This window comes from Lolium perenne, chromosome 1 (genome assembly GCF_019359855.2).
Source record: "Lolium perenne isolate Kyuss_39 chromosome 1, Kyuss_2.0, whole genome shotgun sequence".
Lineage (NCBI taxonomy): Eukaryota > Viridiplantae > Streptophyta > Magnoliopsida > Poales > Poaceae > Lolium > Lolium perenne.
In genome coordinates, this window is record NC_067244.2 from 160,824,851 (window position 1) to 160,896,423 (window position 71,573).

Consider the following 71,573-nt stretch of genomic DNA (forward strand, 5'->3'; position numbering starts at 1 on the left):
AAATTCCCCGTCGTGTACGCGCACGGGTGGAGCGTTTGCTAATTCGAGGCGGAGATTGGCCGGGGGTGGTATCGGAAGGAAGAAACCGGCGCCGTCGCCGTCGTGGGCCGCCGGGGATCGAGCGGCGTCGACGTTCCGGTACCGGCCGGCGGGGCGAGGGTGGGCGGGGCGTAGGGCGACGTGCGCTTTATCCCCGGGCACGAGCACGCAAAGGGCGGCGCGGCATGCGGCATGCGGCCACGAGGCCAGGATCGCGACTCACGAGACGCCCGCCTGCTAGGTGGCCACATCACGTGAGGCGCTGCTTTGACTTGTCCGTGCTGCCACCTCGAAGCTCCGCGGCGCGGCACCTGTTGCGGTCTTGGTCCGCGTTGAGGCGCGCGGGGACACGCGGACACCCGCGCACGGCGAAGCGGTGCGTTTCAGTCGGCACTCGGCTCTCGGCACTCGGCCATAGGTTCGTTTGCAGTAGCCAGGATATAAAATGGACCGCTGTCAGCTTGGGTGAACTTGAGCACAAGGGCGCGTTTGCTGCTAGCCAGCAGCAATTTCTTGCACACGAGCGAAGTGGAGAAGCCCTCCGCGTATCTGAGATGGGTCATGGGTCAGAAAAGTGCTTACGTAGAGTTTTTTTTAGCTCCATGGAGATTTAGGTTCTACACGTTTATTAGGTTGGTTTTTAGGCCTAGTTGCAACCCAAAACGACATCCTGTTTGTTTGGTTGTAACCTAAAATCCGCTTCTGGTTACCTCTTCTCTTCAGTGATAAGGTTACCACTTATCAACCGCAGAAGTAAGAACACAAGCAAACGTAGCAGTGATCATAGATGATGACAGTAGACACGATCATAGTTCGACATACCATTGTTCAGACACAGCACACGATCATAGTTCAGGACACACACACGATCATTGTTCAGACACACCAGACACGATCATAGTTCGGGACACAGACACGATCAGCAGCTAGACACGACATGGTAGCAGCGACACAGTAAGCTTCAGACGTGATTTTCGAAGACAACACACCTGGTGACATCATCATGGTACGAGCACCTGCTCATCACCTTAGTGCAGGTGTGGTCGAAGATGACTACACTGTACTTGAAGGAGAACAACTTCTTGGAAGGTGAGGAACTGTCCTACCTTGAGTTAATGGGCGATGGCGAAGCCCGCCCGCTCCTGGTCGATGTATGCATCATCGCCTTGTCTCATCGTACTCGTCCTCCAGTTGCAGCCAGTGTTGCTGCGGATGATGATGTTGGAAGGAATTTCTCTGAACCACTTCACGAAATCTTGAGGGATCAGCAGCCGGCCGAAGGTGGGCCTGAAGACGATGTGCAGGAACTGGTCCGGTCCTACCTCGTCATGGAAGTGGCCTACGTTAGTCGCCTTCGCTTCTTCGACGGTCCCTCGTCGGTGGTCTCAGCAGGTCACCCAAGAATGATCGAGCTTCTCGGGCTGCCAGAGGAACACATGACATTAGAGGTGTGTCTGCTCACAAGTATAGATGAAAACGGACACTGAAAACATTAGTGAAGCATCATACATTGGCTCACACGACAAGCATAGGGAGTGACCACAAACTAAGTGTAGTGTGCAACTACTGTGGCACACACGACTAAGTTTGGGGCAGCACATTGCCTTTCGTTGTGCCTTTGTTAAATCACACGCCAATGCAGAAGTCAAGAAGCACACAAGGCCTCATACATTGGCTCACACGGAAGGCATAGGGAGTGGCCACAAACTAAGTGTAGTGTGCAATAACTGTGGCACACATGACTAACTTTGAGGCCACCACCCAGCCTTCCATTGTGCCATATTTGAATCATTGGCCAACGCAAAAGAGGTCTCATACATTTGGTTACACGGCAGGCGAACTGACTATCCCAAAACTAAGTCTGCCGCTAATTGAATAAAACTTGACAAGATATTTACCATGTTGTCTAGAACTCATATGCTAGTGAATCCACACCACCCTCGGGAACTTTTGTATCATATAAGCACACACTTAGTTTGTCCTCTTGCTTCATAGAGGATTGGGCTTTTCTCTCATTGAGAGCATTTACTTATTTGTTATTTACTTTTCGCACGTTATTTTTATTGCAAACTATATACCCAAAACACCAAAAACCGTTACTTTATTATTACTGCCTTCTTGTTATTTTTTCTCACCAATACCTTCAGCTCCTCGTGGGTTCGATAACTTTTCTTTATTGAAAAGTACTACGATTGATCTCCTGCACTTGGGAGCCATCAAGACACTTTTCTGGCGCCCCTATAGCGCTATTGGTAAGTGAATGGTAAGAAAGCTTTTACTATTTTTACTATTTGTTATTTGTCTCATCGTGGATACTAGCCGTGATGAGGTTGATTTGATTTCATATGATTATGCATATATTCAAGCTCTGAAAGAAAATGAAGAGAAACCACCTAAGCTTAAGGTGGCGTTTCAAAATCATGTTGCTATTGCCAAACAAGCTATGAAACTAACCTTCACAGGTGATAGAAGTAAAACTGCTATTGGACATCTACATGCTACTGAAGATCTTTGCTCTTTATTTAATTTGGTGGATGTTCCTCATGATCATGTGAAGAGGAAGTTACTATATCTATCTCTTTCCGGTAATGCTCGCATATGGTTTCGGTCTTTGGATATTGAATGCCGTCTTGACTGGGAATTATGGGGAAGGCTTTCTACACCAAGTTTTATACTCCTAAATAAGCTTATGATGATCGTTATCATATTTATAATTTTTGGCATCATCTTGGAGAAAGTATTGCTCAAGCTTGGGGTAGTCTTAATGAACTCATCCGTAAAAATCCTTCTCATGGTATTCTTGATAGTCTTATATTGATAAACTTCTATGTGAGGTTACTGATACGTTGCAAACATATCTATAATTTTTGATGCTCCATGCTTGTTTAACACCAATTTATATATGTTTTGTTTACACTTCGTTGCACGTTTATACATTTTTTGGCACTAACCTATTAACAAGATGTCATAGTGTCAGTTCCCTGTTTTCTGTTGTTTTGTATTTCTAGAAAAGTTGTACATGAAATATTCTCGGAATTGAACTAAACAAAATCCGAAGTCAATATTTTACCGTAACGAAGACAGAGTCCATAGGGGGAACGAAGAGGCGCCACAGGGCGGCCAGACCACCCCATGGCGCGACCAAGGGTGGGCCTGCGCCAAGTGGTGGTGCGGGCCCCCCAGGCGGCCACCGACCTCACCCTTCCGCCTATTTATTCACGATCTCGGGAAAAACCTAAACACCCGAGCCTCCATCCACGAAAAGTTCCATCGTGGCCGCCATCGCAGACCCTAGCTCGGGAGGGTTCTGAAGCTCTTCCCGGCACCCTGCCCGAGGGGGAGATCATCACCGGAGGCCTCTACATCACCGGAGTCTTTTCTTTTACACTGATACAATCATCATGTTCTGTTTACTTACTGCAAGCACGGTTCTCTTTCATTTCAATGCAAACAAACATCTCTTTCCAACTTTGGTGACGGTGGTGGTGGAGATCTCCGACAGGGCTTCGCCGTAAGTGATGCGGGAGAAAGAGGAAGGAGGGAGTAGCTAGGGTTTGGGAGAGGGGGCACTTGGGGCGCCGGCCTGGGATCCCCTAGTTAGTGCGGCTGGCTTTGATGTGTCGTTCCCCCTCCCCTCTCCTCCTCTATATATAGGTGGAAAACCTATGGTTCCCCCAAAACCACTTTGGAGTCCAACTCCCAAACTTACCGAAATTGGAAACCTAGATGAAAAGGGATTTCTCCCTTTCCTTCTTGTTTGGCTGGCCACCATGGTGGAGTCCATGAACTCCACCTTCCCACTTGGTGGGTTGGCTAGGGATGGTGGAGTCCCTCCGGTACTCCACCTGCCATAGTGAATTGTTCCGGATGATTCTATAACCTTCCAGAACCTTCCATAAATTAACTGGACATTTCCAAACTTGGAATGTGACTTCCTATATATGAATCTTATTCTCCTGACCATTCTGGAACTCCTCGTGATGTTCTGGATCCCATCCGAGACTTCGAACAATATTCGAACTCCATTCCATATTTCATATCTACTTAAAATGACATCGAACCTTAAGTGTGTCACCCTACGGTTCGTGAACTATGCAGACATGATCGAGAATATTCTCCGATCAATAACTAATAGCGGGACCTGGAGATCCATAATAGCTCCCACATATTCAACGATGACTTCGTGATCGAAAGAACCATTTACATACGATACCAATTCCCTTTGTCTCGCGATATTTTTACTTATCCGAAGTTTGATCGTCGGTATCTCGATACCTAGTTCAACCTCGTTACCGGCAAGTACTCTTTACTCGTACCGTGATATGATATCCCTTGTGAGCTAGTCACATGCTTGCAATCTAGTTGGATGACATTCCACCGAGAGGTTCCAGAGTATATCTATCCGTCATTTGGATGGACAAATCTCACTATTGATCCACATGCTTCAACCTATACTTTTTGAATACTTAATGACACCTTTATAACTACCTATTTACGAAGTAGTGTTTAATGTCATCAAAGCACCCATCCGGTGTAGGTGATTAACATGATCTCATGGTCGAAGGATTAGGTTAATATGCATCTTAAAGCTTGGAGCACAACGAACTTAATGACTTGATCATATGCTACGCTTATTATGGGTGTATATCCATCACATCATTCACCTAATGATATGATCTTATTATTAATAACATCCAGTGTTCATGATCAGGAAACCATAATCATCTATTAATAAACAAGCTAGTTTAACAAGAGGCTTACTAGGAACTCTTTTATGTTTACAAAGCACACAAGTATTAATGTTCCCGATTAATACAATTATAGCATGGGATATAAATATTTATCATGAACACTAAGATATAATAATAAACACTTTTATTATTGCCTCTTGGGCATATCTCCAGCAGTGTATTGGTCCATTACTTGCCCATATTGCGAGAACAGTGGCACCCCATCGATGTCGTACCTTGGCTCTCGGTATCAGTCCAAGGCCTCGTCTTGCTTGGCGTAGTTGGCCTACGAACAATAGGGCATCAGAGGGATATAGCACATGATAAGGAACACGAGGTCGGACGAGCATACCAGGTCGATAAACGTCAGAAGGGCCCCTGTCGTTTCGTCGAACATTTTGCGTGGAGCCGGCATGTTCTCCGGCGGGATCACCCGAGTCTCCTTGAGGTGGACGCCTCCTGGATCACCGCCCGACGTGCGGTTCAGGTCCAAGAGGGGCCACGAGGGCATCCTTGTTGTATGGGTCATCGAGCCGGCGAGAAAAGGAAGTGGCACCTAGACCGGAATTGCCGGACATGCATGGTGTACCGAGCGGCAGAGTGACGGCCACCAATGCAGAGGTGTCCTCGCAGCCTAGAAACTCACAAAGCTCGTCAATGAGGCATGGGTGTGGCCGATGACTGCCTCCAGCTTTATTATCAGCATGGCCTCAAGGACGGAAGGCGATAGCCCGAGCTAGACGTTCGGTGTTGTCGAGCATCTCCAAGGCCATCTGAGTGGTGTTGGAGGTAGTCCTCTAGAGACAAATAATAATGGATATATTATATGTCCAAATGCTCTAATAAGTTTCGTGCCATGCTATAATTGTATTATGAGAAAAGACTAATACACGTGTGGTATTGTAAACAACCAGTTGTCCCTGGTTAGCACGCAAGTGCATGACTGGTTCATTGAGGTCGAGATTTTCCCGATCATGGACACACACGTCATTGACAATGAGGTCATATCATTAGATGAATGATATGGTGGACATACCCGAAACATAAGTATTGTAACACGGTTATACCGTATGGAGTTCAATGTTACGGTATTTATACCGGGTGCATAGTAACTTAATCCTTAGACCATGAGATTGTATTAATCACCATCTCCTAAGGTTGCCTTAGCTATTTCAATTGCCACACCGTGATAGGGTGGTCATAAGGGATCAGCTAGGTATACCGATGGAATGTGGTTGAGGCCTACGCTATTAAGAGCGGAATTTTTCCCGTTCACGTGACGGGAATATACTTTATAAGGGCCCACTCAGTAAGATTATATCTATAAAAACTATGCAGCTAATGACTAGATCATGGGGATATAATCGCATGTGAAAGAGTAAATAAGCCTGGAACTAGGTATCGAGATACCGATGATCATATCTCGGACAAGGGCAAGTATCGAATGAACAAAGGAGTAAGACTATTTCATAGGTTCAAGCGACGATTATATCTTCGTGGATTTCATAGTGATCACAATGGTTCTCTGAACCCCCTAGTGGAACTGGTCGCCAGTCATAGTTTTGTTATTCTCGAACCGTAGGGTAACACACTTCAAGGTTCAACGAAACTACATATGTTCTTCGATTCATCAGAGTTGAGAGAAACATCAGGAATAGTATTTCAGTGAGTTCCGAAAGAGGTTCGGAATAGTTCGGGAGGTGTCTTCGACTAATAGGTAATTAAGGATATGTTTAATATTTAATTAGGTGAATCAATATATTTAAATATATTTAATTATATAAAAATATGATTTTTATTTTAATTAAATGGGCATTCCTATTTTATTAGTCTCCACGCAAGGAGCCAAATAAAATAAAAGAAAAATAGAAAAGGGGGAGGGGGTGGCCGGCCTGGGCCAAAGTGGGCTGGCCCACCCCGGCAGGCCATGCCTACGAGTGGGCAGGAGCGGCCGCCGCCTGTGTCCCTCCCTTTTACCTTCTTTTTAAGTCCCACCTCACCCCCTTATGAAACCTAGTACCCCTTGCCGCCTATATATAGAGGCCAATTGGGATCAATTAAATACACAATAAATTATGATATTTCTTCTCTCATGTTTTCGACTCCGCGCGGTTCCCCGAAGAACTGTGCATGGCAGGAACAACTCCACCCGGCATGCGGGAGCGTTGCCGGGATCCGGATCGAGAAGATCTAATTCAGCAACTTTGCTGGAATGGAGCCGGGAGTGTCGTTGAGCACCGTACATGTGCGAAAATATGAGGTGTTGCATATGCGGTACCTGACGTCGGGGAGAGGACTGCTTCATGACCTTGAGGTCGACATCGCATGTTCTACTACATCGTCCATGTTCTAGCGGATGTTAACCGCTATCGGTCTATGAAGTTACGTTTCCGATATCGCATCCGTTACTACGTTACTACATGGATAGATCTAGAGCGCATTAGGGTTTGCTTATAGTTAGAAAATTTTCGTTTTCTGCTACGAGACCCAAAAAGTGGCCACCCTGGCGACTGCTTTGGAAGCTTTATGCGCTCTCTTCACCCGCACAACAGCCAGTCTGCCCTTGCGTTTCTTGGTCTCTACTAACCTCTCCTATGTTTTCTTCGGCAACTTGGCCTTCGCGGCACGGCCAGCTGCGGCGGCCCGCTTTGGGTATGGCTTTGGGGCGGCTCTAGGATGGCCGGGGTGCTACTTGGGGCGGCTTGATTGACGTCCATGGCGGCGGTGTCCATCACACCCTAGGGCTTGGTGCCGGCGAAATATGAGTTTTCGGGTGGAGGGAGTGGGAGTGGCTTATGTGCCACTAGCCTGCTGGCCATACAGGTAAAGAGGATGAACAACGTGCAAACTAGCTCGATGTCCGCACCGACGCATTGCCTCCTCGAATTTGGGCCACAAATGCGTCGGCTTGGACAAGCTAGTCAGTTTGCATCGAGGCTCTAGGCTGGGGTCTTACTCGAATTTTGACTGTCCAGGCACAAACAGACACTTTTGATCTGGTCGGGCCGCCAGAGATGTCCTTAGGCCCAACAAACAGACAAGCGATCGATGTTCGTCATACCACAAACTCAGACCAAATTTGGTCTTCGAATGCATCGACGAGAACCCAAAAAAAAGACGGTACTTGTCAGTTTGGAGTGCCCATTGGATGATACCCTCTGAATCAGATAGGATTAGTCCGTTTAGAGGATGTCATTGGAGATTCCCCACGCAAAGGCTAGATTGAACCCCAACTTCCAATTCTCGAAATTGGCACCCCAAATTTATTAATTTTGTTCTATTTTAAACCTTGGATATCTTTTCGCTGGTAAAAGATCCGAGATAATAATTCACTTCTCTCTGACTAACTAACAGATCCACCTGTCACATCTCTTCCATCTCTAATCATTCCTTCTATGTGTGGTTTTACTCGGCCTCCGGTGGACATCATGTAATGTGGTGCACGTCGCTCTAGTGCAACACACATGTTGGGGCTCATTGGCCCACACCGCGCCGGAGAAAGGCCGACAACTACGATCTCAAAGAGGGGTTGCCCATTCTTGGCGGTGAGGTTGCACGAAACAAAGCAGGCGCCGACGACATCGTTCGGGAGCCTGGACATGTCGAGGATGGCCGACGATGACGTCTTTGCTCATGTGTGTGTGCTAGAGACAACAGGGGAGGAGGTCGAGCAAGGAAGTAGTAGGGCATCCACTCCCGTTTCGATGTCGGGCTATTTGCCATACATCGATAAGGTACATTGTCGCGCTCGAAAACAACATCGTCACTCCTCCTCTTCCTTCGCCGGCAACATCGCCCCCTGCTCATCTTTGTGGCCACACACATATGTGTTGGCATCCGTGTTTGGGGTGATGGCCTTGCATGGCCGGGGTCCACGTCAGCGGCTGGGAATCACAAGGGACTAGGGGATGAGGGGATGGCAGTGTGGAAGTAGAGGAAGAGGACGTAGGCCGCAGGTTGGGAACGGAGGATAGAGGTTAATGGGGTGCGGACGAAAGTGGAGATTGGGGAACACGATTCTCACAAAGGGGTTCACGTGACAACGAGAGTAAACCATAATCTTGATTTGAATCCTAACATTTCTCGTGCCCTAAACAATAATTAAAATATAACAAGGTTGATAAATTTAAAGTGCCATTTTAGGGGATTAAGAGCCGAGGGTTTGATTTAGCTTTTACTTATAAGTTCAATGTTTGTTTTGTGATTTTCTCTACGCGGACTGATCGTTTGGTAATAATACACGACGGCATCTCTGTATTATCGGTTGTGCATGATCTTCTATCAGAAATCGGGCCAAAATTCAGGAACGCATATTCTGCTTCTACTTCTCATTTTAGGGTTAGAAATCCTTTCCTCCTGAAGACCTGCTGACCGTGATATGCCCAAGAAAATGGAAAAAAAAACTCATAAAAAGGGGAGATAGTAGCATAGAAAAAGCAAAATACGATGGAAGAACTACGTGGTACGCTTTCAGTATCAGGCCGCGCAGATAGCTAGCCAGCGGCTCCACGGATACAGGTCGGCGACGTTGCTACGGCGGAGGCCCCACTGCGTCAGGTACCCAGATTGCCGGCACAAAAAAGTGCCGCCAAAGGTACCAAAAGTGCCGACAAAGATTTTTCAAGGCACAAAAAAAAATGCTGCGTTTATTCCAGTCGAGGTAGGTCTTTGCCGGCATTTTTTGAAAAGTGTCATTAATTATATTTTAAGGCACTTCCAAAAATGCCGCTAGTTAGTATTGCCGGCACTTTTGAAAGATGCCATGGAATCTTTTTGCTGGCACTTTCCGAAAATGCCATAGAATCTTTTTGCCGGCACTTTTCGGAAAATGTCACGAAATCTTTTTACTGGCACTTTTCTAGGGATACCATCTAAACTTTTTACCGGCACTTTTAAAGGATGCCTACAATTACTTTTTCAGGCTTTTAATTCTGGTGCCGCTGATTATTTTCTTAGGCATTTTTAAGGTTGCTATACTGCCTGCAAACATTCAAGCAATCTACAATCAAGCATACATCACACTCAAGAAGTCAAGCAATGTTTAAAACCAATATTTCCAAGCAATCTAGGTTTGAAACCAACATTTTGAAACATTCAAGGATTCACAATCCAGGCATCTAACTTACATGACCAACAGGGTTCATCTCCACATCATGAACAACATGGTTTGAAACCATTAGATAAAATACACAACAGGGTTGATCTCCTCATCATGAACAACAGGGTTCATCTGCCGCCGAGGAAGAAAGTTGTCATGGAGTTTGGGCCCTGCCTCGCTGCGCGGCCAGATGCCTCGTCGTGCGGCCAGAGGAAGTTGCGCCAGCTGCGCCATGCATCCGACGCCACAGCCAGGTTCACATCCCCGACGCCAAGCCCTCTTCCTCGTCGAGCATGATGCCAGAGCACCGGTGAGCGTGCCCTCCGCCCTCCACCCACCCTCCTGCAGTTCACTGAAAATGTTCCAAGTCCTTCATCCTTTTGATAGTAAATATGAAGATAAAACACCCACAGAATAACTGTGCTTGGATCTGCCTCAATGGAGTGTGCAAGAAGTAAAAGAGCCTACAGAATGTATGTTCCGAATTAGAGGTAAGTTGAGTAGCTGAGAACACAATAAATCCAATTCATGTTTGATTGTGTAACTGTAACATGTCCCTAAGCAGTAAGCAATACAATGATCACCTTTAGCATGTCAGGTTTGTTTACTTTTCCATAATATAAACCAAGTGCAGCCTCTAAGAATAGTTCGACATCGACAGATCCCTATACAATCTTATTCTACACAACAAAAGGTTAAATAAAAACTAATCAAAATATAAGCAGATCAGAGAGCAATGAACTAGTAAAAGATTCAAAGGAAAGTGTCATGTCATTAAATGTGAAAAGAAATGCAAGTGAATAAGACCGGACATATTCGACAGCAGGTTGAATGTTTTTTGTCAACTGTTGATTAATTGTCCAAAGAATTTCAATTGCCAAACTTTTTTTGTAGGGGGTAGCATGAAAAGGGTGTGATATAAGCAAGCAAGTACTCCCTGTGTTCCCTATTAATTGACTCTGATTTAGTAAAAAGTTGTAATAAATCAGAGTCAGTTAATAGGGAACGGAGGGAGTACAGAATAAGAGCTAATTCAACATTCTACATGGGAACACGAGAAAGTGATGAGCAGCAAACTTCTAAGAGTAAGTTTAGTGTTTGGAACTAGATACTGATATATATGGTAAACTTCTAAAATTTATGGGAGTGTGTTATGATATGGCCCCGACCGAATTTCAATATGTGCGTGGCACTAGATGAAGGACCTCCAAGTCAGTATGATGTACTATCTAACTCAGAGGATATACCAAAAACGTATTTTTTGTAAAAACCAATATATTAGGATGCACTACCTATGTTCTTCAACAACCATGTACCTAAGTGGCAACAACACAAAAACTGAGCAGCTTAGAACAGGCAATGAAATACAGAACTGGTGTTTTGTCTTTTTTTCCTACATACTTAGCAGTCCATTAGTTAACATTCACCAAGAAATAATAAGAACAAAAAAAAGAGCACATCACTCGGCAGTTCATAATTGAAAGGCTACATAAATATATTTTCTAATTTCTAATGCAAATAATGGCTAGATAACATTTTACATCACTAATACATATATTCAGCAGGGCTTAGTTCAATGCAGCAATCAACTTGTAGTACGATACTCCTGTTGTATATGCTCAACTAAATGTATTGTGAGCTAGCCATGCATAACAACAAGCTAATATTACCGTATAAAGTACCGCATATAAAAATTTGGAGCACTACTGCCAATAATCAAGGAATTGTGTACTCCTGGAATATCTTCGCCTTGGTGAGGCGTTGGTGGAGCCGATCCACAAAATAATAATACTGGGGCATTTAGCTCAACCTCCAGCCTTCAGATCCAGCACTTGGAGAGCGTCATCCCCACCCTCCCCTGCCACCCAGAACAAACAGAACTTGCGGATAAAAGAAAGAAAAAACATTATCACCAATACGAGATATAATTTCATCAGCGTGCGGACTCAGCTATCATCAGCGTGCCTCTGTCTACATTCCAAAATCTCAAACACAAGGGAACTACATAGAATCGACTAGCCAAGCCCGTAAAGCTACAGTTAAATTTCTTAGCAAACAGCAGAGAGATTGTTCACAAATTCAGATAACTCACTTTACATATACCAAATTAACAAGGAATTGTTGCCATGACCATTAAATCGAGCATAATGAGATTTCTTATGTTGCAGTAGTAAGAGTGCAGATTTCAATAATATTTAACAGCCTGATCGAGGGAAGACACTCACATCAGCAGGACTGATTTTATTCGGTCTGGAGACAATCTTCCAAACCTCGTCAGTAAAGTTCATTTTAAAAGTACAAACCTGAAGATAAAAAAGGAGAGTCAGTTACAGGAAGCAACAAAAACATACCTCAGGAAGTATCATGCGACAATTTTTCAATATTTAAATCTTGTACAAAAAAAACTTATAACTAATTAGTAGTTGGAGCTAAAGATTTGTGTTTGAGCCAATTTTCTATTCTTAATATAATGAGTGCAAGTGAAAGAACTAGCAATACAAGACCAGCAAGTGAAAGAAATTTTAGAGAAAGAGTAAATATATGATGAAAGATATATTTATAGCCCATTTGTTGCACTGAATGCGGAATCCACGGCAGTGGGTGCTTTGCTATTCTTAATATAATGAGTGCACGTGAAAGAACTAGTAATACAAGACCAGCAAGTGAAATTTTTTTAGAGAAAGAGTAAATATATGATGAAAGATATATTTATAGCCCATTTGTTGCACTGAATGCGGAATCCACGGCAGTGGGTGCTTTGCGTGCAGCTTGCAAGAGGCTATCTTTAGCATCAGTGTATTCCAGCCGAATTGTTCTAATTTTGCCCAAGTAGACCAGATACCGGCAGAACTGAGGTAGAAGTAAAGAGGTTAGTACTGGTCTACAATAAGATCTCTACAAAAGCAAATGACAATTTCATAGGCCAAGTAGAACTATGGTAGAAGTAGAGAGGTTAATACTGGTCTACAATAAGATCTCTACAAAAGCAAACGACAATTTCATAGGCCAAGTACAACTGTGGTAGAAGTAGAGAGGTTAGTACTGGTCTACAATAAGATCTCTACAAAAGCAAACGACAATTTCATAGGCCATTCATCATTAAATCGATAATCAGCCTCGGCACAGACAATAAAAGCATATTGCAATTCCAATTCAACTGTAACAACTTGGCATACATACAGGAGAGAAAATAAACTACTTGATGAATGATAGTTACCTGCTGATTGGAATGTGCTTCAAAACATGGTGCCTTTAACCTAAGTTTTTCTGCCTGGTCGGACAAGTTGTAGTGCAGGTAATTGCGAAGAAGCAGGTTAAGAAGTGTTTCCTGCCATGGAAACCAAAAGTCAACCACATGACTTGACAATATTTAAGTTACAAGTCTGAAATTGAAGACTAGTGTCTCAGAACAACCTGGCCAAGCTCATCACGGTGCAAAGTTGCCATGCTGTGCAACCCCAGGAGAGTTATGCAGAGCACCAATTGTATGAGGCACATGAAAGCAGGATCAAATAGGAAAAGGAGCTTACTGGTTACTCAGAGACACAAGAGCATACTGTTGGAATAACTCACCCACGAATTTCAGCAAGGCTGTTGGTGAGTTCATGTGCATATGAGTAATACGAGTATAGCCTAGAAGCCAAAACATCAACAGTCCTCCTATTTAGATTCTTCATACGAGCAATGCTAGCGTTGGCACATGCTTTAGCCTGGAGAGAAAATCAAATTGGTATGCTTCACAAATGATGATGAAGTGGAGGAAATTCCATGACATACCTCATCGTACTTCTTGTGATCAATAAGGAAAATCAACACAAGCAAGTAGCAGTATTTTTCAATATCTGGGAGACCATGCTTGATTGAAACTTGAGCTACTGGAGCCGCAGTATCAACATCCATCTCACTTCCATCTTCCTAAAAATGGTAACATTAAGATGAAGTGTCAAAAATCTCTGAGCAAGAGAAGCCTCCAGTTTCAATATTTTAATGTGTGCAGAATGAAACTGGAAGAAGTTTAAACCTCTATGCACCAATTTCAAACTACAAATTTGCGGAATACCAATTAAGCATCAGAACAGAAGGAACCAGGTTCGCCGTGAACTTCAATAGTGAAAACTCAGATGCTTGTACCGCATAATCATACGGCGACAGCTGCTTTACAACAATTATCTAGATTATGGTTTTCCATTCGCTTCTAAAAAGCCAATCAATCCAGAATGATCTACCATGCGATTTGACGGCCAAGACACATTCAGACAAACAAATATACCATGCGACGCCCAAATCCTTTGTGTTCCATCAGATTCAGGCATAATTGCTGGTTTACCCTTGAGAATTAGGAGCGCACTAAAGTTGCGTCCTGAAAATACCTTGGGCAGGAGCGGGGAGAGGTGGGCGAAGCCATCGGAGTAAGAGGGCAGCGCGAAGGCGAGGAAGGCCGCGACGCCGCGGGGGGCGAGGCGGCGGCGGAGGGCGACGGTGAGGCGGACGGCGCGGGAGATCCGGCGCACCTCCTTGGTCAGCGACCCGGCCTCAATCACCGACGCGATCTCCTTCAGATCTGCACGCACCGCCAATAATACATGCGTTAGCTACCTCCCGTCCAGCGCCCACGGCGCCGGAAGCTGATCTAGGGTTTTGGGGGAGGGGCACTGGGAGACGAGAGGCTACTCACGTTGCAAGGTAGAGAGAGCGGGCGCAGGCGCGGGGACGTCGGCGATCGCAGGGATAACGGCGGGCGCGGGAGCTGCGGAGTCGTTCATCTCGACGTCCACCGGCATGGCGGCGTCGGCGTCGGCGGCGCGAGGGGGGACGGGAGCGAGGAGTGTGAAGGCAGGTAGCGAACGTTCGTGCGGTGAGGTGAGAGAATGGGTAAGGCTGTTGACTTTTCTCAACAGACTTGACCCGTCCATCCATACAACAAAGGCAGATTAAAAACTGCCGCTAATCCTCCTAACTTTTGCGGCACTTTTTAGATTCTACCGTTAATCATCGAAAAATTAGCGGCACATTCAGTTCTGCCTGTGCTTCTCCAGCATTGGCGGCACTTTTTTCTAACAGCTGGTAATTAAATGATCATCAGTGGCACTATTGAGAATAAATGCCGCCTAAACCTATCATTAACGGCACGTTATAAAAGTGCCTGCATCAAAGTGCCGCAAATTGCCGTACGTGACGTAGTGCCCCCGGCCACACTGTCACAGCTTGACTGTTTGGTTCATGCGGGTTCTTTTTCCGCATGTTATTGCTTCCCTTTCGTCGCACGCCACGAGTTCGAGAGCATTCCGTCCTTGGAATTTTTATTAAAAGAGACCACCTGCCCCAATTTATTGTCAAAAAGGACCACTGCCAATCAAATTGACAAAAAAGACCACGTACTCAGTGGCGGCAGCGCCTCCAGACGACACGTGGAGCTTGCCGCCGGAGGCTGTGGCGGCAGCTTCATGCCGTCGCCCGAGGTGGCGGCACGTTAGCCAGCAGAGATCACCGTCCGGCAGACGTCAACTGGCGCGGGCCATACCGCCGGTGCATGGGGCAGCATGCATGCGTGGAGCATGCCTCCACTCTCCCTGACGGCAGCACTCTGCATATGCTCACATTTCGTGCCAGGCCAAATGAAATGATTGCACTGCATGCGGCGGCATGCCCCACCATGCGCTGCTGCCCTGCAGCTGCATGCAAAACTGAACCGGCATGCTTTCGATGCTCAAACTGTTGCAAATTGTTTGTTTTCGATGGTCTAAGAGCATCTCCAGCCGCGTCCCCCAAACCGTCCCCCAAACCGCGCCGGATTGAGCGTTTGGGGGACGTGTTTTGTTCGTGCCGCGTTTGGGGGACGTCGCTCCCCAGCCGCGTCCCCCAAACGCCGCCCCCAAACATTTAAAATAATATTTTTAGCACATAAACCATTTATATCAAATGTAGCATATGAAAAAAAATGTTTTCGAGGATTGTTTTCAAATTAAATTACAACAAACAATAAAACAAGTAATCAAATATAATAAAAAGTGCTAGATGATACATCAAGGTGCCACGGTATTTCCTTTGATCCTCCACAAATGCTCAACGAGATCAGCTTGAAGTTGCTCATGCACATTGCTGTCACGGATCTCTGCGTGCATGGCGAGAAAATCAGCAAAATCTGCAGGCAACTCATGATCAACCTCCGCGAGAGGGCCTTGACACTCATAGGAACCAACATGTGACCTAACATGATTCTTGCGGTCATCCTCGATGATCATGTTGTGCATGATCACACAAGCCTGCATCACCTCCCACATTTGGTCGTGAGACCAGCTTAGAGCAGTGCTGGGACAATGGCAAATTGTGCTTGAAGCACACCAAATGCCCGCTCGACATCCTTCTGCCAAGCCTCTGTCGTGTAGCAAAGTGAGAATTCTTCAGACCTGATGGATTCGAGATTGTTTTGACAAAAGTGGCCCATTTTGGATATATACCATCGGCTAGATAATAGCCTTTGGTATATTGGTGGCCATTGATCTCATAGTTGCATGGTGGAGCATGCCCTTCCACTAGTCTGCTGAACACCGGAGACCGCTGCAACACGTTGATGTCATTGTGTGATCCCGCCATGCCAAAGAAAGAATGCCAAATCCACAGGTCATAATCGCCACGCCTTCAAGCACCACACCGCAATATCCATGACGCCCTTTGTATATACCTTGCCAAGCAAACGGGCAGTTCTTCCATGCCCGGTGCATGCAATCGATGCTTCCAAGCATTCCGGGAAATCCTCTGGCGGCATTTTGTGCCATGATCCTTGCGATCTCTTCCTCGGTTGGCCCTCTCAAGTAGTATTTGCCAAACTTTCCCACCACGGCTCGGCAAAACTTGTACATGCACTCAATGGCGGTAGACTCACTCATGCGAAGGTAGTCGTCACGTGTATCGGCGGGTGCTCCGTATGCAAGCATCCTCATGGCGGCGGTGCACTTACGAATGGATGAGAACCCGAGAACGCCTACGAGCGTCGACCTTGAGCTTGAAGTAGGGGTCGAACTCTCGAACGCCGTGGAGGATATTCATGAACAGGCCCTTGCTCATCACATGCCGGCGCCGAAAATTGTCGGCATGTGTTGCCCCGTCGGCGAAGTAGTCGTTCTGCGGCATGGCATGCCCCTCCATCCTCTCGCCGGGCTTCGACTTCCTTCTTCCCGGCCTTGATCCTCGCGGCGCAGCCTCTTCCTCTTCTCCGCCTCGGCGTCAAACATGCCCTGGAGGGACGCGATGATCGGCAAATGCTCCCGCAGTCGTCGTCGAACGCTTGCTCGTCCTCCAGCGACAGGGCAACCATCTCATCGTCGGTCCATGGCTAAAGCAAAATCAATGGTTAAAATTGCGCCGAGGCGTACGACGCAACAAACGGCGACCAATCGCGCCTGCAGCAAGTCGTCGAGCACCTTACGTGCGCGGAGGTGGGGCGGATTTGACGGCGCGTCTCGGGAGGCGCTCGGGCGACGCGGCGGCGGCGGCACGGCCGGCGGGAGCCTCACCGCGACAACGGTGCCGACTCGCGGCCACGGATCGTACGCCCAAACGGCCGGGAAATCCGGCGGCGGCGGTGGGGTGGGAGCGCGGGAAGGAAGGAGCGACGAGAAAGAGGCGCGAACCAACGGTTTATGCAAATAGTCGCCAGACATGTGGGAGCCCGCCTCGCTTTTCGTTATGTCCGGCGTCCGGAGCGTCCCTCGTGGGACGGGGACGGGCTCGAAGCGCCGGACACCGTATAGGGGCGCGCCGGACAAAAATGGGCTTTGGGGGACGCGGCTGGAACGCTTTTTTTGTCCGGCGCGCCCCAAATCCCTTTGGGGGACGCTTTGGGGGACGCGACTGGAGATGCTCTAAGGGCATCTTCAACAGAGTGACCCAAACGGACGCGCTGGGCCGTTCGTTTTGGGCCGTTTGGGTGGCCGAGCGGACACGCGGACAGCGGCCCGCGTCCGCGTGTCCGTTTGGTCGCACGCTGCGCCCAACGCGCGGACGCAGCGCATATGTAATAAAAAAAATTAAATTAAAAAAGGAAAACAACAAAAAAAAAATTAAACTAGTTGTTAATTAAACTTAGCACTATTTTGGGAAATTTTTACACAAAAGAAAGCCATATATGGGCTTTAAACTAAAAAAAAAAGCACGCGGTGGCCGCCGGCAGTACTACCCCTAGTTGTACTCGTCGTCGGCGGCGGCGATGACGAGGACGCTCCCCGGCGGCGACGCGCTGTTCCGGCTCGAAACGCCGGAGGGCGCCGGGGACTCCGGCCAGGGCGACCACTGCGCCCTTTCCTAGGCGGAGTGCGGGTTCGGCGGGCTCGCTGCCCTCCGCTGCGGCCTGCAGCTCCGCCTCTAGTCGGAGTGCGGCCCGACGCTCCTCCTCCGCCAGGAGCGCGGCACGGCGCTCCTCCTCCTCCTGGAGCGCCGCCTGGCGCGTGTCGTCCTCCTGCCGGCGCGCCATCTCGAGGAAGGCCCACGCCTCCGCCTGGGCGTCCTCCTGGGCCTTCCTGGCCTTCTCCTCCAGCGCAGATGACATAGGCATCCCAAATGGGCCTGCCGAATATAGTACCCGGGGTTTAATGAAGGCCCACTACCCGAAGAATAAGAAGATTCGAGAGCCCAAGATGTATTTAAGGAAAAGATAGAGCTGTAATAGGAAGTGTTATTTGTAATCTGGCGGGATGAGTTAGAAACCGTCCCGGACTCTATAAACTTGTATAGCACGAATCCCTCGGCTCCACCTCATATATAAAGGGGGAGTCGAGGGACAAAGAATCAATCGAATCATTGTCTGCAAACCCTAGTTTTCATATTCGTCGAGTACTTTCCGGCTGAAACCTTCGAGATCTACTTACCCTCTACTTCCAACTAAACCCTAGCCTACAATCCATAGGCATTGACAAGTTGATACCTTGTCAATTGGCGCCGACCGTGGGGACTAGAGGCGTAAGGAGCTGATCTCGATGGCACGCTCAAGATCTTCGACATCGTCAACCGCAAGCAACACAATGGATCGAGGTAAACAGATCGCTGCTGGTCTTGTCGATTTTGTTCCTCACCCACCCTCCCGTTTGGATGCATATGCGTATCTGGCGGAGCCCATGGAGATGACGTTCGGAAGGTTTCACTTTCGTGTCGAGAAGGAAGGATCGTATCGTGTCGAGATTCCGATTTCCTCGGGATCGTCGGTGGTCGATTCAGATTTTTCAAGCTATGCATCGTTAACCGAGTCAGGAGAAGAAGAAACCTCGGCGACACGTTACGTCAGCACCAGAACAAGAGAGAAACTCGCCAAGATCTTCAACGACATGTCGTTTGAGTCATCTGCGGACTCATATATAAGCGATGGCTCAAGCGATGTCGACAGTTATGACTTTATCGACAAATCTATCACAGTGGGCAAGGTCTTCATCAATCTCAACGATGATGTCACCAAACCCAACGTAGATCTGAGTACAAAGTATCATCAGATTTACGCCATTGAAGATCAAGAGGAGACATCCGAGGCTTTCGACGATGCGGGAAATCCATACGTCGATCCCTCTAATCTGCGGCAAGGCCTGGGCAACAAATACGTCGGGCCGAGCCGCGAGATAGAGTTCAACTTTCACAAGCAGCGTGGGACAGAGCCGCGAGAGCTATGAACGGCACGAACCAATGGCTACCACGGCTACACCGGAGAAGAGCTGCAAGCATATCAATATAGGCTCGCACGAGCTGCCAGGGAATTGGAAAAACAGACGGTGAGTTGAACGGGAGAAAGGAGGCAGCTTACGCATCCGGCAGGAGAAGGGCAGATTTAAGTCGACAATCTAGAACTACGGGTGATAGCCATCGGGAGGCGCGGAACGAGCAAGATCAAGGCTGCAACACATACCCGAAGCGAAAGAGAGCACTTGGTCCAGAACCTCGACATGTCCTTCATGTCGATAGATACAAGAGGAAACATCATCCCTAAGACACCGGAGGCTGGGTATATGGCGACACATGCTTTTATCCTTGCGTCTAAACCACCTCCGGGTGATCCAAGGGAAACATTGTACAATATGGCGGTAGCAGGAGTTGGAGCTATGGGGACGGCGTTTGTATCAACGCCTCCCGAAGGAGCGGCAAGGCAAAATAGTCCACGACCCGGCAGCAACGGCGGCAAAGACTGAAGGGCCAAGTGGAGCAAGAGACACGGCGAAGAGGCAAGAGTCGACGTAGCGCGGCAAAGCGAAGGGATCATCGGCAATCTCCGGAATTGACCGACGAAGATATGTGTGGCTTGCCATGCTTTACGAGGAGAGTCCGGAAAACTCGAGTCCCCTCAGGATTCAAGTTACCCGATAATTTCAAGAAGTTCGACGGCCTTCAAGATCCAGAGGATTGGCTAGTCGACTATCTGGAGACGGTGAAGCTCACAGGAGGAACTAGGGCAACAGCCATGCAAAGTATCCAGGTGCATTTGAGTGGAGCCGCACGATCTTGGATAAAGAAACTCGCTCCAGGATCCATCGACAGCTGGGAAAGTTTCGAGGATGTGTTCGTCAAGAACTTTAGATCCACGTGCAAAAAACCCGCGTCGTTAGAGGAGTTGAGAGCGTGTCGACAGAAGCCAGATGAGCCAATGAGGAAGTACATCCAGAGGTGGAATATCATTAAAAACTCAGCAGAAAATATATCTGACGAGAGAGCAATAGATGCGTTTGTCGCAGGAGTCAGGCGTGGAGATTTCGTCGAAGACTTGGGAAGGACCAATCCAAAGACAGTATCCGCGTTAATGGAGATAGCAAATAAATGGGCAGACGGAGAAGACGCCGTCCACAACAAACGACACGGTCGCCGAGAGGAGGACCGCGGTCGAAACTATCAACCGAGGCGAAGATTTCCTCGGACGTACCGAGAACTACGACGCTCCGGGACAAATTTCGGCAGGTTTTCGGACAAACACAGGAGGAAGCAACAGAGATGATTACCAGAGAAGCAGTGAGCAGCGAGGTGATAACAGGGATGATTCACGCAACAGGCAAAATAGCGGGCATCGTCTCGGCGAGGTGCGGCCATTTGGCCAGCTCGTCGAGGTCGCACTGCTCGCGGGACGCCGCGAGCGCCGCCTGCAGCTCCGGGTCATCCTCGTCCTCCTGCTGCTGGGCTGCGGGCCGGGGCTCTTTGCTAGGGCTGGGGCTGGGCCGGGGCTCGTCGATGTACGAGCCGCCGGGCGTGGCCAGCCCGCCTTGCGGGTGTGCGCGGCTGCACGTGAGGCCGCGCCGTCACGGACTTGAAGCACGTGTGTTGGCGCGCATCGTGCTCCACCTCGAACCACAAGTCCTAGTTGGGACTTGCGTCGCCGTACGCGGGGTCCTCCTGGAGGTCCGCAGGCAGCTGCGCGCGGCGCCTCCAGATCTCCGCGACGCGGGCGCGGCCGGAGGCCGGGATGGGCGGCACCGGAACCCGATCTGGGCTCAGGTGCCAGCCGTGGGGGAGGTGCACGTCCCCCCACGGCATTGGGACGCCGGCGTCCCAGAACATCTGCGCCACCGCAACGGTGACGTAGATCCGGTCGCGTCTGGGGATAGCCGGCGGCCCTATGGCGAACGTCGCCGGCGCGACTGGCCGGCTGCTGCCGGCCTCGTGGTCGTTCGCGGATGGGAGAAACTCGCGCTTCGGGGCCATGGCGAGGAGCGGGAGGCGCAGTACCATGAACGGCGGGTGGCGATCGAGCGCCGGCAGCGGGAGTCGCTCGAGCCCAACAGCAGTTGGCGGCGGAGGAGCGTCAAATCTAGTCGTTTTCATTCAAACTTTGTAATATATAATCAAATTTGAATGAAAACCTTTATTTTTTGCACCAATATTCATTTGGGGAGGGCGTTTGGGGGACGCGACTGGGGACCGATGTCCCCCAAACGCGGCGCCAATACTGGTCCACGTTCGTTGACATTAGCGAGTGTGCTCTATTTACTATACCAGTACAAAACTCCTACACAAATAGGCTTCTTTCGGTGGTTAATTTTATGTACAAATCGAGCAGGAATCTTAATTAGACAACAGTCACGTCGCGTCGAATTAAAATCAGTGCGGTCTGGCCAGGCCATGTTTGCTCGCGCGACATCGGGTACCATGCATCGAATTAATTTTCTGTACCATGCAGAGAGCTGCCGCCAGGGAGAGTGGAGGCATGCTCCACACATGCATGCCGCCCCATGCACCGGCGGCATGGCCCGCGCCAGTCGACGGCGATCTCTGTGGCTAACGTGCCGCCACCTCGGGCGACCGCATGAAGCTGCCGCCACAGCCTCCGGTGGCAGGCTCCACGTGTCGCCTAGGGGCGCTGCCGCCACTGAGTACGTGGTATTTTTTGTCAATTCGATTCGCAGGTGGTCCTTTTTGATAATGAAATGAGCCAGGTGGTCTCTTTTGGCAAAAACTCTCCGTCCTTGCGCGAGTTCCACAAGTTGATACACTTGTGCCAGGTTGTTTTCCTGAACGTGTTGTTGATGCCCTGTAGACTAAAACGACCCTCGTTTTTGGGCAACAGTTCTTTGGAACGAGCCAACAGGCACTTGAAACTCTATCGAAGGCTTTCCTTGTGCATCCCATGTCTAGGTTTTCTTTGTCTAGGTCGCTAGTCGAGTAGATAATGCCATTCGCCGGCCCTATGTCGGTCAGTCGGTCACTGTGTATCCTCTCCGCTCTCGCCGTAGCTAACCTAGCTAACTGAGCTTTGAATCTCTAGTGGAAGAGAAATATTAGGTAGCTATATAAACAGCGATCATGGAGTTGCAAATAAAGGGTGGAAATTATATGCTTCACCTATGAAAGCATGTGGCTTCGTACTCTCAGAATTTATAGTACCTGTAAACAAATAATACTCTCTCTCTATTCTAAATTATTTGTCGTAGATTTATCTAGATACACATATATCTAAACACGATTTACTATGTGAACATATTCAAATCTAGATAAACATGTGACATCTAATTCAGGACGATGGAGTAGTTACAATCTAAGAATCCACAGCTCAACTTAATTGCCGAGAGATCATGAATATGAAGCAACAATAACCTTAATTTTGGAAACTGAGAAACTATGCACGGTGTAACGACGAGTCTGGCACTAGCGGAGCTCCTTTATGGCCTAACTGGGCCATGGCCTGCCCATGGTTTTTGCAAAAAAAAAAAAAACTCCTATGCATGTATGGTCCAGTCCATCAACACGCATTGGCCTAGCTTACATTGCTTCGTGTCATCGGTTCCCTGTTCATTCCTCTCAGGCTCTCTCGACAAAAACCATGGAGTTGCCTCGCTAGATATAGGAATTTGCACAAAATGGAGGGAGAATCGGGAGGGGGTGGTGAAGCATAGGAGGACAGCTGCATTGCGCAGCCGCAATCAATCGGGGCTCAGCCAGACGGTCGCCGCACCATCATCCCGTAGGCACGGCGCCACGGCCGCATGTTCCGGGCACGGACCCGTCAGCCGACGCTGTGATTGCCGTGCATGGAATCAATCCCCTTATCTTCTCCACTCCCTTGTCTACGGAATCTTCTTTCTTCCCCCAAATTGTTTATTAGCAATTTATAGTATGATTCACCATATTGGGAATATGTTTTTCAATTTTGCGAATTGCAACAGCCAATCAATAGGAAGCGGTGAAAAATGCTACTTGGAGAAGAATTAATTTTGCCTTGAAAAAAAAAGAGCCAAGACACGTGAAATCAAATATCCTTCAGCAACCAATGGGAACCAAATTAAAAAAGATCCGAGCAATGACTAACGACTAAGGATATGCCGTCTGGAAAAAAAATGTGTGTTGTGTAGCTTTGGCCCGCCCATGAATATTTTTCAAGCTCTGACCGCCCATCTGTTTTACATATTTTCTTCATATGTAGGAGTTTTTGAGGTGGATAATTTTTTTCTTCATAAATTTTGGGTTTAATTAGCTAGAGAATCGCTTGTTATATATGGAGGTAGGCCAGGTATGTTGAGTCTTGCGATGAACCATGTCGCCAGCTGGTAGGTGTTGTGGTTGTTCCTGGTTTCTTCATTTATTATGCGCTCCTAGCTGCACCGGATGATGTCCGTCTGGCTTCAGTTAAGTTAACCTGGCAATTTTAAGTCTCAGTCCAGGTGTACTATGGAGCTAAATCAGTTTGGACTTCGCTAGAACTGATTGTACAAAGAAAATGCAAATCAGACACCTAGCGTTATATTTGTCACAAGAAAGATCTGCCGCACGAGCGATAAAGTATCAGTCACTTATTCGCCATCATTGAATCTCTCAAACTATAGTCTCATGCATCAATATGCTGGAAGAGAAAACAATGTTTACTTTAGAGCCTGAAAACTTGAGTATGAATAAATTGTCAGTGTATGTTATCTTAGTTGAATAACTAACACTGCAACGCTGAATTTGCGAGTAATTTCTTGCTTTGCTTTTGAAAGATTCATCCATAGGAGAGTAGGAGCTTGACATAAATTAGTTTTTCTGGACATGAAAATGAAAGAAATAACATATAATATTTTGCTGATAATATATATGTGTCGATTACATTGGGTATTCTGGCAGAAAATAAACTGGAAAATTACACGAAGGGATAAAATATAAGTAACAAAAATCTATGTTCAATCAAACTATCTCTATTTGCGTTTAACTACAGTGACATAAGGCAGCTCCACGGAACCCATGTAGATTTTGCCGTTGTTTCTCTCCATTATCTCCGTCGGTCTCACACTCTTGGGACCTCTCATCTCTTCTAGTATCTTCCCGTTGGAGCCGACCCTCACAGCAAGCAGATGGCTATCCCGGCCAAAAGGAAGCTCATTTTTTTCACGGTGTAAAGCCACCCAATAACCTCCCTTGTTGCTAGGTCTCACATTATCAGGGTAACCCGGGAGGTCGGCAAAAGGCTCGGATCTTCCTGTGTTGGGGCCTTTGATCCAGTGCCTTAGTAGTTTGCAAGGACCGGTTGACGCAACCACAAGGTGAGTACGGTCGGTGCTGACGGCGACGCCATTAGGGTAGGTCATGTCTGATTGGAGCACCGTAACATCTGAAGTCCGCGGATCGTACCTCATGAGGCGGCCCGTCGAGTCCCCCGTTCTCGTCACCATCTCGTGTTGCGCCCTGTTGTAGTTCATAGAGCTGTCCGTGAAGTAGACCTGACCGGTAGTTTGGTCGACGTCAACCCCGTTGGTGAAACTTAGAGGTATGCCATCAACGCTATTGACCAGCACCGTTGCCTCCCCGCCGCCCGGGCCAACCCTCATGAGGCCCTTGTACGCGTCAGCGATGTATAGGTCTCCCGTCTTTTGGTCGAACCGAAGGCCGAGCGGGCGGCCGCATTGGCTCTCCATCGCGGTCTCCGGGCGGAACTTGGTGGCCGTGCACATCTTGCTGTCGTAGCCGGGGCCGTGCGTGTAGGTGGTCCAGCCAAGCTTGTCGCCGTTCCACTTGAGGACACGGCCGTCGGAGACGCCGCTGTAGGGGCCCTGGCCCTTGCCGTCGAAGGCGACACTCTCCGGCCCGCGGACCATCCCGCGCGGCAGCGGCAGGTGCTGGCTCCGGGTGGCGTCGAAGCTGGCGGCCGCCATGGCGGCGGGCATGAAGAGCATGACCATGATCACCAGTGCGATCGTGGCCTTGGCAAGGCGGCTCATCCCGCAACCCATATTTGCTTGTTGCTTCTTGGATGGATCAGCTTGGCGTCGTTGGCTGGCTCGTATTTGGTTCTTTCGTATGTGGTGGACTGATTATCTAGCTCGATGATTTGTGGAGAGTACACGGTGGGTGGCTGCACTTATATAGTACTGGTCGAGAGCTATCTACCGTTCCGAGTCGGTGCATGAAACACGCAAAACACGCCAGAGGCCGACTCGGTTTGTATGCTTTGGAAGAGAAACAGATTTCGAGTCGAAGAGAAGTACGTACTACTGATGGAGAACTATCTACGTACTCTTGGAGTAGTAATTTCTGCACGACTTTCCTTAAAGTGCAATGATTATTCTGAGCGCCACCGTGACTCCGCGAGGGAACACGGCGAGCTGCCGACGCCCAGCTCCCGCTCCGTGTAGTAGCTCTCGATTCAGTTTGCAGCCACACAAAGAGCTGATTGGCATAGAGGCATTGACACCGATCAGCTGCCGGATGAAGATCGGACGGCTGCCTGGGGTGGTATTCTCATTTCTCACATATTAGATTTGCATGATAATAAAACTCGGGATCACAAGTTCAGAATGTGGAATCGAATTGAGGCATAACCCTAGGCGAACAGCGCCGCCGCCACCCAAGACCACTCCTCCCCTTGCCGCCGCCGGGCAAAAGCCTGCACGGCGTCGGCGGCGGGGTGCGGCCTCTCCCCTACAACCTCTCCGCGCGGGGTGTTCTCGCAGGCCTCTCCCCCGGCTGGTGAGCTGCTGCTCCCGCGCGGCTTTGGCGCGGCATGCCCCCGCACTGTCATGGTGCTCGTCCACGTGTCGGTGTGGAGTTCGCCCGTGCCGGCGTGGAGCTGCTCGGCATCCCCCGTCTCGGTCTCGTCCTTCCGCCTCCGTGCTCTGCTTCCGTGCAGCGCCGGCCTCCTCCCCGCGGCGGCTGCTCGCGCCGGTGCCGCCCTGTGCGACGCCCCACCCTGGCGGTGTGGATGACGGCTGCTCCCCTTCCCTGCTGGTGCTGCTCCACGCGGAGGCAGATCTCGCCCGGCAGATCTGGCCCCGGAGCGTTCCGCGGGGGCTGGACCGGCCTGCTGCCCGTCCAGGTTGGACCGCTCAGCTCTTCGGCGGCTCCCTGCCCCGGTGGCCCGTGTCCACCCTCCAACCGTGGTTTCCACTGAGTGGACGAGGTTAGCCTGTTAGGAAATATGTAAACGTGATCGTATGTGACACGTATTAGATTAGGAGAGTCCTAGTCATATTCATGTATTGCCTTACACGGCATTGTGCCTAATATATATACACGAGTATGAGGCCCTCGGTTGTATCCGAGTAGCCCAAAGTCTACCTGATCATATTCAGTTTTCACATGGTATCAGGCCGGCTCTTCCGCCGACAACCCTAGATCGCTTCTCCGTCCGATCGCCGCCGCCGTAACTTGCCGTCATGGCGTCTTCATCCTCGACGCCACTGAATCTTGGCCTCCCTCCGCGTGAGCTGCTCACGCGGGACAATTATCCCACATGGCGCTCGCAGGTTCTCCCTGCTATCCGTGGCGCGATGCAGCTCGGTCTTCTCACCGGGACAGATCCTGCGCCGCCACCTGAAGTCATCGATATACCGGCTGACAAAGACCGCAATGTTCCAGCCAAGATGAAGATCAACCCTGACTATGCGTCATGGATCTCGAGGGACCAGATTGTCCTCTCCTATTTGCTCCAGTCTCTTCATCCGAAGGAAGTTCTCCCGCATGTTCACCGCCTTGAGACCTCTGCCGGTGTCTGGACGGCCCTCGAGGAGATGTTCTCTGCTCAAAGCGAGGCCAAGATCGATAATCTCCTAGTTGCTCTCGCCAACACAAAGAAGCTGCAGATGTCAACCTCTGAATATCTTGCCAAGATGCAAAGTTTTGCTGACGAGCTTGTGGCCGCTGGTCATCCTCTTTTGGATCGACAGCTTGTGTCTTACATATTGGCCGGGCTTGGCAAGGACTATAGTTCCCTGGTTGCTGCGTTAGGCGTGGCCACCACGCCCATCACCTTGAGCAAGCTTTATTCCCATCTGCACGCTTATGATCAGCGCCAACTACTCCTTGCTGGTCCTTCTCGTCCTGAGTTTGAGTCGTCTGCCAATGCCGCTACTCGCCAAGGGCGCCCTCGTTCCGACAACAACTACACCAACAACTACAATGGCCGATCACGAGGCGACCGTGGCGACCGCAGAGATGATCGTCGGGATGATCGTCGAGACTACCGCCCCTTCAATCAAGGACGGGGTGGTGGGCGTGGACCCCCTGGAGGGGGGCGTGGCCGTGGCCGTCGTCGCACAACCCCCTGGGTCGATGTCACATGCCAATATGCGGCAAAGAGGGCCACTACGCAAAAGATTGCTGGTCCCGTTACTCACATGAAGATGACTATGGCGAGAAGGAGGTCCATGCTGCTTACGGTGTGGATACAAATTGGTACCAAGACTCGGGTGCCACACATCATATTACTGGAGAGCTGAACAATCTCGCTCTCCAGGACACATATCAGGGCTACGACAAGGTCAACACTGCAAACGGACAAGGTATGAGTATTGCACATATAGGTCATTCAATCATTCGTAACCCTGCTCAAAATTTTCATCTTCGCAATGTTCTACATGTTCCCAATGCCTCCAAAAACCTTCTATCTGTACATCGTTTCACTTATGACAATAGGGTCTTCATAGAATTTCACCCCTTTTTCTTTTTGATCAAGGATCAGGTCACCCGGAGAATCATCCATAGAGGGAGATGTGTTGGCGGCCTCTACCCCTTGATATCTTCTCTGGTGTCGTCAAACTCTTCCAAGCAAGCCTTTGTTGCTGCCAAGCCGTCCCAGTCACAGTGGCACAGTCGTTTAGGTCATCCATCTTTAGTTATTGTTAGGCAAATTTTGAGCAAGAATAAACTTCCATGTGTTTTAGATAGTAGTAGCTTGTCAGTTTGTGATTCCTGTCAAAGGGCCAAAAGTCACCAATTACCTTATCCTATATCAACTAGTGTGTCTACAACACCTCTGCAATTGATTTTCTCTGATGTATGGGGTCCTGCACCTACTTCTGTTGGTCGTCATGATTACTATGTAAGCTTTATCGATGACTATAGCAAATTTACATGGATCTACTTGCTTAAACATAAATCTGATGTTGCTGCTGCCTTTGTCTCTTTTCAAACCCTCGTTGAACGCAAATTTGATAAAAGAATTCTAGCTGTCCAATCCGATGGAGGGGGCGAGTATGTCGCCCTTCAATCACACTTCCAAAAACAGGGTATCTCTCACCATATGTCCCGTCCCCATGCACATCAGCAGAATGGCTCTGCTGAAAGAAAACATCGCCATATTGTTGAAGTAGGTCTTGCTCTTCTTGCTCATGCTGGTATGCCACTAAAATTTTGGGATGAAGCGTTCCTCACTGCCACCTACCTTATTAACATGCTTCCCAGCCCAGTCATAAACAATGATACCCCTGTTCATCGACTTCTTGGTAGCCGTCCCAACTACACATCTCTTCGCGTGTTTGGCTGTGCCTGTTGGCCCAATCTTCGTCCATATAACAAACGTAAACTCGCATTCCGATCCACACAGTGCGTCTTTTTAGGCTACAGCCCACGTCACAAAGGTGTCAAATGCCTTGAAGTTACTACCGGACGAGTCTATGTCTCTCGTGATGTCGTCTTTGATGAACATGTCTTTCCTTTCAAGTCTTTGCATCCTAATGCCGGTGCCTTGCTTCGAAAACAAATTCTTCTTCTTGATCCTTCTCTTCGTAATTTTGAGGAGGGACACGGAATTGATGACTTATGTGTTTCTAATACTCATGCTACTGACCAATCTGCTAGTGTTGTTCCTCAGATTGCTAATGATGCAGCACAGCAAAACAATGCAGCGGGCGAAAATTTCAGCCAAAACGCTGCATCCAGTCGCTCATACGGCTCCTTTGATTTTTCGGCAGAAAATGACAACAGCACAAGATCCGAGGCTGATTCTCTGCAGCAATCGCCTTCGGGATCGGCGCCAACAGCTGACAGCAGGCGATCTGTCCCTGCTGCCTCGTCCAGCGCGCCAGGGGCGCACTCCCCCGCCAGATCCCCTGCCGAGTCGACGTCGTCCGGATCCTCTGCGGCTGATTCCTCACCGTCCTCGGCCTCACCTTCGCCCGCACGCCACAGCGGATCCCCACTCTCATCCGCCGACACCGCCAGTCAGGTTGCTGGATCCTCTGCACCGCCTACGGCTGCAGCTCAGCCTGTGCCCCCACCAGCGCGTCCCTCTACACGCGCATCTAGAGGCATTGTCAAACCAAAGGAGTACAAAGATGGCACTGTCCGCTGGCTCCTTTCTGCTACTTCTGAAGTTCCAACCAGCTTACCGTCTGCGCTTGATGACTTGAATTGGCGACAGGCCATGAATGAAGAGTTCAATGCTCTTATGCAAAATAAAACTTGGAGGCTAGTACCCCAGCGTCAAGGTACAAATATTGTTGACTGTCGCTGGATATACAAGATCAAGCGAAAAGCAGATGGCACTATTGATAGATACAAGGCTCGTCTAGTGGCCAAAGGGTTTAAGCAACGGTATGGTATTGATTATGAGGAGACTTTCAGTCCAGTTGTCAAAATTGCAACTGTTCGTCTTGTTCTGGCACTTGCTGTTTCTAGAGGATGGAGTTTGCGACAATTGGATGTTAAGAACGCGTTTCTTCACGGCGTTCTGGAAGAGGAAGTATATATGAGACAACCTCCTGGGTATGAAGACAAACAGAGACCACATTATGTCTGCAAATTGGACAAAGCTCTATATGGTCTGAAACAGGCCCCTCGAGCTTGGTATTCACGGTTAAGCTCAAAATTGGTCGCTCTTGGTTTTGTTGCCTCTAAGTCTGACACGTCTTTGTTCATCTATCGAAAGCGTAGTGTCACCATATTCATGCTCATCTATGTGGATGATATCATTGTTGCCAGTTCTTCTCAGGATGCTACTGATGCGCTACTAAGGGACTTAAGCAAGGACTTTGCTCTCAAAGATCTTGGTGACTTGAATTATTTTTTGGGCATTGAAGTTCAGAAAGTTTCTACTGGCATTGTTCTCCATCAAACAAAATATGCTAATGATATATTGCACCGTGTTGGCATGACAGATTGTTCAGGTGTTGTAACGCCGCTCTCCTCGTCAGAGAAGATCACTGCACGTCAAGGCGACTTCATCGGGTCCAGATGATAGCACTAACTACAGAAGTATGGTTGGTGCCCTACAGTATCTTACTCTCACTCGGCCAGATATTTCTTATGCAGTCAACAAAGTTTGTCAGTATCTCCATGCACCTACTACTGCTCACTTGACTGCTGCTAAGCGCATCCTTAGGTATGTTAAGCACACCATCACAGTTGGACTCACAATTGCGAAGTCCCCTTCTTCCATGGTTAGTGCTTTCTCCGATGCAGACTGGGCAGGGTGTATTGATGATCGCCGATCCATCGGGGATTTGCTTTGTGTTCTTTGGACCGAATTTGATCTCCTGGAGTGCTAAGAAGCAAGCTACAGTCTCTCGGTCAAGTACAGAAGCGGAGTATAAATCTGTAGCAAATGCAACAGCTGAGATGATTTGGGTTCAGTCTTTACTCGCTGAACTTGGGGTTAAGTTGACACAGAGACCCTATCTTTGGTGTGATAATTTGGGTGCAACATATTTGTCAGCCAATCCTGTGTTTCATGCTAGAGCAAAACACATCGAAATTGATTTTCACTTTGTTCGAGAATGAGTGTTATGGAGGCAATTGGAGATACGTTTTATTTCTTCTAAAGATCAAGTAGCTGACGGTTTTACGAAGCCACTTCCCTCTCGAGCATTTGAAGACTTCAAGCATAATCTCAACTTGACTAAGTTGTGATTAAGGGAGGGTGTTAGGAAATATGTAAACGTGATCGTATGTGACACGTATTAGATTAGGAGAGTCCTAGTCATATTCATGTATTGCCTTACACGGCATTGTGCCTAATATATATACACGAGTATGAGGCCCTCGGTTGTATCCGAGTAGCCCAAAGTCTACCTGTTCATATTCAGTTTTCACATAGCCTATCTCGACACTTCGTGTCAAGCTCCGAGAGAAATCTCCGATCCTAGCATCACCGGATCTGGCGGTGGAGATGCTCTCTGAGTCGTTCTTCCTCCTTGGAGGCACTGCCCTGGAGCTTTGCACGTGTCGGATAGCTATGCCTCTCGTCTTCTCGCCGACCCTTGGCTCGTATCCTTCTGGGGCTAGGTTGCTGTCATGATGGTGGCCCAGACTTTTGAAGGAGATATGCCCTAGAGGCAATAATAAAGTGGTTATTATTTATATCTTTATGTTTATGATAAATGTTTATATATCATGCTAGAATTGTATTAACCGAAACATTAGTACATGTGTGATATGTAGACAAACAAGAAGTCCCTAGTATGCCTCTTAAACTAGCTTGTTGATTAATGGATGATTAGTTTCATAATCATGAACATTGGATGTTATTAATAACAAGGTTATGTCATTGTATGAATGATGTAATGGACACACCCAATTAAGCGTAGCATAAGATCTCGTCATTAAGTTATTTGCTATAAGCTTTCGATACATAGTTACCTAGTCCTTATGACCATGAGATCATGTAAATCACTTATACCGGAAAGGTACTTTGATTACACCAAACACCACTGCGTAAATGGGTGGCTATAAAGGTGGGATTAAGTATCCGGAAAGTATGAGTTGAGGCATATGGATCAACAGTGGGATTTGTCCATCCCGATGACGGATAGATATACTCTGGGCCCTCTCGGTGGAATGTCGTCTAATGTCTTGCAAGCATATGAATGAGTTCATAAGAGACCACATATCACAGTACGAGTAAAGAGTACTTGTCAGGAAACGAGGTTGAACAAGGTATAGAGTGATACCGAAGATCAAACCTCGGACAAGTAAAATATCGCGAGACAAAGGGAATTGGTATAGTATGTGAATGGTTCATTCGATCACTAAAGTCATCGTTGAATATGTGGGAGCCATTATGGATCTCCAGATCCCGCTATTGGTTATTGGTCGGAGTGAGTACTAAACCATGTCCGCATAGTTCACGAACCGTAGGGTGACACACTTAAAGTTGGATGTTGAAATGGTAGTACTTGAATATGGAATGGAGTTCGAATATTTGTTCGGAGTCCCGGATGAGATCCCGGACATCACGAGGAGTTCCGGAATGGTCCGGAGAATAAGATTCATATATAGGATGTCATTTTATGTGAAATAAAATGTCGCGGAAGGTTCTATGGAAGGTTCTAGAAGGTTCTAGAAAAGTCCGGAAGAAACCACCAAGGAAGGTGGAGTCCACATGGGACTCCACCTCCATGGCCGGCCAACCCTAGTGGGGGAGGAGTCCCAAGTGGACTCCCCCTTAGGGGGCCGCCACCCCCACATGGGAGGTGGAAACCCCACCTTTGGTGGGAGTCCTAGTTGGGCTAGGTTTCCCCCTCTTATGGAAGGTTTTTGGTTCGGGTCTTATTCGAAGACTTGGACACCAACACTTGGGGATCCACCTATATAATGAGGGGCCAAGGGAGGGGGCCGGCCACCCCAAGACCACAAGCTGGCCGCCCCCCTTGAAGTGGCCGGCCACCCCCTCCCAAACCCTAGCCACCCCCCTCTCCTCCATATCTCCCGCGTAGCTTAGCGAAGCTCCGCCGGACTTCTACACCGCCACCGACACCACGCCGTCGTGCTGTCAGATTCAAGAGGAGCTACTACTTCCGCTGCCCGCTGGAACGGGAGGTGGACGTCGTCTTCATCAACAACCGAACGTGTGACCGAGTACGGAGGTGCTGCCCGTTCGTGGCGCCGGAACCGATCGTGATCAAGATCTTCTACGCGCTTTTGCAAGCGGCAAGTGAACATCTACCGCAGCAACAAGAGCCTCATCTTGTAGGCTTTGGAATCTCTTCAAGGGTGAGACTCGATAATCCCCTCGTTGCTACCGTCTTCTAGATTGCATCTTGGCTTGGATTTCGTGTTTGCGGTAGGAAATTTTTTGTTTTCTATGCAACGTTATCCTACAGTGGTATCAGAGCCGTGTCTATGCATAGATGGTTGCACGAGTAGAACACAATGGTTTGTGGGCGTTGATGCTCTTGTTATCTTTAGTTTGAGTACTTTGCATCTTTGTGGCATAGTGGGATGAAGCGGCTCGGACTAACTTTACATGACCGCGTTCATGAGACTTGTTCCTCGTTCGACATGCAACTTGTATTGCATAAGAGGCTTTGCGGGTGTCTGTCTCTCCTACTATAGTGAAGATTCAATTTACTCTTCTATTGAAAACATTAGTATCAACATTGTGGTTCATGTTCGTAGGTAGATTAGATCTCTCTCGAAAACCCTAAACCACGTAAAATATGCAAACCAAATTAGAGACGTCTAACTTGTTTTTGCAGGGTTTGGTGATGTGATATGGCCATAATGTGATGATAAATATGTATGAGATGATCATTATTGTATTGTGGCAACCGGCAGGAGCCTTATGGTTGTCTTTAAATTTCATGTTGAGTAGTATTTCAAAGTAGTTATAATAGTTGCTACATGGAGGAAAATCATGAAGACGGCGTCATTGACCTTGACGCTACGCCGACGATGATGAAGATCATGCCCGCAGATGATGGAGATCATGTCCGTGCTTTGGAGATGAAGATCAAAGGCGCAAAGACAAAAGGGCCATATCATATCACATATGAACTGCATGTGATGTTAATCCTTTTATGCATCTTATTTTGCTTAGATCGCGACGGTAGCATTATAAGATGATCCCTCACTAAAATCTCAAGATAATAAAGTGTTCATCCTTAGTAGCACCGTTGCCAAGACTTGTCGTTTCGAAGCATCTCGTGATGATCGGGTGTGATAGAATCAACAAGTGCATACAACGGGTGCAAGACAGTTTTGCACATGCGGATACTAAGGTGGCCTTGACGAGCCTAGCATGTACAGACATGGTCTCGGAACACGTGATACCGAAAGGTAGAGCATGAATCATATGGTTGATATGATGAACACTTTGAGTGTTCGCCATTGAAGTCACACCTTTTCTCGTGATGATCGGGTTTAGGTGCGGTGGATTTGGTTCGTGTGATCACTAAGACAATGCGAGGGATATTGTTTTGAGTGGGAGTTCACTTAGTTTTTTAATTGTGTTGAATTAAAATTTGAACTCAATTTGTCATAAACTTAGTCTAAACTATTGCAAATATATGTTGTAGAGATGGCGTCCCCAATCAATTTTAATCAGTTCCTAGAGAAAGAGAAACTTAAGAGCAACGGTAGCAACTTCACCGACTGGTTCCGTCATGTGAGGATCTTCCTCTCTGGCGGAAATCTGCAATTTGTGCTTGATGCACCGCTAGGTGACCCTCCTGCAGAAACTGAAACCGATGAAGTAAAAGCTGTTTACGCGACTCGGAAAACTCGGTACTCTCAAGTTCAGTGTGCCATCCTGTGCGATGCGGAATCCGATCTTCAAAAACGTTTTGAGCACCACGATCCTCATGAGTTGATGAATGAGCTGAAAGCTATATTCGAGACTCATGCGGCCGTGGAATGCTATGAAGCATCGAAACATTTCTTCAGCTGTATGATGGAAGAAGGCAGCTCCGTTAGTGCGCACATGCTGGCCATGACCGGGCATGCGAAGAAACTCAGTGACTTGGGAATAGTGATTCCTAATAGACTGGGGATTAATCGTGTCCTTCAATCACTGCCACCAAGTTACAAGAACTTTGTGATGAACTACAATATGCAGAACATGAACAAGGAGTTACCTGAACTCTTTGGCATGCTAAAAGCTGCTGAGATTGAGATCAAGAAAGAGCACCAAGTGTTGATGGTCAACAAGACCACCAGTTTCAAGAAACAGGGCAAGTCTAAGGGAAAATTCAAGAAGGGTGGCAAGAAAGCTGCCACGCCTCCTATGAAACCTAAGAACGGCCCTAAGCACGATCTCGAGTGCTATTATCGCAAGGAGAAGGGACAACTGGAAGCGTAATTGCTCCAAGTATCTCGGCTGATCCGAAGAGCGGCCTTGTCAAGAAGAAGAAAGAAGGTATATCCGATATACATGTTATAGATGTTTATCTCAACGGTTCTCGTTCTAGTACACTGGGTATTGGCTACTGGGTCGGTGGCTCATATCTGTAACTCGAAACAGGAACTAAAGAATAAACGAAGACTACTGAAAGATGAAGTGACGATGCGCGTTGGAAATGGATCCAAAGTCGATGTGATCGCTGTCGGCACACTTCCTCTACATCTACCTTCGGGATTAGTTTTGAGCCTAAATAATTGTTATTTTGTACCCGCGTTGAGCATGAACATTATATCTGGATCTTGTTTAATGCAAGACGGTTATTCATTCAAGTCTGAGAATAATGGTTGTTCTATTTTTATGAATAATATCTTTTATGGTCGAGCACCACAAAAGAATGGCTTATTTCTGTTAGATCTCGATAGTAGTGATACGCATATACATAACATTGATGCTAAGCAAATTAAATTAAATGATAATTCTACTTATATGTGGCACTGTCGTCTTGGTCATATTGGAGTGAAACGCATGAAGAAACTCCATCTTGATGGATTACTTGAATCACTTGACTTTGAGTCACTTGATAGATGCGAAGCATGTCTAATGGGAAAAATGACAAAGACTCCATTTTACGGTATGATGGAGCGAGCTCTTGACTTATTGGAAATCATACATACCGATGTATGTGGACCAATGAGTGTAGCATCGCGCGGTGGTTATCGTTATGTTCTAACCTTCACAGATGATCTGAGTAGATATGGGTATATCTATTTCATGAAACATAAATCCGAAACTTTCGAGAAGTTTAAGGAATTTCAAAGTGAAGTAGAAAATCAACGTAACAAGAAGATCAAATTTCTACGATCTGATCGTGGAGGTGAATATCTGAGTTATGAGTTTGGCATGCATTTAAAGAAATGCGGAATACTTTCACAATTGACACCGCCGGGAACACCTCAACGAAACGGTGTGTCCGAACGTCGTAATCGAACTCTCTTAGATATGGTTCGTAGTATGATGTCTCTTACTGATTTGCCGTTATCATTTTGGAGTTATGCATTAGAGACAGCCGCATTCACTTTAAATAGAGCACCATCAAAATCCGTAGAAACGACACCGTATGAATTATGGTTTAACAAGAAACCTAAGTCAGTCGTTCTGAAAGTTTGGGGTTGCGAAGCCTATGTAAAGAAGTTACAACCGGACAAGCTAGAACCCAAAGCGGAGAAATGCGTCTTCATAGGATACCCTAAGGAAACTATAGGGTACACTTTCTATCACAGATCCGAAGGCAAAATCTTTGTTGCTAAGAACGGAACCTTTCTTGAGAAAGAATTTCTCACTAAAGAAGTGACTGGAAGAAAAGTAGAACTCGATGAGATTGATGAATCTATACTCGTTGATCGAGTAGCGCGATCTGGAAGTTGTACTGTACCGCCTACACCGGCAACAGAGGAAGCTAATGATAATGATCATGAAACTTCGAACGAGGAAACTACTAAACCTCGCAGATCGACAAGGGAACGTGCCACTCTGATTGGTATGATCCTTGTCTAAATGTCATGATTGTGGATAACAATGATGAGGACCACTGACGTATGAAGAAGCGATGATGAGCCCAGATTCCAACAAATGGCAAGAAGCCATGAAATCCGAAATGGGATCCATGTATGATAACAAAGTATGGACTTTGGTAGACTTACACGATAGCCGAAAGGCTGTCGAAAATAAATGGATCTTCAAGAGAAAAACAAATGCCGATGGTAATATTATCGTCTATAAAGCTCGACTTGTCGCGAAGGGTTTCCGACAAATTCAAGGAGTTGACTACGATGAGACTTTCTCACTGTAGCGAAGCTAAAATCTGTAAGGATTTTGTTAGCAATAGCTGCATTTTTCGATTATGAGATTTGGCGAGATGGATGTCAAAACGGCGTTCCTTAATGGAGACATTGAGGAAGAGTTGTATATGGTACAACCCAAAGGTTTTGTCGATCCTAAAAATGTCGACAAAGTATGCAAACTTCAGCGTTCAATCTATGGACCTAAGCAAGCATCAAGAAGTTGGAACCGACGCTTTGATAAGGTGATCAAAGACTTCGGGTTTATACAAGGTCATGGAGAGGCTTTGTATTTACAAGAAAGTGAGTGGGAGCTCAGTAGCATTCCCGATATTATATGTAGATGACATATTATTGATCGGGAATGATATAGAACTATTAAGCGATGTTAAAAGTTATTTGAATAATAGTTTTTCAATGAAAGACCTTGGTGAAGCATCATATATATTAGGCATCAAGATTTATAGAGATAGATCAAGACGCCTAATAAGGCTATCACTGAGTACATATCTGGACAAGATTCTAAAGAAGTTTAGAATGGACGAAAGTAAGAAAGGGTTCTTACCTATGTTACGAGGCAAGGTATTGAGTAAGACTCAAGGACCGGCTACGGCGAGAGAAGAAAGAGAAAGGATGAGTAATATCCCTATGCCTCGGATAGGATCTATCATGTATGCCATGCTATGTACTAGACCGGATATAGCACATGTCGTTAGTTTGACTAGCAGATATCAAAGTGATCCAGGAATGGAACACCTGGACAAGCGGTCAAGAATATCTGAAGTACTTGAAAAGAACTAAGGATATGTTTCTTTGTTATGGAGGTGACCAAGAGCTCGTTGTAAATGGTTACACCGATGCAAGTTGGAACACTGATCCCGATGACTCTAAGTCACAATGCAGGTACGTGTTTATATTGAATGGTGCTGCAAATGGTGGGCAAGCTCGAAGCGGTGCACGGTGGCGAAGTCTTCAACAGAATCAGAGTACATAGCGGCTTCAGAGGCTTCATCAGGAGCGGTATGGATGAAGAGGTTCATTGTAGAGCTCGGTGTGGTTCCTAGTGCATTGGACCCATTAATCATTTACTGTGATAACATGGGTGCCATCGCCAATGCACAAGAGCCAAGGTCACACAAGAGGCTGAAGCATATCAAGCTGCGTTACCACTCGATTCGCGAGTACATCGAAGATGGAGAAGTAAAGATTTGCAAAGTACACACTGATCTGAATGTAGCAGATCCGTTGACTAAAGCTCTCCCTAGGGCAAAGCATGACCAACACCAGAATGCCATGGGTGTTAGGTATATTACAATGTAATCTAGATTATTGACTCTAGTGCAAGTGGGAGACTGAAGGAGATATGCCCTAGAGGCAATAATAAAGTGGTTATTATTTATATCTTTATGTTTATGATAAATGTTTATATATCATGCTAGAATTGTATTAACCGAAACATTAGTACATGTGTGATATGTAGACAAACAAGAAGTCCCTAGTATGCCTCTTAAACTAGCTTGTTGATTAATGGATGATTAGTTTCATAATCATGAACATTGGATGTTATTAATAACAAGGTTATGTCATTGTATGAATGATGTAATGGACACACCCAATTAAGCGTAGCATAAGATCTCGTCATTAAGTTATTTGCTATAAGCTTTCGATACATAGTTACCTAGTCCTTATGACCATGAGATCATGTAAATCACTTATACCGGAAAGGTACTTTGATTACACCAAACACCACTGCGTAAATGGGTGGCTATAAAGGTGGGATTAAGTATCCGGAAAGTATGAGTTGAGGCATATGGATCAACAGTGGGATTTGTCCATCCCGATGACGGATAGATATACTCTGGGCCCTCTCGGTGGAATGTCGTCTAATGTCTTGCAAGCATATGAATGAGTTCATAAGATACCACATATCACAGTACGAGTAAAGAGTACTTGTCAGGAAACGAGATTGAACAAGGTATAGAGTGATACCGAAGATCAAACCTCGGACAAGTAAAATATCGCGAGACAAAGGGAATTGGTATAGTATGTGAATGGTTCATTCGATCACTAAAGTCATCGTTGAATATGTGGGAGCCATTATGGATCTCCAGATCCCGCTATTGGTTATTGGTCGGAGTGAGTACAAAACCATGTCCGCATAGTTCACGAACCGTAGGGTGACACACTTAAAGTTGGATGTTGAAATGGTAGTACTTGAATATGGAATGGAGTTCGAATATTTGTTCGGAGTCCCGGATGAGATCCCGGACATCACGAGGAGTTCCAGAATGGTCCGGAGAATAAGATTCATATATAGGATGTCATTTTATGTGAAATAAAATGTCGCGGAAGGTTCTATGGAAGGTTCTAGAAGGTTCTAGAAAAGTCCGGAAGAAACCACCAAGGAAGGTGGAGTCCACATGGGACTCCACCTCCATGGCCGGCCAACCCTAGTGGGGGAGGAGTCCCAAGTGGACTCCCCCTTAGGGGGCCGGCCACCCCCCCATATGGGAGGTGGAAACCCCACCTTTGGTGGGAGTCCTAGTTGGGCTAGGTTTCCCCCTCTTATGGAAGGTTTTTGGTTCGGGTCTTATTCGAAGACTTGGACACCAACACTTGGGGATCCACCTATATAATGAGGGGCCAAGGGAGGGGGCCGGCCACCCCAAGACCACAAGCTGGCCACCCCCCTTGAAGTGGCCGGCCACCCCCTCCCAAACCCTAGCCACCCCCCTCTCCTCCATATCTCCCGCGTAGCTTAGCGAAGCTCCGCCGGACTTCTACACCGCCACCGACACCACGCCGTCGTGCTATCGGATTCAAGAGGAGCTACTACTTCCGCTGCCCGCTGGAACGGGAGGTGGGCGTTGTCTTCGTCAACAACCGAACGTGTGACCGAGTACGGAGGTGCTGCCCGTTCGTGGCGCCGGAACCGATCGTGATCAAGATCTTCTACGCGCTTTTGCAAGCGGCAAGTGAACGTCTACCGCAGCAACAAGAGCCTCATCTTGTAGGCTTTGGAATCTCTTCAAGGGTGAGACTCGATAATCCCCTCGTTGCTACCGTCTTCTAGATTGCATCTTGGCTTGGATTTCGTGTTTGCGGTAGGAAATTTTTTGTTTTCTATGCAACGTTATCCTACAACTTTGCTGCCTGGACGTCCTGGGGTGGCCTTGGCTTGCGTTGCTCTTCGACCACGGGGGTGGCACACCAGTGACATCCTCTCAGACTCGGCTATCCGACGCCCTTCGTCTGTGCTTGGTCTCAACGGCACATTGCCCTTCGGCTTTGCTAACGGCACACCGCTATCGTCGCACGGTCTCGGCTATCCGACGCCCTTCGACCGTGCCAGTGACGCTTCTTGGTGTGCTCATGTCTGGTCTCCACGTATTCAGCTACCTATTTTGTTGGGCTGCTTGCCTCCGGCGTTGAGGTTCTCACCGGAGATCCTCCTTGGCGGCCGGCTTGAGGTCCTCGAGGTGGCTTGCTGGTTATGACTCTGCTCCGGTTCGTGCTTGCAGCGTGACTCGACTCTGCATCGCCCTTCGGCCACGGGGGTCGGCACACCGGTGTCATCGCCCCAGTCTCGGCTATCCGACGCCCTTCGACTATGATTGGTCTTGGTTTTGCAGGTCCTTCGTCGCCGCCCAACGCTCACCCTGCTAGGTCGTGGTGCTTGTCACTTGAGGTTCTAGCCTCCCGGGGGGTTCGGTTGGCTTGTGATGCTAACCTCCCTCTGCCTTTTTGTGTTCCCTTGCTTCTAGTTTGCCCCTGTTGTTTTTTTTTTTGTCTTCTACTCCTTTGTAACCCCCTATAAATTCTCTAATCTGGTTGTAAGAACTTGGGCCTACCAGGCTACTTTCGTGGAATGCAACAAGCGGTGGGATTTTCCCTCCCGTCAATCTCGAAAAAAAAGAATTGAGGCATAATTTCCTGCTCGTGTATTTCAGATAGAAATGTGCACGGATTACAGGACAGGAAAAGTTTCCCCGCAAAAAAAGAAGATTACAGGACTGATAAATGAACAGATTTCTGGGAGCTGAATAAAATCAGTGGAATCTCACTGTGTAATAGTCTGAATCCAAAAGCAAGCACAGAAGAAGGCTGCCGGAACACATATTTATATTTACCAGAATGTTTTTAACTGGAGACCAACCCATGGAAGTGCCACCATCAGGCTATCATCAAGTTCAACATCCACCACCGAAATTGCCAAATGAAATACACCCAAGCAAGAAAATGAATCGCTACATAGATATGGCAAAAGGAATAACTACTGGTAGCGCCGGCGTCAACTCTAGGAGCATGATGGGACAGTTTCAGGAGCATTATATTTGTGACGAAGAGGGGCATGTCAAGCGGCGGCGGAGAACATCGGCGAAGAGGAACGGCAGATTTTTTTTCTCTTGATGGGAGGAAGGGCGAGCGACTCAACCGGTTGCTCTCGTGCAGCCCAAGTAGGGACATCCAGGCCCATGCGTAGAAAATACGGGAGACAGACAGATAGGCCCAACCAGCTACACGATAGAGAGCAACCTGGGGAGAAATAGAGGTGACGTTGCTTGCTGTGAGATCAACAAAATATGGTCATCTATTAAGAAAAAGAAGATATATGTTGCTCACAGGAGGTAGGGGTGGCTCTGCCATGTAGGGCTTTGTCAAGTCCCGCGTTGGAGCTATATGGCGTGTTGTTTCTAAGGTTCATGCAAGAATTCACTGCACAAATAAAATCCAAGATGCAGTGCCAGCAAATAATACTATCAAGAGAGGATCCAGTGTACAAAATGTGTGTTTTGTAGCTTTGGTCCGCCCATGAATATTTTTCAAGCTCCGCCACCGGAGTCTGGGCCAAGGTGGCTAGTGGCTGGCACTCTGGTTTATATTATGTCCATATTTCAAGCAGGGCGTCTTTGCATTTTTAAATTAATTTTGAACGTATTATAAAATGTTAAAATTTCTGTAAAAATACCGGACAACCATCTTGATGTTTTATGTGTTCGCAAAATAGTTTCACGAAAAACCAATATTTTCTGTGGTTATGTGTAAAAAAACATAATATTTGGTGCACACAAGGCATTTCCTTGTCTTTTGTTGTTTACAGAGAACACAAAAAATATTGGTATTCCACGAAACTTGGCATGCGCATATAGAATGTCGATATATACACGCCAAATTTTTGTTTCAAATATTTTTTTTGTAGCAGGAACATATACACCTAAGATCAAATGTGCATTTCCACATATAGAATGGATAACTTTGATCTTTGTTTACTATATAAACCACACCTTAAAATGTTATATTATTGTTCCTATTTTAAGTATTTTTTCTGCATAAAACTATCCTTCATGTACTTGTGGTTAGTCGATCATAGTGGCATTACCCCACACACCAAATTTATAGTCTTCTCTTTGATTGCTCAGGATCATCAAAGACAAGATGATGTACACAATCCGAAGCATACATATATACTGTCCAGCGACGTTGGTACGGCTAGCCAGAGGCTCCACACGTAGATGTCGGCGACGTTGGTACGGCGGTCGCCCTCAGGTACACCGTCACAGCTAGACCGACCGGGTCATGCATGTTCGTTTCCTTTCCTTGTGCCGCACGCCGCGGGGTAATTGTGCGAGTTCCACAAGTTAATACTCGTGCGAACTTTCTTTTCCAAAGGTGCTGCTGATGCCCCGTGGACTAGAGCGACGCTCGTCCTTCGGCAATGGTTCTTTGGAACGACCCAACAGGCACGTGAATATCCATCAAAGGCATTTCGTTACGCATCCCATGTCTAGTTTTGTCTAAGTCGCTGGTCGAGTATCATTCGCCGGCACTATGACGACCACTCTGTCCTCTCCGCTCTCGTCGCAGCTACCTAGCTAAACAAAAGAGCTATATACCTATAGGTGTCTCGAGTGTAAGAGAAACCTAGGTAGCTATATATGGCGATCATGAAGTTGCAAATAATGGTCGAAATAATATGCTTCACCTACGGAAGCATGTGGCTTCTTCGTACTTTCGAAATTTATAGTGTCTAAAAGCAAATGATAATTATATGCTTCACCTACGGAGCAGCACTATGAACTTATTGAAACCGGCTCCTCTAACACTGAGAAGGAAAGTTAGAGAAACTACAGTATTCCAACTTCTCTCTTCAAATTTATACTATTTAACTCTAATATAATTCAAATTAACTTATATCGTGCAAATTTAAGGTATGTATTCACAGCTATTACTTGCAACCAAAACTATGGTGCAAAAAAATAGTTTAGATGATTTGTGCTACAGTAATATTCTACAGTGTAAAATAAGGTATTTAATGACCGCATACCCTGACATTATATACACTTATAATTTTAGATCAATACATTATACAAATACAAGTTGGAACCATATAGCATAATTGTGGGGCCCCGGACTTACCAGTCCAGAACTCCTGTTATGCATACAATTTCACGATCCCAAGATCATTCCATCGTGAATACATAACCGAACTGATACCAGATTGTATCATCCATTACAGTACCGAAATAACATTAATACGGAAGTCTTACATCATAGGCCATCAAGGCCGAAGTTCAACAAACAGCAGCGGAATTTATTTGACTTCAAACAGCGGTGGAACCCACGTCAGGCCTTTAGCCTACATGCGGCTGACTGGGAGAGCATCCTAGTTCGCGTCTTCGGCGTCGTACTCTTCTTCTTCGTAGTACTCCTCTTCAAAGTCTGGCCAAGTAAATAGCCAGGACAACAATGCCAATGAGTACGTTTGAATGTACTCGCAAACCACCTTAGGGAGAAATAAAGGATATGCAATATGGCAGTAGCAAGGAACAGGCACTAAACTAGGGCGACAAGGAGCGAGAGGTGTGGTTCCTCTCGAGAGTATGACATCTAAATACCTTTGTTGAAAAACCTTTTTGAGAACAAGATTATTTGAAGACTAATAGGTAAGGAAGACCCGTTTTCTTTTTCCGGCCATCGGAATGACCAAAACAATTTCAACTTTCCACCGTACCTCTCAGGTACATCTCCACCAGTCCCACTGGTATCTTTCCGTACCTCCCAGGTACATTTCCAAAAACTTTTTGGAAAACATATTTGTAAAACAAAACTTCCCTTTAATGCCACGTACCGCCATTCCCATGTCCATAACCGCGGACACGGCTATTCGAATAGTTTTCACTCTGTAGAGGTCGTACACTTTCCCCACAAGATCCGATAAATCCGCCGGGATCATCCCTGGTTCACCAAGCGTCAAAACGCGGGGTTCGGATAACCGATCGTAGTTTTTCGCTTGCTCGTCTTAGCCTAAGACATGCCGCCTAGAGTGGTACCTCCCAACACCAGAGTCCGAGGGGTCGTTTACCCAGGAGTAGCAAATTCCCCGACCAGCTCGACCCTCCGGAATGCCGCGACCAACTGCGGGGCATTATTCAATGGGAGCTCATAGGTTGTACCCCTGCCATCTAAAGAGAAGGAAAGGCGTCCCCAGTACGTCGGGAAGGCCCGGTCGATAGGTGTCCATGCTCGGACTACCCCTTACACTTGCAGGACTCAAACTAAGGCGAGACAAACTACTACGCTACGCCCCGTGCCCACTTTGGGGTAATGTGGTTGCACTGTCTTTTAGTCCGGGTGAGTACTTAGGCGCTAAAGTTTTCGAAAACATTTTCTTTCCTCCACTTGCCTCCAGCAAAACTTCTTTTGCAAACATTTTTTTCTTTTCAAAACTCACACTTGGGCAGGGTTGCCCCATTCCAAGGTTTTCGAAGAACTTCCTTTCTTGAAACCTTTTTCATAAAACATCTTTTTCAAAGGGCTCCAAACCTATAGTCCAAATTCCCTTTGAAAAGAGGCGACAAGTGCGATGAGGTGGTAAGCACCATATCACTAATAGAGGTGTGATCAGCAGGTACCAACAAGGACTGCACCCTAAGGGTGGATTAAAAAAACTCCGGGTGGCACTAACCACCAACATAAAAAGACATGCACTTTATAAAACCTGCAATAATGCAAGAGTAATATATATGGGATCAGAGATGCATCAAGAGGTGGCTTGCCTAGATCAGCAAAGTGCCCCTGGTCTTCCTCTTCAATCCCTCCAAAGTCTCCTCCTCCTTCGTTTCCGACGGTGTTCGAATCTAGCGTCGCAAAAAGAAAACAACAAGCCATACCCAATCAACAAATCACACCAGAATAATTCACACAAAAATTTGGGAAAATTACAGTATGTAAAGGCTCACTAATGCAAGCTACTGAAAGTGGTTTCACCCATTTATGATTTTTAAAACAAAAGATATGATTTTTGCAAATTCCAGAATTGACTTAGGAACCATTTAAAGGTCTAAATCTTTCTGTAAGTCACAAAAATGCATGCAGCATACCTACTGAAATCTAATAACATGTAGAACACACATGCACAAGAATCACTTTCAAATAAACTTTTAAATAATTTAGACAATTTAAATGGGACAGAAACCAGAGCATACAAACAGCAAGCCACACCAGTATCAGAGCATCATCAACCAACACCAAACATACACCTGGATAGGTGAGACTAAATGTGAACTAACCCCACTGGTTTGACATTTTTCTGATTTGTAAAATATTTTATAAAAATCAAATACTGAAAAGATATACTGTTTTAGTAATTAAATTCTTGGAATTAAACTATAACTCTTAAAAATATTTCCATTGGCACAAAATTACCCTATAGATATATCTACCAGTAGCACTTGGGTTTGTCTCAAAATCTATTTTGGTTTTCAAACTAAAAATCATTTTCTGGCTCTCTGGACAGATCTTGTTTGCTAAAACAATTTAAATCCAGGAAGCTCCTGCATGTGGGACTAGTGCCAAAATGAAGCTATCTACATACACTTCACAACCAAATTGACCTCATGCAGAAAGGTTGCATAAATATCACACACCAAATAAATCACACAATCAGATACTTTTTAGGTTTGTATTTTTCAGCACATATTCACAGCACTAAATCACATGCATGCAATTGTATATGGTTAAGAAAACATCTGTGAGCATGTAGGAACTTGAATCAACTTATTTGGTCACTGGATGAATTTGTGGTGATTTAAAAACTAAGCAGGGAATTTCTGGTAGGTTAAAAAGGTGAAAAGGGGAAAGGAAATCGGGCCGAGGGCTGCTGGGCTCGGCCAGATGCGGCCAAAGAAGGCTGCGGCCGCGGGAAGCCATCCCGCTTGAATGCGGGGACGTGGCGGGCCACGTTGGCACCTGGGCCCGCATGGATGTGCATGCACCCGTTGGATCAAATCCAACGGTGCATGCCACCTTCGTTCTCCTCGACGCGGCCAAGAGGCCGGTGGCAAACCCTGGCTACTTCTGGTGGCTCGGGTGCTCACCTCCGGTCGCAGAAATCGGCGGGGTCGGGCGCGTTGGACGCGGAAGATAGAGGACTTTCGAGCGGTGGTCCTGGCGGGCAAAACAGAGATGGCCTCAGAGGCGGGTGACGGCGACGCAGACATCGGAGACGGGACGGAGGGCTCACCTAGGAGTGGCTCGGGGCTGGTCTGGGGTGTCGAGGAGGTCGCGGTGGGTCGGGGCAGAGGAGTCGTCGATGTAGACCTTGCATGCAGAGCTTCCAGCACCGGCCCGGACAGCAACACTTGCGACGGTTGAACTCGACGGTCACGGTGGCGCGCGGCGACGGCGACAGAGCTCGACGGAGGCGACTACCGGGCAGGTTCCTAGCAAGAAAAGGGGCAGCGTTAGGGACTCTAGATAAGAATAGATACGGCACAGAGAGGGGAGGAACGGTGGAGAGGTGTGACGGCAACCACCACCATCTGCGGAGGTGTCGGCCGGTGAGCACGAGCGACAGGGAGGGAGACGAGGCTTCTCCTTTAGGAAGGGGCCAGTGGAGTGGAAGAGAGGTATGTTGGCGAGAGGTGGAGTTCTGGAGATGGTCCTGCCCTTATATCCAAGGCGACGCGCCCACGGTGAGCCAAGTGCACGCACCGGCATGGAGAAGGCGTGGCGGCTCGTCACTGGGAAGGATGGGCGGCGTGGATACGTGTCTGATGCGCGGTTAGGGTTTTTGGAGGGACGCCGACGTCAGGAGCGTGAGGGAAACGGACGGGAAGGAGAGGTCACGTCCGTCTGTGACGTGTTCGACAGAATGCCAGCGGGGTGGCGAGCTCGATGGCGTGCATACCAGGGCGTGGGAAGGTCTCTTCGTCCGTGTGCGTGTGTGTTGTGCACGTACACACTACCGTACCAAGTCAGAAGGGGACGAGGAGGGAGCGCGGCGTCACGGGGTGGCGGTGCCCAAGCGGCGTGCCTGACTGACATAGGGGGTTTTGGGCGAGCTCGACCCAGAGGGAGTGATCACGGGGGAGGGTGTCTAGGAGGGAGAGAAGGGTGCATAGAGGTGTCACGGGTGTTGGAAAGGCCTGCATGCCTAGCAGCACCTGAGAGAGAGGTGCATGCCTCTTGGCATAGCTCCACGATAAAGAGGGGACGTGAGAGAGGAGTATGCAGGGCTAGCTAGAGTGGCTACTGAGAGGGTGGGGTGCAGGTTCTGAATGCTGGTGGGTTGGCAAAAGAGAGAGAAAGAATGGGAAACTGAGAGGATACATGGACATGCCATGACATGGTCGGTTCTCCTTCTTGCAAGCAAGGTTGGACAAAAGGAAAGGGCCAAAAGTTTTTGCATGCCGATTAGAGAGAGGGATAGTGCTGGTCACAAGGTTTAGGGAGAAGGGACAGAGAGGGATGGATGCATGGTAATTACATGGGATGCATGGCCGGCTACCTCACTTGAGCATGCAAAGGTGGTTCCCAACTTGCTAAGCTAGGCTAGCTAGGTGGTGATGCTTCGGAAAACCAAGGACCTGATAAGATGAGAGGTGGGTTAGAGGGAGTTTGAGCATAGTGACAAAGAGAAAAAGAGAGGAGAGAGGAGAGGGAAACATGGTTCATGCCTTGGTCGGCATGACCATGTCATTAAGGGTTTGGGTTTTCATTAGGGTTATCCTTAAGAGAGGGAGAGAAGAAATAAGGGTGTGAGGGTATGGTCTTCTTTATCATTTCTTGATTTGTGCATACTTTCAGATTTTTAGCAAGACCAACCTCAAGTGGTTAGGGCCACGACAAGGTAAATATGGAATGGGGCTATTAGCATAAGGCTAAGAAGATTTTCAGAATAAAGGTTTGGTAAGAAAAGAGAAGGGGATGACAAGAACCAAATGGGAGGGAAAGTGATCTTAAAGGATCCAAGCAATTATTAGAAGTGTTCCTAGTCCTAGGGTTTAGCATGTTATTTTTAATTAAATAAAACCAGGGATAAACAAGGTGTCATAAGTGAAGAATAATATTTAGAGTTTTAGGTATTTAGAGATTCTCACACAATTGAAATTTTCACAAGTGACAAACACAGACATCCTACAATCAATGCAAGATCAACTATATGCATGCAAATTTTGAAGATAATTTTTTTTGTTGGCCCAAAAATTTGTATTCCAAAATTTTAATCAAAGCACAAAAGTTGGGTTGTTACAAACCTTCCCCCCTTAAAATGAATCTCGTCCTCGAGATTCGGTGGCTAAGAACTGAAGAGTGCTGGAAAGTCCTTCCGAAGTTGATCCTCTCGTTCCCAGGTGGCTTCCTCCTCGGAGTGATTTGTCCACTGGACCTTACATAATTTAATCTTCCTTCTTCGGGTGAGACGGATAGCTTCTTCCAAAATCTGAAGGGGTACTTCTCGATAAGTTAAGTCGGTTTTGAGGTCGAGGGTGCGATAATCGATGTTCTTGAACGTCTCAGGTTTGTCGGGCACTTGGAGGCATCGTCGAAGTAGAGAGATATGAAACACATCGTGGAAATCTGCTAATTCAGCAGGCAGTTCCAGTTGATAAGATACTTCACCTCGACGAGCGAGAACCTTGAAGGGCCCAATATATCTGGGGGCAAGCTTCCCTTTGACGTGAAATCTCTGCATTCCCTTGAGTGGAGTGACGCGAAGATAGGCATGATCTCCAACCTTGAAGGTCAATTCACGTCGCTTGGAATCAGCATAACTCTTCTGACGGGACTGAGCAGCCTTGAGGCGATCGTGGATCAGTTGAACTTGTTCTTCAGTTTCGCGAAGATGGTCAGGTCCAAAAACTTGGCTATCTCCAGTCTCGGACCAGTTGAGAGGGGTTCGACAATGGCGACCATAAAGGGCTTCAAAAGGGGCCATCTGCAGACTGGCTTGGTAGCTATTGTTGTTAGAGAATTCCGTGAAGGGTAGACAATCTTCCCATTTTGCTCCATAGGCGAGGACACAAGCATGAAGCATATCTTCAAGAATCTGGTTTACTCTTTCTGTTTGGCCACCGGTCTATGGGTGATAAGCGGTGCTGAAAGATAGCTTCGTTTCGAGGGCTTCATGCAGGCTCTTCCAGAATTTCGAGGCGAATTGGGTACCTCGATCTGACACTATCCTCTTGGGGACTCCGTGGAGACTAACAATACGGGATATATAAAGATCAGCTAGCCGGGTTCCGGGGAAAGTGGTCTTGACTGGGATGAAATGGGCGACCTTGGTGAGTCGATCGACAATTACCCTGATGGAGTCATGACCATGCTGAGATTTAGGAAGTCCAGTAATGAAATCCATTCCGACTTCTTCCCATTTCCATTCGGGGACTTGGAGGGGTTGGAGCAGTCCAGCTGGTCGCTGATGTTCAGCCTTCACTTTCTGGCACACGTCGCAACGAGCGATGAAAAAGGCTATCTCGCGCTTCATACCGTGCCACCAGAGTTGTTTCTTCAGGTCTTGATACATCTTCGTTCCTCCGGGGTGGATTGAGTAGGGGGTGTCATGAGCTTCCTTCATGATGAGTTGCTTCAGGTCTTCAATATTGGATACACAGAGGCGTCCTCTGTACCACAAAACTCCTTTGGCATCAATCGTGAAGCCAGGAACTTCTTCCCTATCCATTCTACGTTTGATTCCTTCAATACTCTCATGACCCACTTGAGCTTCTTTGATTTGATCGAATAAAGTAGGCTGCAGCTCAAGATTTGCCAGAAAACCATGGCTAACAAGCTCGAGGCCGAACTCCTCAAGTTCTTCATACAGCTTGGGTTGAGCAATTTTGATCAGGGCGTTCAATGAACATGGCTCTCGACTAAGGGCATCAGCTACGACATTGGCCTTACCGGGATGATAATGAATACCGAGATCGTTGTCTTTGATAAGCTCCATCCATCTGCTCTGCCTCATATTCAGCTCACGCTGAGTGAAGATGTACTTCAGAATCTTGTGGTCGGTGTAGATTTCACAGCGATTTCCCACTAGATAGTGGCGCCGGGTCTTCAGGGCGTGAACTACAGCAGCAAGCTCTAAGTCATGCGTGGGGTAGTTCATCTCGTGCGGTCAAAGTTGTCTTGACAAATACGCTATCACCTTGCCTTCTTGCATGAACACACTTCCCAAACCAAGTTTTGATGCATCGCAGTAGACATCAAAATCCTTGGTGATATCGGGCGTGGTCAAGACGGGGGCTGTGACTAATCTCTTCTTGAGTTCCTGAAAACTGGCCTCACATTTATCGGTCCACTCGAACTTCTTATCCTTCTTCAACAGCTGCGTTAAGGGTCTCACAATGCTGGAGAATCCCTCAACGAACTTACGATAATAACCCGCCAATCCTAAAAAGGCGTGGACTTCGGTCTGGTTGGTAGGGGTTTTCTTCTCCACGATGGACTGAATTTTGGACGAGTCGACTGACACTCCTCCGGCAGAAATGACATGACCAAGGAATCCTACTTCTTTCAGCCAGAATTCACATTTACTAAACTTGGCGTAAAGCTGATGGTCTCGGAGAGTTCCCAAAACAATCCGCAGATGTTCAGCATGCTCTTCTTCATTCTTGGAGTAGATCAGAATATCGTCGATGAAAACCACGACGAACTTGTCGAGGTACTTCATGAACACCTTGTTCATGAGATTCATGAAATAGGCAGGGGCATTGGTCAGTCCGAAGGACATCACGGTATATTCAAAAAGTCCATACCGTGTGGTGAAGGCAGTTTTGGGAATATCTGACTCTCGAACCTTGAGTTGATGATAACCCGTTCGGAGATCAATCTTGGAGAAAACTCGGGCGCCATTCATCTGGTCGAACAAATCTTCAATCTTCGGGAGGGGGTATTTGTTTTTGATGGTGACATCATTCAGTTTTCGGTAATCCACGCACAGGAGGATAGTACCGTCCCGCTTATCCACAAAGATAACGGGAGATCCCCAGGGTGATGCACTCGGGCTAATCAACCCTTTCCTCAACATATCATCTAACTGCTTCTTCAACTCAACCAATTCTTGAGGGTTCATCCGGTAGGGTCGCTGAGCGATGGGGGCAGTTCCGGGGACTAACTCAATGATAAACTCGATATCCCGATCAGGGGGCATACCGGGTAATTCATCTGGGAAAACTTCAGGATATTCACAAGCAATGGGTACTTCATGCAGGGCTGGACTGGCGACACTCTTCTTGCATAAGGCTTTCGATGATGGCATGGTGGCTATGTGTTCAATTATCTCGCCGTCTTCAGCAGTCATGGTTATGGCTCGGCCATCACAGTCGATATGTCCCTTATACTTGACCATCCAATCCATGCCAAGAATAACTTCCAGACCTTGCTCACCCAATACTATCAGATTGGCGTGAAAACGCTTTCCCTGAATATCTATAGGAACATCCTTGCAGAATAGATCCGTTTTGGTGGAGGTTCCCGGAATTTGAACTAACATAGGCCGTCTCATGATGGTAGGCCTTAAGCCACTCTTTCTAGCGAACGGCTTAGTAACAAACGAATGTGACGCTCCGGAATCAAACAAGACGATGGAGGGTACTGAGTTGACGAGAAACGTACCCAGAACGATATCCGGAGCTTCCTGAGCTTCTTCAGCGTTGACGTGATTGAGGTGTCCCCTAGCTGGTCCAGCTGGTTTCTTCTAGTTCTGGTTCCTTCCGGCGGCAGTACGGGCTTGACCCTGATTTGGCTTGGGCGCATTGGGGCGCTGAGCAGTGTTCATCTTGTTGGGACACTCCTTGGAGAAATGACCCGGCTGTCCGCAGGTGTAGCAACCATTGGTAGCGGGGCGGGCAGTGTTGTTCTGGTGGTTGTAGTTGGGATTGTAGTTGCTTCCTCCAGAACGCTGAGGGTTGAAGTTGCGGTTGGGGTTGTTGGGGCGAGGTGCAGGGGGTGGTGTCCTCTGCTGCTGGGGCGCCGGCCTTGGTGGAGGAAAGCTGCGGGGTCGCTGATTGCTGGAGCTGCCTTGCTGCAGCATCGCCTTGCGCTTGTGGTTCTCAAACGCATTCTTGCGCTTGCTCTCAACCATGATAGAGGCATCTACCAGCGACTCAAGGTCTGGGTATGGAACAGCCACCAAGATACTCTGCATCTCGTCATGCAGACCATTCAGAAAGCGGTCCTTCTTCTTCTCTTCAGTGTCGGTGTCTTCTGGAGCATACCTGGACAATGTGGTGAACTTGTCCATGTATTCCACAACAGACATGCTTCCTTGCCTCATATTCATGAACTTGTCCTTCATGAGCTTGATCAGTCCCGATGGAATGTGGGTCTTGCGAAACTTGGCCTTGAATTCTTCCCAGTTGATGACGTGTCCCTCAGCTTGAATAGCCTTGACATTTTCCCACCAAGAGCGTGCAGGTCCAGAAAGAAAGTGAGTGGCAAATAACACCTTCTCATCATCGCCAACTCCGGCAACCTCCAGGTTGTTCTCAATGGTGCGAAGCCAATCATCGGCATCGAGAGGTTCAGTGCACTTGGCGAAAACAGGAGGGTTAGTACTCTGGAAATCCTTCAGCTTAGAGCGATGGTCTCCATTTCCATTCCCGCCATTATTGTTGTTGGCGTTTCCAGTAGCAAGTTGAGCAAGGTGCTGAAGGGTAGCAAGATTAGCTTGGCGCTCTGCACGGGCTGCCTCACGGTCTTCCATCATAAGGCGCAGAAGTTGCGCCATAGTTGGGTCCGGAGGTGGAGAGGGGTTTTGGTCTGACCCGCTGGTGCTTCCTCTACGGGTGTCAACCATCCTGAAGAGGTGTGGATTCAGATATTAATGGGGAAACAAAGAGATGGGAAGCCACTTAAAAGGGGAGGGCTTGTTAAAAGTGCATAATTTTGAAAACGGAAACACGCAAAAGCAAGGTAGGTAAACGGTAACATAGCAGGGGTGCCAAAGGCACAAAAGCATCACACAACAATCATATCCAAACAAGCAAGCTCACACTTCGGAAACTACAACAACTACATGAATCGCGCATAGGACTAGTTTCAAGGGACACCTAATATTTGTGGTATCCTATTCGAATCAACTGAGCTTGTCATGTCTTCAATACCTCGAGTCCGGTGAATCTGAGTTGGGGGAACCTCGCCAAATATATAGGCTTGGAAGAGGAGGAGATAGTAGAATAAGTACTTTCAAAGTCGCTAGAAATTAGAGGGGTGAGAATTAGAAGTTTTTGAAAGGGTAAGAAAGATAGAAGCTAAACTTCTAGTATGTAGGAAAACAATTTTAGTAAATAATTTTACCAAAGTAGTATTTTTCCTAACTAACGCCAATGCTAACTAAGGTCTCCTACAGTCAGGATGGCTCTGATACCAGCTCTGTGGGGCCCCGGACTTACCAGTCCAGAACTCCTGTTATGCATACAATTTCACGATCCCAAGATCATTCCATCGTGAATACATAACCGAACTGATACCAGATTGTATCATCCATTACGATCGAAATAACATTAATACGGAAGTCTTACATCATAGGCCATCAAGGCCGAAGTTCAACAAACAGCAGCGGAATTTATTTGACTTCAAACAATGGTGGAACCCACGTCGGGCCTTTACCCTACAAAGTGCTGATCGGGAGAGCATCCTAGTTCGCGTCTTCGGCGTCGTACTCTTCTTCTTCGTAGTACTCCTCTTCAAAGTCTGGCCAAGTAAATAGCCAGGACAACAATGCCAATGAGTACGTTTGAATGTACTCGCAAACCACCTTAGGGAGAAATAAAGGATATGCAATATGGCGAGTAAGGAACGCACTAAACTAGGGCGACAAGGAGCGAGAGGTGTGGTTCCTCTCGAGAGTATGACATCTAAATACCTTTGTTGAAAAACCTTTTTGAGAACAAGATTATTTGAAGACTAATAGGTAAGGAAGACCCGTTTTCTTTTTCCGGCCATCGGAATGACCAAAACAATTTCAACTTTCCACCGTACCTCTCAGGTACATCTCCACCAAATCCCATCGGTATCTTTCCGTACCTCCCAGGTACATTTCCAAAAACTTTTTGGAAAACATATTTGTAAAACAAAACTTCCCTTTAATGCCACGTACCGCCATTCCCATGTCCATAACCGCGGACACGGCTATTCGAATAGTTTTCACTCTGCAGAGGTCGTACACTTTCCTCACAAGATCCGATAAATCCGCCGGGATCATCCCTGGTTCACCAAGCGTCAAAACGCGGGGTTCGGATAACCGATCGTAGTTTTTCACTTGCTCGCCTTAGCCTAAGACATGCCGCCTAGAGTGGTACCTCCCAACACCAGAGTCCGAGGGGTCGTTTACCCAGGAGTAGCAAATTCCCCGACCAGCTCGACCCTCCGGAATGCCGCGACCAACTGCGGGGCATTATTCAATGGGAGCTCATAGGTTGTATCCCTGCCATCTAAAGAGAAGCAAAGGCGTCCCCAGTACGTCGGGAAGGCCCGGTCGATAGGTGTCCATGCTCGGACTACCCCTTACACTTGCAGGACTCAAACTAAGGCGAGACAAACTACTACGCTACGCCCCGTGCCCACTTTGGGGTAATGTGGTTGCACTGTCTTTTAGTCCGGGTGAGTACTTAGGCGCTAAAGTTTTCGAAAACATTTTCTTTCCTCCACTTGCCTCCAGCAAAACTTCTTTTGCAAACATTTTTTTCTTTTCAAAACTCACACTTGGGCAGGGTTGCCCCATTCCAAGGTTTTCGAAGAACTTCCTTTCTTGAAACCTTTTTCATAAAACATCTTTTTCAAAGGGCTCCAAACCTATAGTCCAATTTCCCTTTGAAAAGAGGCGACAAGTGCGATGAGGTGGTAAGCACCATATCACTAATAGAGGTGTGATCAGCAGGTACCAACAAGGACTGCACCCTAAGGGTGGATTAAAAAAACTCCGGGTGGCACTAACCACCAACATAAAAAGACATGCACTTTATAAAACCTGCAATAATGCAAGAGTAAGATATATGGGATCAGAGATGCATCAAGAGGTGGCTTGCCTGGATCAGCAAAGTGCCCCTGGTCTTCCTCTTCAATCCCTCCAAAGTCTCCTCCTCCTTCGTTTCCGACGGTATTCGAATCTAGTGTCGCAAAAAGAAAACAACAAGCCATACCCAATCAACAAATCACACCAGAATAATTCACACAAAAATTTGGGAAAATTACAGTATGTAAAGGCTCACTAATGCAAGCTACTGAAAGTGGTTTCACCCATTTACGATTTTTAAAACAAAAGATATGATTTTTGCAAATTCCAGAATTGACTTAGGAACCATTTAAATGGTCTAAATCTTTCTGTAAGTCACAAAAATGCATGCAGCATACCTACTGAAAGCTAATAACATGTAGAACACACATGCACAAGAATCACTTTCAAATAAACTTTTAAATAATTTAGACAATTTAAATGGGACAGAAACCAGAGCATACAAACAACAAGCCACACCAGTATCAGAGCATCATCAACCAACACCAAACATACCCCTGGATAGGTGAGACTAAATGTGAACTAACCCCACTGGTTTGACATTTTTCTGATTTGTAAAAGATTTTATAAAAATCAAATACTGAAAAGATATACTGTTTTAGTAATTAAATTCTTGGAATTAAACTATAACTCTTAAAAATATTTCCTTTGGCACAAAATTACCCTATAGATATATCTACCAGTAGCACTTGGGTTTGTCTCAAAATCTATTTTGGTTTTCAAACTAAAAATCATTTTCTGGCTCTCTGGACAGATCTTGTTTGCTAAAACAATTTAAATCCAGGAAGCTCCTGCATGTGGGACTAGTGCCAAAATGAAGCTATCTACATACACTTCACAACCAAATTGACCTCATGCAGAAAGGTTGCATAAATATCACACACCAAATAAATTACACAATCAGATACTTTTTAGGTTTGTATTTTTCAGCACATATTCACAGCACTAAATCACATGCATGCAATTGTATATGGTTAAGAAAACATCTGTGAGCATGTAGGAACTTGAATCAACTTATTTGGTCACTGGAGAATTTGTGGTGATTTAAAAACTAAGCAGGGAATTTCTGGCAGGTTAAAAAGGTGAAAAGGGGAAAGGAAATCGGGCCGAGGGCTGCTGGGCTCGGCCAGATTCGGCCCAGCAGCGCTGCGGCCGCGCGGGAAGCCATCCCGCTTGAATGCGGGGACGTGGCGGGCCACGTTGGCGCCTGGGCCCGCATGGATGTGCATGCACCCGTTGGATCAAATCCAACGGTGCATGCCACCTTCGTTCTCCTCGATGCGGCCAGGAGGCCGGCGGCAAACCCTGGCTACTTCTGGTGGGTCGGGTGCTCACCTCCGGTCGCAGAAATCGGCGGGGTCGGGCGCGTTGGACGCGGAAGAGAGAGGACTTTCGAGCGGTGGTCCTGGCGGGCAAAACAGAGATGGCCTCAGAGGCGGGTGACAGCGACGCAGACGTCGGAGACGGGACGGAGGGCTCACCTAGGAGTGGCTCGGGGCTGGTCTGGGGTGTCGAGGAGGTCGTGGTGGGCCGGGGCAGAGCAGTCGTCGATGTAGACCTTGCATGCAGAGCTTCCAGCACCGGCCCGGACAGCAACACTTGCGACGGTTGAACTCGACGGTCACGGTGGCACGCGGCGACGGCGACAGAGCTCGACGGAGGCGACTACCGGGCGGGTTCCTAGCAAGAAAAGGGGCAGCGTTAGGGACTCCAGATAAGAATAGATACGGCACAGAGAGGGGAGGAACGGTGGAGAGGTGTGACGGCAACCACCACCATCTGCGGAGGTGTCGGCCGGTGAGCACGAGCGACAGGGAGGGAGACGAGGCTTCTCCTTTAGGAAGGGGCCAGTGGAGTGGAAGAGAGGTATGTTGGCGAGAGGTGGAGTTCTGGAGATGGTCCTGCCCTTATATCCAAGGCGACGCGCCCACGGTGAGCCAAGTGCACGCACCGGCATGGAGAAGGCGTGGCGGCTCGTCACTGGGAAGGATGGGCGGCGTGGATACGTGTCTGATGCGCGGTTAGGGTTTTTGGAGGGACGCCGATGTCAGGAGCGTGAGGGAAACGGACGGGAAGGAGAGGTCACATCCGTTTGTGACGTGTTCGACAGAATGCCAGCGGGGTGGCGAGCTCGATGGCGTGCAGACCAGGGCGTGGGAAGGTCTCTTCGTCCGTGTGCGTGTGTGTTGTGCACGTACACACTACCGTACCAAGTCAGAAGGGGACGAGGAGGGAGCGCGGCATCACGGGGTGGCGGTGCCCAAGCGGCGTGCCTGACCGACATAGGGGGTTTTGGGCGAGCTCGACCCAGAGGGAGTGATCACGGGGGAGGGTGTCTAGGAGGGAGAGAAGGGTGCATAGAGGTGTCACGGGTGTTGGAAAGGCCTGCATGCCTAGCAGCACCTGAGAGAGAGGTGCATGCCTCTTGGCATAGCTCCACGATAAAGAGGGGACGTGAGAGAGGAGTATGCAGGGCTAGCTAGAGTGGCTACTGAGAGGGTGGGGTGCAGGTTCTGAATGCTGGTGGGTTGGCAAAAGAGAGAGAAAGAATGGGAAACTGAGAGGATACATGGACATGCCATGACATGGTCGGTTCTCCTTCTTGCAAGCAATGTTGGACAAAAGGAAAGGGCCAAAAGTTTTTGCATGCCGATTAGAGAGAGGGATAGTGCTGGTCACAAGGTTTAGGGAGAAGGGACAGAGAGGGATGGATGCATGGTAATTACATGGGATGCATGGCCGGCTACCTCACTTGAGCATGCAAAGGTGGTTCCCAACTTGCTAAGCTAGGCTAGCTAGGTGGTGATGCTTCGGAAAACCAAGGACCTGATAAGATGAGAGGTGGGTTAGAGGGAGTTTGAGCATAGTGACAAAGAGAAAAGAGAGGAGAGAGGAGAGGGAAACATGGTTCATGCCTTGGTCGGCATGACCATGTCATTAAGGGTTTGGGTTTTCATTAGGGTTATCCTTAAGAGAGGGAGAGAAGAAATAAGGGTGTGAGGGTATGGTCTTCTTTACCATTTCTTGATTTGTGCATACTTTCAGATTTTTAGCAAGACCAACCTCAAGTGGTTAGGGCCACGACAAGGTAAATATGGAATGGGGCTATTAGCATAAGGCTAAGAAGATTTTCAGAATAAAGGTTTGGTAAGAAAAGAGAAGGGGATGACAAGAACCAAATGGGAGGGAAAGTGATCTTAAAGGATCCAAGCAATTATTAGAAGTGTTCCTAGTCCTAGGGTTTAGCATGTTATTTTTAATTAAATAAAACCAGGGATAAACAAGGTGTCATAAGTGAAGAATAATATTTAGAGTTTTAGGTATTTAGAGATTCTCACACAATTGAAATTTTCACAAGTGACAAACACAGACATCCTACAATCAATGCAAGATCAACTATATGCATGCAAATTTTGAAGATAAATTTTTTTTTGTTGGCCCAAAAATTTGTATTCCAAAATTTTAATCAAAGCACAAAAGTTGGGTTCTTACAATAATCCCTTGCATACCTAGAGTTGGTTTCGACCACACCCCATAACTTGCAAAAATACCCTCAAGTATTTACCTATGGAATTGTATGGAGTCGGATTTTGTAGATTGAGAATTATATATTACAAAGAGAAAGAGTTGGTTTCCTACTATGCTATACCTACTTCATGTTTTATGTTTTAAAATCAGTTATGCGTAGTATGACTACTCAAAATATTAAAAAAAACAGGTGTCTCATCTAAAATATTTTGTCAAATACCAAGGTAGGGCGCCTGGCCGCCTGCCCTACCTAGCCCTACTGGAAGCTTAATCCGTGGGTTAGCCTCTTGAAAAGCAGGAATAACCTTAATTTTGGAAACTGACAAACTATGCATGGTAGAACACAGAGTATGAGCCAAGGTGGCTAGTGGATAGATCAAACTGACACACGACTTAATTATATCGTAATGGATTGTCTCTAACTTTGACTTTTTTTTCTCTTCTGTAAACCACACCCTAAATTGTTATAGGTACTCCCTTCATCACGTCTTAGATGTCGGACGGCGTATTTCGCAGAAAACCCCCTAAAAGATTTCCGACCAAGTCCTCGGTCCCTCCTCTATCCTCGCTCACTTCCGCTCGCTTTCGTCCATCTCTCGCGACGCCGACCGCCAGCCTCCGTCTTCTCCTTGCCGCCTTCCTCTTCTCCTTGACACCGACCGCTCTCGCTGGCCGCCGACCTTCGCCGCGCTGCTGCATCCTCCCCATCGCGCATGTCCTCGGCGCCTCCCTCTTATCATCGGGCATCGTCCACTCCGGCGACCGAGTTCAAGCTGTGATTTTTCCCCACTCCAGCGGCCGGATTTGCAGGCGCTCTGCTAGTTTTGCGGTTTTTGTGGATGGAATCGGCTGCTGGCGGCGGGGATCTGCTGCTGGCGACGGCTGATGGAATCGGCTGCTGGGGATGGGATGATGCGGGACCAATTCGTCATCTCCGGCACTGACGTCAACTACGAGAAACAGCCTCCACCGCTCAACCAGGTACGCTCCTCCTTCTCATACTCCTCCTTCCCCTCCTCGAAATGTGGAGGCGGTATGCTCTATCGTGGATGAGGATTAGCGAGTTGAGTTAGCTTTCATGGCGTGCTACTGTGTGTGTCTTTCATGTGCCAAATGAAGATAGATACTGTAGAATGCATATTCGTACTAGTGATAGACCACTGTAAGAGCCCGGTCGTGGGCACATTTTACCAGGAATGAAACACCACTCTTTAAGCTCTTAGAAATTGCAAGTTCAGAAGATAAATCCCTCATGTACACAAGTTCAGAAGCTCATAAAAATGGGAGGTTGTAGTTAATCATCATGGTATGCTAGTAATGAAGCTTGACCATTCTGGTTGCTAAACACACATTGATACAAAATGTTCTTGACTAATTTACTCACTCAGTATTACAATGTGACAATTTCTTGCAGGTAATAAAAATAAAGGAAGAAGGAACAACAGAAAACCTTACTTCTTTAGGCAAACTCACGGGAGGAGCACAGCAGCGACCTCCAGGATCTCAACTTCAGATTGTTAAAGCAGCACCAACTAGCTCCACTGGTGAGCAGGGCAGAGGAAACACGAGTGCTTGCATGTTCTTGGTCACCGGAGGAGCTCCGGTGAGGAACTCCAGCGACGGCGAGGGTGGACCTGGACATCTGGGTAAACCACCATGCAATCGAGAGGGAAAAAGGCTCCTTGAGGACCAACTTATCACCCTGAAGCTATTTAATGGCTCGAGGAATCTGATGAGCGGCGATGGCGTCGAGCTTGAGTGGTGGCCGGAGTTGGAGGAGACGGGTTGATTTTGTTGATCCACGGCGTCCCAATAGGCACTCGAGAGGGGGAAAAGGCTCCTAGTCTTATCTACGTGAAGGGCACACACGTGTGTCCTCCGTAGAGCTCAAGCTCGTCTCCTCTGTCAATCTCCTGCGATGTTACCTCTGTGGGAGCTCGAAGCCGAGCACGTTCTCGAACGGAAAGACATAGGGCGCGGAGGGCGTGGACTTGTAAGAGGAAAACAGAGGGCGCGGAGGCCGGAGGGCATGTACGATGCTGATCTCCTGGTCGACCTCCTTCCTCGCCCCTTTCGGTGGCGGACGGCGGGGCGGACAGGGAAGACAAGTGCCTGGATCTCAAAATTAGGGCTAAAATTATAGCGTTTTAGATGTATTAGGGGGTTTTCGAAAAAAAAACAAATGAACTATGCCTTTGGCACCTAAATCGTGACGGAGGGAGTATTATTGTTCCTATTAGATTTGTTTTTGCCGAAAACTATCCTTCATGTATTGCTGATCAGTCGATCATAGTGGCATTACCACCACACATCAAATCTCTCTCTCTCTCTCTCTCTCTATATATATATATATATATATATATATAGGGTGGGACTATTCTACAACCCCCCTTAAGAGGTTGTAGAATAGTTATTCTACAACCCCCCTAAAGACCTTCTAAACCTGACTCACCCACCAACCGATAAACCCACCTCCACCAACACTACCCTACCCATCATCCTACCGACCCCACCCAGCCAACCCCACCACGCCTCCCGCCGACGCCAACCCATACCGCTTTCTGCCGGCACCACGCCACCCACCTCCAGCCGACCCCACCCTACCCTGCCTCCCGCCGACCCCACCCCATCCCACCTTCCACTAATCGCACTCCACACCACATTCTGTTGAATCCACCCCACCCACGTCCCACCGAACCCATCTCCTGTCGGCACCACCCCACCTCCCGTCGGCACCACCCCACCTCCAACCGGCCCCACGCTACCCCACCTCATGTTGACCCCAGCACACCCATCTGAGCCCACCCCTCCCATGATCCGCTGACCCATATCACACTGACCCCACCCAACCGACCGTGTGCGGACCCCACCACACAAAACGCTCACCCGAACACCACCCACCTCCCACATACCCCACCATACCCCATCCCACCTCCCACATACACCACCCTACCGCTCACAATGTTACCCCACCCACCTCCAGCCAAGCCAACACCACACCACACCACCTTCCACAAACCCCACACCACCCCAACTCTCTCCGATCTCACCCCACCTTCCGTCGACCCCATTCGACCCACGTTTTTGGAAATTCACTTCATTTTTTGAAAGTTCACTTCATTTTTATGAAAGGTCTTACCATTATTTTGGAGTTCACTATATACTTTTTTTGGAAGTTCACTTAATTTTTTTGGAGTTCACTTCATATTTTTGGAAGTTCACTTCATCTTTTTGGAAGTTCACTTATTGTTTTCTGGAAGTTCATTATTTTTTGGGAAGTTCATATCATTTTTGGAGTTCACTTCATATTTTTCGGAAGTTCACTTCATTTTTTTGGAAGTTCACTTTAGTGTTTGGGAAGTTCACTTCATTTTTTTGGAAGTTCACTATTTTTTGGAAGCTCGCTTCCATTTCAAAAAGTACACTTCATTTTTCGAAGTTTACTTAATTTTTTTTGCAAGTTCGCTTAATTTTTGGAAGTTCTCTTCATTTCTTTGTAGGTTCACATTTTTTGGAATTCACATCATCTTTTTCGGAAGTTTACCTCGTTTTTAATGAAGTTCACAACCCAAAAATCAAAATTCAATACCCAGAACTACATCGTGATAGGAAGGTCACTAACGCATACCATGAAGTTCACATGAGTGCATTCGGAAGTTCAGACATGGTTGCAAAATATTTATTCTACAACTGCTTAAGAGTCAAAGTTCAATACACAAAACTAAACAACAAGCGGAAGTTCACTAATACATATAGGGCAGTTCACACATGTGTATTAGGAAGTTCAAAAGTGGTGGAAAAATAGTTATTTTCGAACTGCTTAAAATGAAAGTTCAATTCCCAAAACTAGATCACGACAGGAAGTTGATTAACACATACCTCGTAGTTCACATGCATATATGGGGAGGTTCATAAGTGGTTAAAAAATAGTTATTCTACGCTTAAAAATGAAAGTTCAATACAAAAATGACATCTCATACATGCATGCATGGGGAAGTTCACAATGGCTGAAATAGTTATTCTACAACTGCTAAAAAATCAAATATCAATACCCAAAACTACATCGCGATCGGAAGTTCACTAGAACATATCGAGAAGTTCACATACATGTACGAGGAAAGTTCACAAGTGGTTGAAAATAGGTATTCTATAATTGCTTAAAAATCAAAGTCAATACCCAACACTACATCGCGACCAGAAGTTCACTAGCACATACCTGGAAGTTCACGTGCATGTATGGGGAACTTCACAAGTGTTCAAAAATGGTTGTTCTGCAACTGATTAAAAATCAAAGTTCAATACCTAAAACTTCATTGCGACAAGAAGTTCACTAACACATAGCTGGAAATTCAAATGTGTGTATCGGGAAGTTCACAAGTGGTTGAAAATAGTTATTTTACAATTGGTTAAAAATCAAAGTTCAATACCTAAACCTATATTGCGATCGGAAGTTTACTTCCACATATCAGGAAGTTCACGTTTGTGTATTGGGAAGTTTACAAGTTGTTGAAAAATAGTTATTCTACAATTGCTTAAAAATGAAAGTTCAATACAAAAACTACATCACGATCGGAAGTTCACTAGCACATATAGGGAAGTTCACATGCATATATAGGGAAGTTCACAATGGTTGAAATAGTTATCCTACAACTGCTTAAAAATCAAAGTTCAACACCCAAAACTACATCACGATTGAAACTTCACTAACACATATCGGGAATTTCACATACATGTATGGGGAAGTTCACAAGATGTTGAAAAATAGTTACTCTACAAATCAATTTTAAATCAAAGTTCAATACCTAAAACTACATCGCGATCAGAAGTTCACGAGCACATACCTGGAAGTTCACATGCATATATGGGGAAGTTCAAAAATGGTTGAAAATAGTTATTCTACAACTGCTTAAAAATGGAAGTTCAATACCCAAAACTACATCGCGATCAGAAGTTCAGTAGCACATACCTGGAAGTTGACATGCATGTATGGGGAAGTTCACTAGTGATTGAAAAATGGTTATTCTGCAACTGATTAAAAACCAAAGTTCAATACCCAAAACTACATCGCGATTGGAAGTTCACTACCACATACCTAGAAGTTCAAATGCGTGTATTGGGAAGTTCACAAGTGGTTGAAAATAGTTATTTTACAATTGGTTAAAAATCTAAATTCAATACCTAAACCTACATCGCGATCGGAAGTTCACTTCCACATATCAAGAAGTTCACGTTTATGTATTGGGAGGTTTAGAAGTAGTTGTATTCTACAACCGGTTATAGAATAGCTGGATTATATATATATATATATATATATATATATATATATATATATATATATATATATATGTGTGTGTGTGTGTGTGTGTGTGTGTGTGTGTGTGCATCATCTGCTCTTTGATTGCTCTGGATCATCAAAGACGAGATGATATACATAATCCCATGCATAGATATATATGCTCCATCTGCCCTAAAATAAGTGTCTTAACTTTTTCTGGATAAGGAGGTATCTCTAACTAAAATACATCTTGATACATATGATTTAGATAAATTTAAGTCACTTATTTATGATGGAGGAAGTACTTTCTTGATGAAAGTGGCTTTGATCGACCATTTAGGTATCCTTATACATATATCATCCCAATGCTTGAAAACACACGAGACAAACAACTCACTTAAACTCACCGGATGCAACACACATGTGACGTGTTTATTTCAACAAACGTCAACATAAACGGTAATGGAATTAGGTTACGGTGGGATTGCGGTGTAATGACTGGGACTTTTTTACTATTTTGTTTGGTTTGAGTTGGTAACGTAAACGCGAAAACGAAGAAGAATCGCTACCTCAAGCTCTGCTTCTCACGCCGCTCAGCTAGTGTTCTTCCTGGGAAGGAACGGCTGCTCCTTTCCACGGCTAGTTGCTCCTAGTATAGAAGAAATCAAGGGGGCAATGAGCGGCCACCAATGAATATTGAGGGGGAAATCGCCGGCCACCAACACCGTCCAGTGAAGGGGATCGGCGGTTGCGGCTGCTCTTTTGTCGACTGCCTCACCCGCGGCGGTGTTTTGCTTGTGAAATAGAGGAAGTTGAGGGGAATATGTATCCCCGACCAGCGTTGGCGCTAGAAAGAAGATTTTTGCCATGCAAGCTAGTTAGTCTGGTAAGGACATTTACAGTGCAAAGCGCTTATCCAGGCGCTTACAACACACAAATAAATAGCGTGAAATAGGAAAATGCCTCCGCTTCTAACTTCTCCAACGCAGGGAGCTAGCAGTAGGCGCTTGTATCTCTAAGAGAAGTCTCCGCTTCTCACGCAGCGTGTGGAAACAATCAATAAGCGTTGGCGCAAGCTCTTGTGTCGACGCTAGGCTCCAGGATTCCATCACGTAACTGCTCAACGGGCCGGAATAAAATCCTAGCGCCCCTAGATAAGCGCCCCGTTGTACATGCTCTAATGCGATCTGTTTAAGGTGGGGGTTGGGTGGAATCAGATTTAGGCTGGGTTGATCCGTTTGTGAGGTATTTGTTTACGGACTGGGCCAACCAAACACGTTTTAATAGAATCAGGTCACGGTGTAAGGCGATACAGGGGGAAATTAGTAAAGTCTAAAATAAACCTTAAAGTTGTAGAGGGTGTCGAAATACAACCTTGAACTTTTAAACCCGGAAATTGGCACCCTAAACTTTCAATTCCCGGTCTAATATTGCATTTGAGTAGTTGCCAAACAGGGGACTGCTGACATTGCCGCCCAATACAGTTGTGTTCCAATTTAAACAAATCATTTTCCATCCAATGGCTAATCAAGTTGAGTATTTCCAGTTGCTGACGAAGCTATTTCTAATCGAGACATTCACGAGCAGAAAGTTACTAAATAGGAGCCGCGCTGCCACCGGGAGGTGTTGAGCTCTCTCTGTTTGCGAGCGACGACGAGAAATTGGCAACTATCAAATCGATGTTCTAACTTCTAACTTGTTAGAAGAGCCGCAACAGAGCAGGCTCGCCAGGGTGCAGCTCATCTCCATGACTGCTCGTGGGCTCGTGGCCACCGCGATGGCTAACGCCGGTGACTAGAGCACCTCGGAGTTTGACGCAGTCGAGCACGGCACACATGTGTCGGTCCCTGTGCAGAAGCTTGCTGTTCTAAATTGCTGAGATCAGTCAACAATCCTGGAGTTAACCGGGCCCACATCAGCAAAACCGTGCAGAAATGACCCTCAATCAAGCATAGAGTTCAGGTTGTTGATTCATTAAACGTTTAAATTTAAAGAATGTTCAAATCTATAAAAAAATTCAAACTCGAAAAGGTTTAAATTCAAAATTGTTCAGATAAAAAATATTGAAATTTAAAAGTGTTCATATTCAACAAAATGTCTAAATTTTTTTAAAAAAAATCAAATCTTAAGAAAGTATTGTTCAGTTTTGAAAAAGTTCCAAATTAAAAAAATCCAGAAAAAACCAACTCTAGATAGCGTCTCGGCGGAGGTGGTATCGCGCCATGGGCCCGCAGCCACGGCTCATGAGACGCCCCACCTGCCGTCGGGCGTCGGCCCATGCCTGGCGGCTCGCGCGCCTGCCAGCGCCACCTCGAAGCTCCGCGGCGGGCGGCGCCACACCTGTTGCTCGACGTTGCCACGCGGGGAGGGGACACACGCACACCTGACCGGCGCACGGTGAGGCGGTGCGTTTCAGACTTTCAGTTGGCACTCGGCAACAAAGGCTTTTGGGCCGATCGTCGTTGGGAAAACACGGCGGCATCTCTGTATCGTTGCTCGTCCTCGTGCTGTCCTGCACAACCCTCTGTCAGGAATCGGGCCAAAACTCCAGAACGCATACTCTGCTGCTTCGTTTCATTTCAGGGTCGAGTATTTTTTCCCTCTGGGTGACACGCTGACCGTCATATGCCAAAAGAAAAAAGGAAAACGGTGGAGATCGCACGCAGAAAAAGAGGATGGAAGAACTACGTGCTCTGCCCTTTCAGTATCACGCCCTCAGGTAGCTTGACTGATCGGGCCATGCACCTTCTTTTTCCGCAAGTTATTCCTTCCGCTTCGCTGCACGCCGCGAGTTTCAGAACATAGTGTACTTGCCGGAGTTCTCACTTGTGTGAAGTTGTTTTCCCAAGCGTGATGTTCATGCCCCGTAAACTAAAACCACGCTCGTCTTTCGGTGACGGTTCTTGTGAACTAGGCAATGGGCACTTGAAACTCTATTGAAGGCATTCCTTACGCATCCCATGTCTAGTTTATTTTGTCTAGGTCGCCGGTCAAGTAAATAATGTCATTCGCCAACCCTATATCGGTCACTCTGTCTTATCCTTTCTGTGCTCTCGTTGCAGCTACGTAGCTAAAAGAGCTTTGAGTATCTAGTGGGAGAAAGAAATACTAGCTAACTATATAGAGAGTCATCATGGAGTAGCAAATAATGGATCGAAATTATATGCTTCACCTATGGAAGCATGTGGCTCTGTATTTCTGCAATTTATAGGAGTATATGTAAGCAAACAACAGTATGCGCTTCTCTTTGATTGCTCATGATCTTCAAAGACCTGGCATATCTTGATGACAATGGTATTGATCGACCATTTAGGTGTCCTTATAGCGTATCATCCTAATGCTTGAAACCACACTTGGCAACTTAAAACTCACATGGTTCAACACACATGTTACAACCTTTCTAGTGATTTACACATGTTGCAGTAAACTTAATTTTTTAATTCGGGCTCCGTTTGCTACAGAGGAAAAAGAAAGGAAATTGGAGGACATGATTCTTATAGGAAAAAATGGCATGATATAGTGCAGAGAGGGTCGATGGTAAGTCGACTTCTAAAATCCATCTAGGATTCTGTACACCTCATTGGTGTTGCCGCCGGTCTGCTCCGTCTTCGGTAGCCTTGGAGCCCTGGAGGTGCGGCAGATGATGGCCCCTTGCCGACGGAAGGGTTTTCCTTCTTTATTTAGGCTATTTTCATTGTCTTCTTCGAGATGTTTAGATGGCGGCTACATCTTAAATTCACAATAAGGTCATCCCCGCCATGTTCTCATTTTGTTGGTGCATCTAGCGCCAGCGGGGGACGCGTGGAGTTGTACGTTCCACGGATCTCCAGTCAGTTTTCATGTTCGTTGGTATGATTTTAGGTCCGCCTCTTCCGATCTATGAGTCTTATCTTTGGCAATGATTGAAGCTCTGGTGCGTTGGTCCAACGGGGCCTTAGCATGACGACTTTCTATTTATCTGCTACAACAAGTTCTACTACTACAAACTTTTTCCGGATCAAGTGATGGAGGGATGAGGATGGAGGCACGCCTTTCGCTCGTGCCAGTGTTTGTAATCGTGGCTAGGTGGTCTATGAACCTATTTGTATTTTTTATTACTTTTTAGGTTCGTTGTACTGCTGTGAATGATTATCAATAGACCGGTGAAAATTTTGAAAAAATATTTGCATGGTGCAGTTTGGGGCAAGGAATATTAGTCTTACATTATTTTGAGATTCCGATATAACGAGCTATTCCGAAAGAATCTATTATAAATTTAAAATTTGAAAATAAGCCACCACATCTAATAGAATAAATCTTGATAGACGAACTAACATTTTTACGACGTGCTTATCCTAACTTTTGGTTTCTTATTTTCCTCGTAAAAACCTGCTGACCATGATATGCCAAACAAGAAAAAGGTAGTAGAGAAGCAGCAAAAAGACGATGGAAGAACTACATGCTCTACGCATTGCCCCATTTAGCTCCACTAGCTAGGGCTTCACAGGTAGATGTCGGCCATGTTGCTACGGCGGATGCCTTCGGCCACACCGTCACCGCCACAGCTCGACCTATCGGGCCATGCACATTATTTTCCACAAGTTATTCCCTTCCCTTCCGCCACACGCCGCGAGTTTCAGAGCATTCCTGGCCCCTTGGTGAGTTCCACAAGCTAATACTTGAGCGAAGTAGTTTTTCCAAACGTGTTGTTGATGCCCCGTGGACTATATAACGACGCTCTTTTTTCGGCAATAGTTCTTTGGGACGAGACAACATGCAGCTGAACCTCCATCAAAGGCATTCCCAACGCATCCCATGTCTAGTTTTTTTTTGTCTAGGTCACGGGTTGAGTAGATAATGTTATTCGCCGGCCCTATGTGGCTATGTCGGTCACTATGTATTCTCTCCGCTCTCGTTGCAGTTATGTAGCTAAACGAGCTATTGGAAGAGAAATATTAGGTAGCTATAAAGACGGAGATCATGGAGTAGCAAATGGCTTCGTACTTTGGGAATTTATATTATTTATGAGCAAGTAATACTAGCATTTTTTACTATCTAAGAACTCATTGCTCAACAAACGGTACAAAGACAACCTAATTGCCGGGAGACACACAAATCAACAAATACACGATAACGGGATAGTACGGCAAAGCACACACATATGGTGCAAAGCATGCTCATCTTCATAATGATTGATGATCTAAAAGCAAGGCATACAATAAAAGACCGAAAATAGGCTAGCCTAGTGGCGAAGGATGAAAAAAATATGAGGTAGGGCGAACTACAAAAAAAATGATGCGGATACCAAAATAGTTCCAAGACATTAATGTTGTACATATGATTCTAAAACAATCACTTGGTACAATAGAAATAGAAATATATTTGAATATAAGAACAAAGCAGCATACTAATAATTATATATAGAATTCCTAGGCAACAACAAAGCTCTACTTTTTTTTTGAATCTTCCATAATTTTATCGATCAAGACTTTGAAATATCACTTGCTCAATGTAGCACATCATCAACTCATCAAGAAGCCATCGCCGTCATCATGTTGCTCTACTAGGTCTTGATAATCTTTGTCACCGAGAAATCCAGAAACCCTTTTCACTTACTATCATCGCCACCGGTAAAAACAATGCTACCTCAATGGGGGCATAAACCCGAGGAAACATGATGTGCCTTGTATAATAAATATCTCGAAGTGATCTTATATATGCTCGTGCTCATAATAATTTTCGTGATAAATATATGTAAGACGAGCAACCTTATTCACATTGAACATAGAAAATAAATCTCCTAAGTCAAGACAATTGTAGTTCCGAAACAAGTTTTACAGTGGCTCATTAAGGAATGGTCAAAATCAATGGTAGTAGAGTCTATATAAACATGCTATGTGTCCACTCTAGAAAAATAATCAATAATTAAAATAGTGTTGCCCCCTTTCTTAATTTTTTCCATTTTATTACCATTTCATCCATATTTAGGATGGTGATGTCATTTTTTTACGTAAATCAACATCTTTGAACAAAGGCCCTCAACCATCATTTCTCTAGTTGAGGAAACATGTCCTCACGTTTCTTAACCAAAGACATTAGTTGAAATAATACATTTATAATTTTAGATCAATAATAAATATACAAAGACAAGGTAGAATCATATAGCATAACCCCTCGCATATCTAGAGTTGGTTTCGACCACACCTCCTAACCTCGCAAAAATACCCTCAAGTCCTGAAATACCCTCACCTAGCGAATTGTATAGAGTCAGGTTTTGTTAGATTGAGAGTTAGATATTGCAAAAGAAAAGAGTTGGTTTCCTACTTGCAAAGTTTCACTAAAACAAGCATAACTTTCTCATAACTACTTAATATATTTAAAAATAATAATATCTAAATCTGAAATGTTTCACCAAAAAACAAGGTTGGGCGTCTGCCCTACCTTACTCTACCAGGAGCTTTCGTCGCTGGACTACCTCTCCCGAAGCAGCAATAACCTTAATTTTGCAAACTAAAAAACTATGAATAGTGTAATGGGTCGCAGCCAAGATGGCGGATGGATCAAACGGTCAATCTGACTTAATTATGTCCATATAGAATGGATAGTCTCTAACTTTGATTTTTTGTCTATACATCATATTCTAAAATGCTATATTATTGTTTCCATTGTAAGTATTTTTTGCAGAAAACTATCCTTTACGGCTGATGGTCAGTCCATAGTGGCATTAGCACCACACACCAATTTTCTGTAAGTATATCATCTGCTCTTTGATTGCTCAGGATCATCAAACACGAGATGATATACAGAATCCTCGGCATACATATATACTTTATACATCCTAAAATAATTGTCTTATTTTTTTCTAGATAAGGAGGTATCTATAACTAAAATACATCTAGATATATTTATAAAATTGAGTTATTTATTTATACTAGATGGAAGGACTACTGTCTTGATGAAAATGGCATTGGTAGACCATTTAGGTATCCTTATAGATATATCATCCTATTATCATAATGCTTGAAA

At 46.6% G+C, this 71,573-nt stretch overlaps 4 protein-coding genes across 13 annotated transcripts; all 4 read right to left on the minus strand.

The window, feature by feature from the left end:
• Positions 1–9,799: 9,799 nt before the first annotated feature.
• LOC127310249 (probable 26S proteasome non-ATPase regulatory subunit 3) lies at positions 9,800–14,905 on the minus strand. 10 transcript variants are annotated; one of them, XM_071819514.1, is made up of 9 exons: positions 14,543–14,905; positions 14,238–14,428; positions 13,645–13,782; positions 13,441–13,577; positions 13,282–13,315; positions 13,085–13,195; positions 12,093–12,717; positions 11,538–11,725; positions 9,800–10,547 (listed from the first exon to the last, which is right to left on the minus strand). In XM_071819514.1, the coding sequence occupies exons 1-7, from the start codon at positions 14,778–14,780 to the stop codon at positions 12,577–12,579; spliced, it is 990 nt and encodes a 329-aa protein (XP_071675615.1). In that variant the 5' UTR covers positions 14,781–14,905; the 3' UTR covers positions 9,800–10,547; positions 11,538–11,725; positions 12,093–12,576. The 10 variants fall into 10 exon arrangements, with proteins under 10 accessions (XP_071675615.1, XP_071675618.1, XP_071675616.1 ...); XM_071819517.1 differs by having other exon boundaries at positions 11,538–11,747; XM_071819515.1 differs by having other exon boundaries at positions 9,800–10,331; positions 10,452–10,547; positions 11,550–12,717.
• A 9,459-nt stretch (positions 14,906–24,364) lies between these two features.
• Positions 24,365–25,607, minus strand: LOC127301857 (protein STRICTOSIDINE SYNTHASE-LIKE 10-like). The gene has a single exon (XM_051332170.2). The coding sequence runs from the start codon at positions 25,524–25,526 to the stop codon at positions 24,495–24,497; it is 1,032 nt and encodes a 343-aa protein (XP_051188130.1). The 5' UTR covers positions 25,527–25,607; the 3' UTR covers positions 24,365–24,494.
• A 24,439-nt stretch (positions 25,608–50,046) lies between these two features.
• Positions 50,047–50,857, minus strand: LOC139833217 (uncharacterized). Its single transcript, XM_071823418.1, has 2 exons — positions 50,376–50,857; positions 50,047–50,176 (listed from the first exon to the last, which is right to left on the minus strand). The coding sequence occupies exons 1-2, from the start codon at positions 50,855–50,857 to the stop codon at positions 50,047–50,049; spliced, it is 612 nt and encodes a 203-aa protein (XP_071679519.1).
• Positions 50,858–50,866: 9 nt separating this feature from the next.
• Positions 50,867–53,479, minus strand: LOC139833219 (uncharacterized). Its single transcript, XM_071823419.1, has 4 exons — positions 52,968–53,479; positions 52,477–52,889; positions 51,904–52,143; positions 50,867–51,309 (listed from the first exon to the last, which is right to left on the minus strand). The coding sequence occupies exons 1-4, from the start codon at positions 53,477–53,479 to the stop codon at positions 50,867–50,869; spliced, it is 1,608 nt and encodes a 535-aa protein (XP_071679520.1).
• Between the last annotated feature and the right edge of the window lie 18,094 nt (positions 53,480–71,573).

Excerpts from the sequence above, each read along its gene's own strand:
- LOC127310249 (XM_071819520.1), bottom strand. The coding sequence starts at position 14,780 with ATGGACGGGTCAAGTCTGTTGAGAAAAGTCAACAGCCTTACCCATTCT. Across the intron at positions 13,316-13,440 it reads AGCCTTGCTGAAATTCGTGG|CATGGCAACTTTGCACCGTG; the intron begins GTGAGTTATTCC and ends GGGGTTGCACAG. Across the intron at positions 13,196-13,281 it reads ACCGTGATGAGCTTGGCCAG|GAAACACTTCTTAACCTGCT; the intron begins GTTGTTCTGAGA and ends TTTCCATGGCAG.
- LOC127301857 (XM_051332170.2), bottom strand. The coding sequence starts at position 25,526 with ATGGGTTGCGGGATGAGCCGCCTTGCCAAGGCCACGATCGCACTGGTG.
- LOC139833217 (XM_071823418.1), bottom strand. The coding sequence starts at position 50,857 with ATGAACTACCCCACGCATGACTTAGAGCTTGCTGCTGTAGTTCACGCC. Across the intron at positions 50,177-50,375 it reads GATGCCAAAGGAGTTTTGTG|GCTGAACATCAGCGACCAGC; the intron begins GTACAGAGGACG and ends CAGAAAGTGAAG.
- LOC139833219 (XM_071823419.1), bottom strand. The coding sequence starts at position 53,479 with ATGGCGCAACTTCTGCGCCTTATGATGGAAGACCGTGAGGCAGCCCGT. Across the intron at positions 52,144-52,476 it reads GCCAAATCAGGGTCAAGCCC|TATTGGGTGAGCAAGGTCTG; the intron begins GTACTGCCGCCG and ends CCAATCTGATAG. Across the intron at positions 51,310-51,903 it reads TTTCCCAGATGAATTACCCG|ACCATCAGCTTTACGCCAAG; the intron begins GTATGCCCCCTG and ends GAACTCTCCGAG.